This window comes from Coregonus clupeaformis, chromosome 36 (assembly GCF_020615455.1).
Source record: "Coregonus clupeaformis isolate EN_2021a chromosome 36, ASM2061545v1, whole genome shotgun sequence".
Lineage (NCBI taxonomy): Eukaryota > Metazoa > Chordata > Actinopteri > Salmoniformes > Salmonidae > Coregonus > Coregonus clupeaformis.
This window is the reverse complement of record NC_059227.1, coordinates 34,623,457-34,678,546: the sequence shown is the minus strand read 5'-3', so window position 1 is coordinate 34,678,546 and position 55,090 is coordinate 34,623,457. Positions and strand designations below refer to the sequence as shown.

The following is a 55,090-nucleotide window of genomic DNA, read 5'->3' as shown; positions in this document are numbered from 1 at the left end:
TTCAAGAGTAATTTGAAAGCTGGACTAAGTTCCTTCAAAAATAAATATATTTTTTTGCACCCCACAGTTTGTGAACCACTGGATTAGAGCATAGACTCAAACTGTCCTATGCTCGTACTTTTCCCCCGTGTCATCACTCAGAACAACTGTCAGTGTATACAGGAAGAACAGCATCATACTATATGTAGATTTGACAGACTTGATAACATACCGCATAACATTCTACATATGCAATTAATCAACAATCAGTCAAGTGTTTTGATCGCAGTAAATCATGGCTGTGGGTACGAAGAGCAATGCTCTTTAACCTACACAGTAAAACATCTCACCACAGCATACACTGAGCGCCATGATATTCATGTAATGCAAATCACGTACAAAAAAAATAGGTTTTTTATTTATTTAAAAGAAATGGAAAAAAATGGAAAGTATCCCTGAAATGTAATATAACAAAACATTACAAAGTGTGAAGGTAATATGAAAGGTGTTAGATCTACATGGCTTTACACGTAATATAGCTACCCATACAGAACAATTACATTGAGCACTGTCAAACATTTCCCTTCAAACTAAAATGGGTTTCAAGAGTCTTCTCATGTTTCATATAAACAAATGGATTACATAACTGCAGTCGATTTGACAAGCTTTATTCATAAAATATCCTAAGAACATAGTAAAATAAGTTATACATCGGACCTTCAATTGACCCTTCACTAAGCCCCCCCCCCCTGGTTACAGTTGCAACCTCAGACATTTTCCAGGGAAGCTCAATTCCAACATGCATTGAGAAAATATAACTTAAAATCTGATTTAAAACCCTAATAATTGGTAGTCGATGAGACAGAGCTAGCAAACAATGTACAAATGTATAATTTCAGATAACAGTAGCAAGTACTCCTGGTGCACTGTGCAAATATTTAGCCATTTAAACATGCATTTTTTTAAAGAAAACTCAGTTTTTGCTATAGCCCTCACTGGCTTTCATGCGATTTAAACGTGAGCTTGTCCGAGGTGTCAGATTCGACGACAGTTGCTAGCCATTGCAGCGCTGCAATTGGTTGCCCAAAATGATGGAGCGGGACTTAGCGAAGGGTCAATTTAAACAGCTTTCCATTACAGTTCATTCTTAAGCGACAGCTTTAGGGAGAGTGGTAAGATAATACGTTACTTCTGAAATGATCGACCAAGCAACCTAAAGACTTGTTAAGCCCGCCCGCCCGCCCCTTTATTTTAAATCATTTCCACAGGAAACCATAACATTGTGAAATTAATACAAAATCAATGTAATATCCTTTAAGCTTTTTTTTTTTTTTTTTTAACCTTACAAAATAAAAACGGAATTGTCCGGCATACAATAGAAATGTTATTGCACAATAAGCCTTCTTGCATGGTGGCAGCCTGTCATTACTCCTCAAGCCAGTTACATTTCAGACACGGAACATAAGACATTGATTTTCTGATGCTTTCATAGAAAAACTAGCTTTTTAGATGCTTCTGTTTGCAAATATATACATTATATATACACAAAAGTATGTGGACACCCCTTCAAATTAGTGGATTCGGCTATTTCCGTCACACCCGTTGCTGACCGGTGTATAAAATTGAGCACACAGCCACGCAATCTCCGTAGACAAACATTGGCAGTAGAATGGCCTTACTGAAGAGCTCAGTGACTTTCAACGTAGCACCGTTATAGGATGCCACCTTTCCAACAAGCCAGAGCTTCCCCGGTCAACTAGAAGTGCTGTTATTGTGAAGTGGAAACGTCTAGGAGAAGCTACGGCTCAGCCGCGAAGTGGTAGGCCACACAAGCTCACAGAACGGTACCGCCGAGTGCTGAAGCATGTAAAAAATAATCTGTCCTCGGTTGCAACACTCACTACAGAGTTCCAAACTGCCTCCGGAAGCAACGTCAGCACAATAACTGTTCGTCGGGAGATATATTAAAATGTGTTTCCATTGCCGAGCAGCCGCACACAAGCCTAAGATCACCATGCGCAATGCCAAGCGTCGGCTGGAGTGGTGTAAAGCTTGCCGCCATTGGACTCTGGAGCAGTGGAAACGCGTTCTCTGGAGTGATGAATCACATATTTTTTTAAACATTTTTTTTGTCATTTAGCAGACGCTCTTATCTAGAGCGACTTACAGTTAGTGAGTGCATACATTTTTCATACTGGCCCCCCGTGGGAATCGAAGCCACAACCCTGGCGTTGCAAGCGCCATGCTCTACCAACTGAGCTACATGGGACTCACGTTTCACCATCTGGCAGTCTGACGGACAAATCTGAGTTTGGCGGACGCCAGGAGAACGCTACCTGCCCGAATGCATAGTGTCAACTGTAAAGTTTGGTGGAGGAGGAATAATGGTTGGGGCTAGGCCCCTTAACGCTACAGCATACAATTACATTCTAGACGATTCTGTGCTTCCAACCTTGTGGCAACAGTTTAGGGAAGGCCCTTTCCTGTTTCAGCATGACATTGCCCCCGTGCACAAAGCAAGGTCCATACAGAAATGGTTTGTCGAGATCGGTGTGGAAGAACTTGACTGGCCTGCACAGAGCCCTGACCTCAGCCCCGTCGAACACCTTTGGGATGAATTGGAATGCCTGCTGCGAGCCAGGCCTAATCACCCAACATCAGTGCCGAACTCACTAATGCTCTTGTGGCTGAATGGAACAATTCCCCGCAGCAATGTTCATATTAATGCCCATGATTTTGAAATGAGATGTTCGACGAGCAGGTGTCCACATACTTTTGGTAATGTAGTAAACAATTAAAAAAAATTCAGCCAATTTAATTCTAAAGGGAAAAATAAAGAGAGAAATCGTGGTTGATTAAACATAGCCGGAGTCGGTAATGGTAGCGGGTGGTATCCAAGTCCTCTGACATCGTTGGTGGGTGTCTAAGGCTCTGCCATGGTGGAGCTGACTGAGTCCTGGGGCTGGAGGGCAGCTGCTGCCTGCTGGGAGCTGTAGTCTTGCCCCTGGGGGCCCACAGAAGAGTCATGCCCATGGGGGGCTTGCTGCTGCTGCATGGGGGGCTGCCCAGGGAAGTCTCTGGGGCCGCCGTGAGGAGGGTATGGGGCCGCTCCTGGGGGCAGGTGCTGGGGTGGGATGGAGTGATCACGTGGCCCGTATTGCACGTAGGTACGTGGGGGTCCCATGGGTCGGGCCATAGGGGGGCCGCCGCGAACACCTGGGGAGAAGAAACATGAGAATGTGAAAAACAACATGAATATAATACCATAGTACAAAAATAACAATATCACTACTAAGTTACTAACCACAACCGAAATAACAATAACAAAGAGTCAACTTGAGGTAAAAGATGGGGGGCTGAATTCAACACCTACCGAATGGGGGAGGCACCGGCCCATAGTGAGGTGGAGGAGGGCCCCGGTGGTGTGGGTGTGGGGGGCCGTAGGCACCAGGAGGTGGAGGCCGCTGTCCGGGTGGCATCATGGGACCAGGCAGCTGTCCATTAGGTGGTGGGGGTCCGGGAGGCATCATGCCTGGGTGTCCGTTGGCTGGTCGGTACATGGGAGGCATGAAGGGTGAGGGAGGATGGATGTTGTGGGGCCCAGGGCCAGGAGGGGGACGGTAGCAGAGTCCGGAGGGATGGCTGATGACTGGTCTGAGGGGGCCGGGGCCTGAGTCAGGGGGGGAGCTGATGGGAGAGACCAGGAGGGAGCCAGGGCCCTGAGGTCCAGAGTTCTGGAGGAACCACCAATAAACACCATTAAAACACAGAAGTCTTAAAGAGTAGATGTAGCTGTCTGTAGCCCTGTTGCTGGCACCACCAGTGAGAGCCCCTTTCGTTTGATTCAAAACAGTTTCGTTAGAACAAAACACAATCATGCACTGGTGAGAAAGAACTTCAATATCCCACAATAGTAAGTGAAGTTACGCAGTCCCACAAAAAAAAAGAACAAATGATCACACATTTAAGTTCCACCCACTGTGATTTCGGAATCAGGACCGTTTCCACAAAGCATTAACCTCAAAACACACACAGCTTTTAATGATAACAAAATTCACATCATGCAGTTGTGCTGAAGTTATGGCTTTCTAGAACAGTGTCACCACATTTCATTCAGTGGGGGTGGTGTTGTAATGTAGGGAACTGGTAAGACAAGTAACCACGCATGTGAAAATCCAGCCAGCAATGTTCAAGTAACTGTTCAGTGTTCCCAGATTTCAATGAAATATGACCTATACCTAATTACAATATGAGTGAAATAGTTTTCCTTCCAAAAAATTGTCATTAAGCATGTTAAAAATAAGCTTTTCTGTGTTGGAATCGTGTGGGCGTACCCCAACAACAGAATGGTGTGGGCGTATACCGGTCATAAAAAATATTCATGCGAGTAGACCGCTGATTGGCCAGCTCATCGTCCTCAGGAGGATGACATCATCCTCGTATACCGGTATACTATGAGGAACTAGCACACATTTTTGAAATGGTCAGTTTGCGATACAAACTTGAGGTTGTTTTTTTCCTCTTCAATTTACACTTTGGCCACAAACACGAGTTAATCATTCTGAAAATCATTCTGTTTTCACTGGACAGTTACTGTTAAGTCTGACAACCCTGTGAAGCCACTAGCCCACTGCCTGCCATTGATCCATGACTGGGGTAAGCATGCTCACACACATATCCACATCCCTGCCACCGTGCCTCAGCCTCCTACATAATACTCACTGCCTCTGGGTTCTCTGTGGAGGCCTGGGCCTCAGCCTGTGACTCTGCCTCTAGTGGAGTGGTCTGCTTTAGAGCAAACACACCCACATGATGGATGGAGGAACAGGTGGGAGAGATGCACATAAGACTAAGGACTCAAGGTGTCTCATTGAAACTTTCCTTGGCTAGTTCCCCTCCTGACGTCGTAACGTAATAAGGAACTAAATAAGTTGTGGACATTGTCACAAATTGACAAACTTACCGAGCTTTCCAGACTGCTTGGAGAGGATGTCCGTGGTGCAATGGTGTCTAACGGCGGAGTAAAGAACAGAATGATTAGAGGAAATACAGCTTGGATAATACAGATATTGGATCATAGGGAATAATACTGAATCAACCTTCACTGACAAATAAAAATCACCCCTACCAGGTCTAGCAGCCACTGGGTGTTTGTGGTCAGGGGGGTAACGGCCGTGAGGGTCAGATGGAGGTCGTGGTCCTGTTGAACACAAAATACACGGTCATTCATCAGCCTACTTCCAAGGCTAATGTGAACACTGCCATATTCTCTAACCTCTTCTTGGCTCTCCTGGTTGTCATTAGGCACCTGAGTCTTCACATTACTCGTTCATGCTACCATCTATTTATAGCAGTGTCTGGTCTATTTGCAGTCTCAGGAAAATGTTTGGCCATATCCTGGTAGGATATTATTATTCCACAACTAGAACACTTGTGAATCAATATTAATACCACATGGCTAAAGAACAACAAGGGAACACAACGGCTAAGGCTTTTGTAACCTGACTATCTCAAGGACATGCCCCTCACATATGACCTCACAACAGCTGAACACAACCAAGACAACAACATAGTACTGAAAGAGCAGGAGGAATGCACGAGGGGGATGGTGAAAGAAAGCGGAGGCAAGGGGACATTCTGGACCGCCTGTACACGCAAACACGGTTGAGAAAGATGGGTACAGCGGTAGGTATGAGGAGAAAAGATGGCAGTGAAAGGAAGAAAATCAAAATGTAAACAGGAAGTAATCAGAAGACTAAAATAAGAGGAGAAAGTGGTCAGAGGTAGGAACCAACTAGGAACAGGATGAGAGCAGTAGGAAGAAAAGGGGACATGATTGAAACAGGATATAAAGGAAGGAAAAAAGGAAAGGTGAAAAAGATAGGAGGGGTTTGATTGGCTGAGGGACGGTACTGCTTGGCCAATCAGCAGGGCCGAGGCTGTCTGGGGCGGGGGTTTCTGGAGACTCACCGTAGGGCTCGTTCCTTCGCCCCACAGGGGCAGAGGGAGGTCGCCCGGGACCCTCCATCATGAGAGGGGGAGACGGGGCACCTCCGCTCACGGGCGAGGGCCCGTACGAATCACCTGTTTAAACCAAACCATTTAACATCATTTAAACGATGAACACCCAACCAACACCACACAGCCAAATACTGTGGTCAGTCTCTCCACATTGGTCCAGCTTCAAGGAATAGGCATCAAACAACAACACAACTCCACATATTTCCAATGGTAGAGCTCCAACAGCAGATGGGCTATCCAACAGTCAAAAAGAAAAGTCAAAGAAATCATCTGAAACGCAATCACAGCTATTATCCAACTGACAATAGAATAGAGCCAAACCAACTGGGACTCTCAAAGAACACAAGGGTCTGTTCAGGAGGGTGCAACATTGCAGAATGTTCAGATATAAACATATGGTGTATCCATCTCTGTCCTCCAGAATAGGGAGTCATTTCAGCTCTATTCATTCCATGTCTATCTGCAAAGTACAGTGAGCTCTAAAAGTATTGGGACATTGACACATTTTTGGTTGTTTTGGCTCTGTACTCCAGAACATTGGATTTAAAATGATACAATAGCTGTGTTCCTATACCCATAATAACATACTGTATAGTACATACTTAATGAGTATATACTACATACTATTAGTTCATTTTAGTATACTGTAAACGGTATCCTTTCAGTTGATTGTACTAGCGCGTTGCCTGTACCCTCAAATGAAAGCTGACAGTCTGCACTTACCCTAATAGTCATTGTATCATTTAAAATCCAAATAGCTGGAGTACAGAGCCAAAACAACAACACAATTGTCAGTGTCCCAACACTTTTGGAGCTCTCTGTACGTTCTCAACATTTTGCCTTACTGAATGCACCCCAGATGTGCCAGTCGCCAGCGCCTAGTAACATTGGGAACTCTGTGGGGATTGGTTCTTACCTCGTCGGAGAGGCATGGGAGCCATCCCAGGGGTGGGTTTGAACAGAGGCCTACGGAGCTCATTCAGCTTGCTGGACATCTCTGTCAGTCTAGGGTGAAAAAGAGAACAGGCAAATCTAGCCTTGTATAGCTAACCCCATTGGTATAGCCCAATTGAGTTTGTTGTAGTAGTGTTGTTGCACTCACTTGTTACGGAGGTTAGTTGATTCCTTTTTCTCGTCCAACAGAGCTCGCTCTGCGGCGCGTGCCATCACCTAGAGAGAAGGAATGTTTGGGACTTTACATTTACCTTACGAATGATTGGTCAAACAGTAGACATGTTTGTTTTTTTATGTCCTTGTCGTTCTACATGTGTGCCATCAGTGGGGGGTTGAGAAACGAGCAGCAGACACACTAACGTTGTTGCTGTAACAAATAAGTTGTACTGCATTGTACATACCCAGTTCTCGTGGGATTTCTGCTCTTGCTCAATGATCTGGGCTTTGTAGGACTTCTCGGTCTGTTTCAGCTCGTCCTGGATCTCCTTGATACGCTGCCTGCATACCTTGACCTCCTCCTCGGCCTCCAGGGCCATGCCGTCCACCTCAGTCAGCCTGTCCTCCTTGTTGCGACGCTCAAACTCCTCCTTGGTCAGCTTCCTGTGAGGTGACACACACACAAATCAAATCAAGCTTTATTTAAAGTGCATTCAATAATCTCAATATACTTCACAGCAAAAAAATGAGACATTTTGAAGACGACACATTGAGGAAAAAGTCATTGTTCTTTTTACATGCCGTGGTGCCACTGAGAACAATACCTACAATGGTGAACTGAACTGAAAAGCATCTAGCTCTACTTACTGCTGCAAGGCGTTCTCCTTCTGCTGGTACATCTCTGTGATGATCTCGTTCTTCTGCTGCAGTGTCTTGTACTGGTTCTCCAGGTGGTTCTTATCACTTTTCACCAACAAGATGTCGTGCTCCAGCTTCTGGTATTGTTCTGTGGCGATAACAAGTTGATTGTGTTGAGAGAGAGAGAAAAGGGAGTGATGCATATCAAACTCTAGCTGCTGGGATATAGTGCTTGACATACCTTCCAGCTCTTTCCTGGCTTTCTCTTCGTTCAGCAGTTTGGTCATGAAGCGATCGCGCTCTTCCTCCACGACAGAAAGAGTGGTCTGGACCTGTGGAAAATATTGTATGCCAAGAGTTAGTAAGAGTTGACTCACTTCTTGGTTCTGAGTATCAGTATTTTGGCTTTCAGGTACACAGAAATGTGGGTTTGTTCAAGAATGGACTCCGTCTTACCCGAGAGACATCCATCATTTGCTTAATGCGGTTTCGGATGACGGTCTGCTTGTCTGAAACAGATCCAACATGATTCTAAACACATTAGGTTACTCAGATACAAACTGGGGCTATCCATATCGGCCTAATGATGCGTTCATCAGTCTTAACTGCGTCAGGCAGACCAATTCTGATCTTATTTCCACTAACTGGCTTTTGACCAATCACATCAGATCTTTTCACATCAGCTCTTTTTCAGAGCTGATCTGATTGGTCAAAAGACCAATAAGTGGGGGGGGGAAAGAATTGGGCTACCTGTCTAAACGCAGCCTTAGTTGGACAACACTTACATATTCGACATGTTAATTAGCAAGTTATCAAGTTATTTATGACAAGGTGTCAGGTGAATTACCGTTAGAGGCTTCCCCGTTGGCCATGACGCCTCCTTTCAAGTCGTCGCAGGTCTCCAGGTCTCCCAGGAGGTCAGACAAAACCTGCCAGAGGGAGAGAACCACCAATTATACACTACACTTCTCCCCTGGGATCAGTCAACAAGAAGGACTTCCAGACTATCATTTTTGAACAAATACATAAAGCTTATTCAAGAGCAGTGCTACTATCAAGAGCAGTGCTACTATCAAGAGCAGTGCTACTATAAAGAGCAGTGCTACTATAAAGAGCAGTGCTACTATAAAGAGCAGTGCTACTATAAAGAGCAGTGCTACTATAAAGAGCAGTGCTACTATAAAGAGCAGTGCTACTATAAAGAGCAGTGCTACTATAAAGAGCAGTGATACTATAAAGAGCAGTGCTACTATAAAGAGCAGTGCTACTATCAAGAGCAGTGCTACTATCAAGAGCAGTGCTACTATCAAGAGCAGTGCTACTATCAAGAGCAGTGCTACTATCAAGAGCAGTGCTACTATCAAGAGCAGTGCTACTATCAAGAGCAGTGATACTATCAAGAGCAGTGATACTATCAAGAGCAGTGATACTATCAAGAGCAGTGATACTATCAAGAGCAGTGATACTATCAAGAGCAGTGCTACTATAAAGAGCAGTGATACTATAAAGAGCAGTGCTACTATAAAGAGCAGTGCTACTATAAAGAGCAGTGCTACTATAAAGAGCAGTGCTACTATAAAGAGCAGTGTGCATGTTTCTTTTTTTCTCATCTTATTCTACTGTTACCATGCACCTGCAAAAAAGATAGCTCAGATGTTTGAGTGCCTTTTGAATTTTGGAACAAATACACGTGCCATGTTTCATTCATCATTAGGGTGCATTTGAGAAAGTGTGAACAGGAATTGAAAAAAAAAACATTAACAACTCACCTCAACGTTATGGTCCTTCTGAGCGAGGGAGTCCTCCAGCTCTTTCTGGGACTTCTGGTAGACTTTGATCTGCTCGCTCATCTCCCTGTGCTTCTCCTCCCACGACTTGGCAGCATGGTGCAGCTGGAAGGAGGATATTAGGTCATAAGGACGGTGCGATGCAGGCCCTGCATGGCCAAAGACTTCTGCACCATATGTTATGTGGCTTAAAGTGTGAATGGTTGTTCCGTGTTGGTACTCACCGAGACGTTCTCCTGTCTCAGGGCGCCGATATCCTTCTCCAGAACCTGGTGCTGGACGTTCCGTGCATCTTCGCGGAGCTTGGCTTCTTCCATCAGAATGGTTTGCTTACAGAATGAAAAATAAGGATAATCAAATATTTGTGCTCTATACTGTGCTACATATAAGAAATGGCCACATTTACATGTTGCAATGTTGATGTTTACATCTTTGATATGTTTACATTGGACACGTTCACATCTACGATACGTACCTTTGAGAGAGCGTCCTGAGTCTTCTTTCTGCTACGCTTCAACTTCTCAATGGTTTTGTCCATTTCTGATATCTATAGGTATAGATAAAGATGAACATAATGACAACCATTCTTCTTTGTGCTGCCCGACAAGTCATCCTATTTAGGCTATTAGCTGGCTAATAGTAGCTGCCTATGCGGTCTGACGACACAATTTTAGTAGTTCTTCAAACTAGATAAGGCATACTTTTAAGACTGTTGAATACCACCTAATCAATCAATTAGATGTCTTTCCAGACAGGAAGGAACTGCTCTCTAGGGCAGCTATCCCTTTCTTTTGTGTTCTGTCCCTTCCTCTATGTGTCTGCCAGGGCAAGTCTAGGTGCAATGGATTGTGGTCACTGCAGTTAATAACCACATTTTGAATATTTGCTTCCTACAATGTTCCAAAGTTTGTGCTTGATTTGATTCCGCTCTAGAGAAACGGTGCGTTGAGCTCCCAGGAAAAAAAACGAACTTAATGGAATTCAAATAATTGAACAGACGTCGATCAATTGGTTGTTAAAAAAACAACAAAGGAAAACCCCCCGACATTTCAGCTTATCGCTCAGCACGACTCACCATATCTTCATGTTTCGCCATCTTTGTCCGCTCTTCGTCAAAGGATCTGGTGAGCAAGTTCTTTTCCTCGTCCAGGCACTCATTTTGTCTCTCCATCTCTTGCACAAGATTCTGGATAGATATTGAAAAAGAAAAGGATAAGTCCATTTTTTTTTAAACGATGGAAAACAAAATCAAACAAGTAAACAATAGTCAGCCTGACAATGACATGTGATCATGAGAATATTTCCCAGAGGCTCACTTTTAGTTCCTGGATCTTCTCCAGAGATGAGGTGGAAGATTTCTCTGACAGCTTTTGCTTTTCTTTGAGTTCTTCGCCCTGAGGGGAACCCAGTAGAAATAGATGATCAAAACATGGTTACGCCTCTTAATTCACATTGAACCCAAAGTCTGGATCTTGGTCAGTGAAAAGTCTCAGCAACTTACCTGTTGTTGCAGTTCAGCAACCTTTAGGAGTACCTCCTCCTTCTCTTGTTCAAGCGTCTTCATCCTGTCCGCCATCTCTTTCTCAGTAGCTAATCAAAAATATATGTTAAGAGTACGAAATCAGACATGGCTTACACGTGACAACGACACAAGCCAGTAGGCAATATGAATGCACCATAAATTGCCAAAAATAAGTAGATGAACTTACTTAGATAGGACTTCCTTTTGACCTGTGAGAAAGACACAGAAAAGGAAAAAGGGGCATGTGAATTGAGGCAAAGTCTCTTCAACAGCAGCATGCAATACATAATAGAATAACATAAAGCAATACAAATGATGAAATGTAGGGTGTCTAATAAAAAATTCATATTTTGACCAATGGGTAAAATTATGTTAATTGTGTAGATACTCCTCTAAGAAAACCAATGGTCCAAACCTCTATCATAATCCATTAAAAAGTTATTGGCGTTTTTACCCTTGTAGGATGGTCAAGATTAGGGTGACTAAATCAATGGAAGCCAGAGAAAAAAATGTTGTCAGAAATCAGAAAACTTGGCTAACTTTAGGCTCACTGTGGAACTCAGCTTTCTTCTTGAATCCGGAGGACATGAAACAATATAGAGGTAAGATAGATATCGATGTTGGGACATGACATGTCGTATTTTCATATTTTAGTATACACTTTTCATATTAATGGGAATTCCTATTATTTTTCAAAGATTTCTCAGAAAAACAAGTGTATCTCTGAAATGTCAACGGAGCCCTGAGAGTACCCCAAGCTTTTTATTTTCAAATAATTCAGCTCGTGTCAAGTTAATTTTGTGACCGGAGGAAACAACGTTGCAGAATATGTAAAATCCTCAGAAGTCGCTGGGAGAGGCGGCACTGCTCTGTCAACAGAGCTCGGTGCTTAAAATCGGATGTATTAGTTCACAAATCCGACTTTTGGGATATAATGTTAATGATATGTTAGAGAAAGACCCCACTGAATGATTCAGAACATGAAGAATCATATTTGTCTTGGACACCCTATGAAATGATGAAAGCAGTGACTATACAACAATGACTTACAGATAGAACGCTCCTCCAAAAGAGGAAGAGGAAGCCGATGACCCCTGCGCCTGCAGTGACGAGCACGGGTTCCCAGGACACGCCGTAAAAGTCTGGACCTGGCTTCCATTCCTCTGGCAGGCAGGTGACCATCTGAGGAGACACACAGGCCCAATCACAGTGTTCCTTCCTACAGCTCATATTTCTGGTCTAGCAAATAAGTTGGGCAATAGTTGGGCTGAGATGAAAGACAGAGGAAAATCATTTTACTAAACCATCAGGCATTACAGCGTTGTTCAAACAGAGCACCCTCTCAGTTAATGCAAACAGACACTTCTTCAGATCAAATCAAGGTGGGTTCAGAAATAGACCTTTAACCCAGTTGTTGATCAAAATCAATAAAGAAGGTAAATCTGCCTTAACCTTATCTAATCAATGGGGATTGGCTTGGGGCCCTGCCACTGTCCAACCATAGAAACCTTTGCACTATGGACGTGGCATACAGGCACAACACAGACCATACACCTCAGTCGCTCAGTGAAAATCTGGGATTAGATCAAACAAGCTAAATTAAACACCACATTGTTGGAGTGGATCTAACAAACTAAGGCCTATGTGGATTTAGAGTGCATCATGTTCCCTTTCACCCTATAAAAAGGTGGGCAATAAACAAACAAATGACTACTTAACATAGGGCCTAGCATATAATTAATTATAAACTGGGTGGTTTGAGCCCTGAATGCTGAAAGCCTTGGTATATCAGATCGTATACCATGGGTATGACAAAACATTTATTTTTACTGCTCTAATTACGTTGGTAACCAGTTTATAATAGCAATAAAGCACCTCGGGGGTTTGTGGTATACTGCCAATATACCACGGCTAAGGGCCGTATACAGGCACTCCACGTTGCATCATGCTTAAGAACAGCCCTTAGCTATGGTATATTGGCCATATACCACACCCCCTTGGCCCTTATTGCTTAATTATACAAGGTAAGCGGTCAAAACAACAAAGCTAAATTCAACAGCTCAAAGAAACCTCTCGATCTGAGTCCTACAGGTACAGGAAGAACGGTTACTGCTGGTAAGTGTGCCATTTTTTTATGAGTTAGAGGACAGTCGACTTTCACTTTGATAACATTGAAACAAAAGTGCAATCAGGTGATCTATTCTAGGCTGAAACTATTGGAGAAATGTATTAGGTATTGGAGGACAACTAAACCATTCCACAAGACTTTGAAGCTGCCAACAAGATTGAGTTGCAATTTAGATATAGCAAGCCATCCATTTGGTAGACTAAGACTTGGCTAGCCAGCTAGCTACAATAGCTATTACAAAGACCCCAACAAGTTAGCCTCCATAAATGCGCAGTGTCAACACTAACATTAGCAAACTACTTACATATTGAAGTTCCGTTAGAAATAAGGCGTAGAAGACAGACAGTTGATCAGATTCTGTCATCATAGGCAAAGGGGTTGTTCCTTCCGAATCCATTGCTACTTTTAGTTGACAGCTGAGTTACCTAGCTAGGCTAATGTGCTATGCAACTGGTTTGCGGAAATCCGAAAATCCTCGTTTCACAAACCTATCAACGTAGAATAATTGAGGCTCCTTCATCGTGGTTGTCTTTGACCACACAGAAGAGGCCAAGCTGTACCCATCTTGCTAGGTAAACTAATACGCTTACTAGCTAACGTTAGCTTGCTGACTGCTTCGCCAGCAACCGGTCTACTAGCGTAGGTAGCTAGCTATGCATTTAGCCTCCTTTTAGAGAATTGAACGTGCTTACTTTCCACGACAAATGCACAAGTAGAAAGAAGGCTTGTACTACGAGCGGCGGTGTAATGTTTGTCCTAATCAATATGCAACAAACCGGCTGTGGTGGTCACTGAACTTCAGCCTACACTTTCCTAGGACACGTCAACAAAAAAAGGGGAAGGATCAATGAACCTGGGGTGTATTCATTCGGCACATTCTGTTGCAAAACCAAAGTTTCTAAACCTGCTGTACTGTCTTTGGCAAAAAGTTTCTTAAACGAAACCTAGCTGAATTTGTCCAATAGAAACTCTCGTTTTAGTTGGAAAACTGTTTGAACTAATGATTACACCCCTGGGGCGCGTTCAGCAGGATCCAACGTTTTTCGAACGTTCAGATAGCATAGTTCTATGTAGAACAAACATGCCTCAGACATGTTGAATAAGGAATCACATCTGCTCGGTTTATGGATTTCTATCTTCAACGTTCGAGAACGTTTTGCAACTGAACGTGGCCCTGCAGAAACTTTAACTTAATGACATCGAGCATGACAAGTGGCAAAAATATTGCTCTGTACAAAAGCAATGTTGAATTAAAAAATTATAATTGCTCAACAAAAAATAAAGACAAAAAATTTGAAAACCATGCATTGTCCCAGCAATAACTAGGCTAGATAAAATACATATGCATACCAGAGTTTCCGTTAGCAGGTAATAACCAGCTTTTGGCCTATTACATTTTTTTGAAAAGCCAATAAATAAAATTGAGAAGTAAAATTGGCGCCTGGCCAATTGTCAGGGAGAAGAAGAAAATACATTTTTAGCCTATTAATTGATGGAAATACATTTGACTGGTCATGCTTATCGGTCTATAGGTTAATTTGCATAATTTAGTGGAATTAAATTGGCGTGTGTGTAGGCTACAGTATATTCATTATGCATCTTATTTATCACACACATATAGCATACAGATACAGAGCCCTTGAGCGGAACATCTGTCAGACAGCCCGAGAGCAGCAGCATCTCAAACAGCAACGGAAGGCAGGCTTCATCAGTGCATCACACCACTTTGCAATGAGCAGGAGGCAGTAGACTATGCATTTTGAAAACATATACTTAAATTGTTTGAAACCTGAACATTTTAATACATATGAGGCATGTCAGAATTCGGTAAGAAGAACCACACATTGTTGAATCCTCGACTTGCATGTTCTGTTAATATTAATTACCATAATCCAAATGTAATTTCTGTCATTCTGAGCACCCACCCTAATCAGGTTACGCAACCAATGCATATGGGTCCCAGATTTCTTAAATGTCCGGTAAATTAAAATGTTGCCGGTCAAATGTCCAGCGCCACATTTTCCTAATGGAAACCCTGATGCATACCACACTTGAGTCCTAAGCACTAATTTCTGACAGTCTGAAAAGGTAGTCAATTAATAGGAAGGCAACCTCATTCATAGACAGAAGTACATTAAGTAACTTACCATAACAGCATATATTCCAAGGTACTCATAAACCAGGGTGACTAGACTACCAGAGAAAATTAACACCGATACGAATGATGAACCACTCTGCTCCTCTTCCTGGAAATCAGAAACAGGGGGCGACTCCAGAGAGTCTGGCAATAAAGGACAAGCAAATTAGGTTCATGTCCGCACAGTTTATCCCTCACAATAATCTCAAAAGTAGAAGAAGTTTAAAGAGCACATACCTGAGGAAGGGTGCTCCATGTCAACAAGTCCCATGTCCAAGGTATTTTCCAAAATAGCTTGAGGGCCCCTCTGGATTTCTTCTGGCTGATTGTCTTGGTTTCTGTTAAAATGCCCAACATCCTCCTCAAGACCCATATCTGGTCTGTTGTGGCCTTCATCATGGTTAGGCTTCTCCTCAGGTGCCTTAGTCTCTTCACCCGTCACAGTGAGGTTGTCCTCGTCTGTGTCCCCCACAGAGTGCGGGAACGTCTTTTCTTCCTCTGCATCATCAGACACGTCCCCATCTTTTCAAACATTTATAGCGGTTCAAACAGTAAGTACATTTTCATGCTTTGCAATCTAACTGGCATTGTCAGGGTGTGGTTTTGTACTATGTCAACAGACTACGATTTACTTTGTTGTACTTCATAGGCCTTTGTTAAAGATGGAATCTGCAGTAGGGGGAAACAGCGCCACTGGCCACCCCACTACCGCCGGCTGAGGACTATAGTGCAGCATGGTCTAAATCCATTTCAGTACATATTGTGCTCTTCTATGGCGCGTACAATGATGTCAGAGGGGAAAATAAACAGTGTTTGTTGTTTGCAGTAACTTTGTTGTTGTAATATCGCAAATGGACAAGGCCTTTTCACCATTAAGGATTCCAGCTTATCATGCAAACCCAATCACCAGACATTATCATCATGTCATTTGCAACGTATGACATTTTCCAAATATATTAATTTAACAAAGGTTTTAATACTCTGACATTAACAAACTGAAGAAAATAAGCAATCTTACCTGTGTCAGGGTGTAGTTGACTGCCCGCTGCCAAGGGAGCACTGTCGCTGGCCGTTGAGTACTTCTGATGCAGGGTGAACGCCAACTCTTGAAAGTCGTCCAAGATGGTGGCTTCCTCATCAAACTCACCAGCCTCCTGCTGCACGTCAGCATTCTCCCGGGAATCCAGCATCCTCTCAATCTCATCCAGGATTGGGGTCTCAGAGGCCTCCAAAATGGCCTCCAGCACCTTTTCAATGTCCTCACTGGTGTTTGTCTGGGACATCCGGGCAGCCTTCAGCTCCTTCTCCAGGTCAGAGAACAAGAACTCCACTCTGAAGAGGTTATGAAGACCCAGAATATTCTGGAAGCGCTCCATATCCTCTTCCTTGAAGTGGTAGCGCAGTAGTGTCAGCCTCAACACATCATCACTGTATTCTGTCTCTTGGCCTGAAAGGGGATCTGGAGCTTTGTCTTCAAGTGAGGGTGTACGGGTTTGATCCAAGCCTGCGCTTTCTGAATATTTTCCTATGTCATGCTCCTCAGGTTCTATGTCAATAGCCTCCTCATTTTGGACCACATCCAACTCATCACTCGATACAACCTCTGTTTCTGTAGCATTATTGGATAGCTCTGACCCAAATTCAGATGGACTTTCTTTGTCCTTATCATCAGTGTGCTCGGTTTTGGATGAAGAAGACAATGCTGCATTTTCATCCTCTAGCAACTCTTCCTCAATCTCCAAGTCCTCTGGGTCTATCAAATCCTCCTTATCTATGGAGAGTTCTTGATGGCTCTCTTTAAACATTGTGTTTTTAGTTGGATCTGGGACCTTACGTCCTCTGAAGCGTCTGAAAAGCTCTGTGCCACCCTGTTTCAACTTATTTTCTACTTGTGAGAAATCTCTTGACTCTTTTTGAATGGGGAGTTCTTCAACAGCTTGTTTCTGCTCTGATACGTTAGTTTTACTATCAAATTCTGTCTGTGAGACTTGTTTAGGGACTGGGCTGTCATTTACTGTAAGACTCTCTGCTAACGCCTTCTCTGTATGTTCCAAGGGAACCACCTCATCAGCAGGTGGTGTTGAAGGTTCAATGTCACCTTCTTCAGGTTCCTCCTCAAACTGCAACGTCTGGGAATCCTCATCAGGTATTTTGACAGCCTCCTCAAGGAAATTAGATTCTACAGGTTCCTCAAAGATTAACTCATGTGGCTGTTCTGTTACCTCTGGCTCCTGCTTTGGGTCGTTGGCTAGCAGCTGTATATTCTCCTTGGGTTCTTTTTGTATGGGGAGTTCTTCAACATCTTGTTTCTGTTCTGATTCGATAGTAGTACTATCAAAGTCTGAGAGCATTTCTGTCTGTAAGACGTGTTTAGGGACTGGACTGTCATTTACTGTAAGATTCTTTGCTAAAGCCTGCTCGGTATGTTCAAAGGGAATCACCTCATCAGCAGGTGGTATTGAAGGTTCAATATCACCGTCTTCAGGTTCATCCTCAAACTGCAACGTCTGGGAATCCACAGGAATTTTGACAGCCTCCTCACTGAAATTAGAGTCTACAGGTTCCTCAAAGATTAACTCATGTGGCTGTTCTGTTACCTCTGGCTCCTGCATTGGGTCATTGGCTAGCAGCTGTATATTCTCCTTGGGTTCTTCAATTTTGGGAGGCTCCTCTGGCGCAATCTCACCTTCATCATCATCCTCGTCATCTTCCTCTGAACCGGTGACATGAGCTGTTCTTTCCCCACCACTGACAATGTTAAAAACTGTATCACCAAATGAAGACCACAGGTTCTTGTCCTTGGAGTCCTGTTTTTCAGCTGTCTCTGATGGACTCTCTTCCTCATCTGTCTGATCAGATTCCAGAATGTCCTTGTGTTCTAAATTAGAATGTTCTGCAGAAAAAGCCAGCAATGGAGTTTCCCTAAGACGATAATCACTTTCCTCATCCTGCTGATATTCAAACTCTTCACTTCCCTCGTCTTCCTCGTCATATGGAGTCACCTTCCAAGTGTCCTCGTCATCGGAGGTGACAGCATCAAAAGTTGTTCCAAGTGTAGTTTTCAACTCAGGGACAGGTCTGCCTTCTGAAAAAGCATCAGGCGCATTCTCCAACTCAGGATCATCTTTGGATAGAGGTTCTGAAAGGCTTTCTTTGGTCTCACCTCGCTCTGGTTCAACAACACTGTCCGGCACGGAGTCCTCGGTCCTCAGCTGATATTTCTGAAGGTCATCTTTGATTTTCTCAGCTGTGGGCTCAACTACTGTGTTAGATTCAACTCCCTTTGTGTCAAGAGTTTCGGTCGCGGTTTTAGGCTGAGGTATAGAGGACTCTAAAGTCTCAAAATGGCTTGGATCTTTATCTGGAACCTCCTCTAAAAGCTCATCTGGAACCTCCTCTACAACCTCATCTGGAACCTCCTCTACAACCTCATCTGGAACCTCCTCTACAACCTCATTTGGAACCTCCTCTAAAAGCTCACCTGGAATCTCCTCTACAACCTCCTCTACAACCTCATCTGGAACCTCCTCTAAAAGCTCATCTGGAACCTCCTCTACAACCTTATCAATGTCCTCAGGAACATCACTATCAATCTCATCGTTTTCTAACAGAGTCACTTCAGGTGGAGGCTCATCCACTTCCACTGTGGTGCTCTCTGCACTTTTGTTTAGGTCTAAAGTCTCTGTGGTTCCTTGCACAGATTCTTCCTGGTCCGTTAACAATAAGGAGGAGACTAACAGTGACTCAATGTCATAACTGTCAAACTTATCGTGTCCGGTGTCGAAACAAACAAAGTCGGTTTCCTGAAAAGAAAAAGAGAACATTGTTTGAGTCATGCTACCCATTTCAGAAAGTAGTTCAGGCATTTCAGATAATTTCTTAATGATGCATTGGCAATAAACGGAATACTATTTATTTTCTTACCTCAGCAGGAATCTCCAATTCTTTTTCAGTGTATATGTGATTGATTGCGAGTTGGTCCTTATGGAAGTAACCAAAGCGGTTCCCAACCTATTGTAAGAAATGGAAACAAAACAAAGAACTAAACATAATGTTAACAAAACAGAAAATGCTCCAACATCCATTATAGACTGCAATGTTATCACATTATTAAATATTAACTTATACTTACACTCCCTGCCCATATATCTGTCCTTCTGCCTGAGAGTTTATAGTAGACATATATAGTCTCTCCTTTTTTAAAAGACAGGAACCGACAGTCTGGTCCAGTGAAATCGCTTGATGCTTTCCCCCGGCACAGGAGCACTGTGGAGAGGAAGGATTCACAGATCAGTTGTTGTGGAGATGTCACCCATACCAAACCTCTCATACAATGACTCAGCCATGGACAGTCTTTGGGCATCCACCTTAAGTGCCCCATGCACAATCAGGGTGTAAATACACATCTAAGGTAAGCCTTGTTTAATCTGCTTATCTGTTTACAATTTACAGTGAGAGTATCAAGGCATTAAGGGTTAAATGAAATAGCTATTGTTTTTGATAAGGCAGATGCAAAAAGACAAGAACTTGCAAGCAGAGAGGGGTTAATGACATTACTTTTTTTATGTAAACAATATATAGCTAGCTAAGCCTATACCATCTTGCAATTGAGCTAGTCACAGTGAATGTGGCTATTTGCTTCCTAAAAGCCAACACAGAAGTATGATAATCTTTAGGGATGTAGCTCAGTTGGTAGAGCATGGCGTTTGCAACGCCAGGGTTGTGGGTTCGATTCCCACGGGGGTCCAGTATGAAAAAAAAATAATAATGTATGCACTCACTAACTGTAAGTCGCTCTGGATAAGAGCGTCTGCTAAATGACGTAAATGTAAATGTTTAGGGTCCGTTTAGTTAGGTAGCTAGATGATTACAATATTACTTGGCTAACAAATCTCTATTGTATGTATGGTAGGCTAAGTTGGCTAGTTAGCTAACCAATAACACTGCCAGCTCAACTCGCCAGCTATGTTGTGTAGTCCACACTGGTGAACATTGCCCATGAAGCACTGGGGCCTTCAGTGGCTTTGATTTCAATAAAATATGTAGGCTGAAAGCTTGTTTACATGGTGCAAGCTACTACAGAAACCCCGTAGGTAACGTTAGATAAGCTAGCTCCAGAATTGGGCCAGTAGCCAACCATGGTTACTAGCTATTTCTTGGTCTAGTTTGACGGCTTGTAATATATTACGTTACTCGTCTCGTGCTGATAAGAATACTAACGACAGTGCTTTTATCTAGGTTAGTCGAGTTCATCCCTTTGAAATGGCAACAGGTCAAAGATAACGCCGGTTTATTAGTTAGCTAACTGCTACGTTACATTGAGGTCGGGAGAGTGCATTGACCGATCGATGGAAGCATCATTACTTAAAGTTCGCGTGAGCTAAGCCAAGTACTTACAACTGCATTCCTCGTCGGCACATCGTTTGAAGTCGGAGAATCTCCTTTCGACGGCGGCTTTGGATATGAAATTATGAATAAATATAATTAAGAAGTATACATGAGAAACATTTACAGCCATGTCGGCAGTTGGGCTGGCTCGAGCATGAGCAGATGAAGCCGACACGTCAGCAAATCCAAGGCTGGAGCAATTTGCAGGATGTTGATCGTGGAGTCAAATATCAAAACTGGGCGGACAAGGACAAACATTAAAGAGCAAGGCCATGGAACCAGAATGCAGAATATAATCTTTTTTTGAATCGCATACGTTCTGATTCGTGTTTATTACGTCTTGGATGGATACACCTGAAACATTCCACAAGTTTACTGGCAAGTGTTCGCAATTTCCTTTTCGATTTCCCAATTCAATTTGTCAACCTGACTACAGCAGATGTATTATGATACCTCAAAAGATGTGTGTGATGTACACGTACATTGTTTTTCAGGGGTACCCAAACAAACAAACCAAATACAGAGAGAATATGACACTGAATCTCTCGTAGCCTCAGGGTGGGTAGGCTATCCTTTCTACATGAGGGTGGTGCATTCCCCTGTCCTCAAAATAGTAGCCACTCTACCATCAATGCCCACGGTAGCATGGTAGGGCTCCTATTTGGGGGGGACCCTCAATTGTGGTAATGATCAAAGTCACATGTCATTGCAAATTAAATGACATAAAGGCATTGCAACTTATTACAGGCCTATACCAAAGACAAACCTCTTTCTGCTTATTCTTACAACCAATAAAAGTGATGTTGGGCTGGGTGTGCTCCATTCCACATTCAGGGTAAATATCTCCCCTAGGTATTGACTTTATTGTTTTAAAAGGGATCTCTATTACCCTCCCATAAATAATAATATCTTCCCCAGAACTATTTGAGGCCTACTTGCCTTCATTATTCCAGGGATGTGAGTTACTGAACCGCTGCACTGAACCTACCAATGATTTGCTAGTATATTCTCACTTGGTTATATTACCTACTCACTTCGACCAATAGGTGCTTTAAAAGTGCATGCCTGCTTTACTTTTTATTTTATTAAACAACAGTAACATACAAAACAATAGACAGAACAGCCAGAGTGATTACATGAAAAATAAATTACAAAGAGGACAAATAAAAATAAATTCACATTATATCAAATACAGACAAGTAGCGAATACATTTGAGACATTTAGCTTTGCATACGTTTTAATGCAAGACTAATTTTGATTTGTGTATGAAAATTTTTCCTAATAAAATAGAGATTAATGACATACTGACGTTCAATTATAGAATCTGTGTAGTAAAATAATGTCAAAATTGGATATTTCAATGGTTGTATGCATTTTGTTGCCAAGATATAGCATCAAATCGGTCCAGAAAACCTCACTATGCAAACAACCACAAAATGAGTGTTCAATAGATTCAGTTTCTAGTTCACAAAAACTGCATTCACTGGTAATATCAGGTATCTATTTAGAAATCAAGTTAGTACAGGGGTAGAATCCATGGATAATCTTAAAGGAGATATCCTTTACTTTGTTGGTCACCATAAATTTGTGAGGAGTGAGCCAAGCACGGCGCCATTTCACATCAAACGATGAAGCCCAACAAAATATGGCAGAAGGAATAGATTTCCTGTAGAAAATATTCCTTTATAAATGATTGTTGAATTTCTTGTCTAGTAAAACTATGCCATTCATCTGGATATCAGGAACAGGAAGTTTACCCATAATATAAGGTAATTGTAGTAAAACAATTAAGCCCTCAGAGCTTCTGAAAAACCAAAATGAGGTACAATATTAAAAAAATAGGATTTTTTATTAAGTACCTTTTTAACCCAGTTGACTTTTGTTATTTGATTAAAGAGAATGAAGTCTAAGACATTTAGACCACCATCACAAACCCTGTTGGTGAAAACATCTCTTTATTTTTGATAGTTTTTCCATATGAAGTTGTACAATAGCCTATCTAAGGTACAGCAAGTGGATTTTGGAATGTCAATAGATAGTCCCTTAGCCTTGGATAAACGCACCCTCCCTTGAAGACTTAAATCACTCCCTAACCATGAGGATAATTTATTTTTGATTCAGTTACAGGATTCAAATTAAGATCATTCATAGCCTTGAGGTTTTTGGTGATCTTTACACCCAGGTAGGATACAGTATCTTTTCCTGAGATGTTACAATCTGCTGGATTGACACCTCCCTTAAGAACAAACATCTCACTTTGGAAAGGTTTAATACCGAACCTGACATTTTGGAGAACTGCTTCACAATATCCAATGCCAATCTAGCTTGTGACACAAAAAAAAAAAGTGAGGTGTCATCCAGCTGTCGATATCTTGATCTCTCTGGCCTGGAATGTAATGCCTTCAAATTGACTTTGAGAAACTAATGAGCATAAGGTTTGAGTTACTAACAACAACAAAAGGTGAGATTGGACAACCTTGTCGTATTCCTTTGTGAATGTTAAACCTTGAGGTTGTTCCATGACAGAGTTTGATACAGCTATTGCCACCTTTTTATACAGAGTTCTAATGGCATCAACAAAAAAGTTACCAAACTTAAAATGCTGAAAATCCCAAAATAAGATAACAGAGAAGTCATCCAAAAGATCACAGTACTCAACCAAATCTAACACCAGCCTCAGATTATTACACACCACTTTCATAAACCATGATTGACATTCATCAATCAGATCATTCAAGCCTGACTTTAACCCTTTTGCAAAGATTGAGGCTATACTTTTGTAGTCGTTATTGTGGAGTGTAATTGGACACCAGTTATCAATAAATAAGAGATCCTTGTGTAGTTTAGGTATGAGAGTAATAACCTTGCTTTAGAGGCAGGTAGTTCTCCCTTATTTATAGCCACCTTATCAAATCAATTTCAAGTTTAAATTTCAAGTAAAAATTGTGCTGTTTCTTCAGCGGTTTTGTAAAATTCAGAGGGTAATCCAACACGGCCTGGATACTTTTTTTAATTGAGCAATCCCATATTGGATGTCCATAATGGACAAATCTTGACAGCAAGTCCGATTGAATTCTTCACTAACAGAGTTAACATTCTCTTTAGAATAAAATAGTTTAGAGTCACTGAAACTGTTATCTAAGGAGTAAAGATTCTCATAAAATTTAGTGGTAAAGTCTGATAACTCTCTATCCTCAGAGGTTACCCAATTAATATCTTACCTTTCCGAAGTGTTTTGAGTTCCCTTCTATTTTCCAAATTAAAAAAGTATCTACTCTTCTTTTCGCATTTTTCAAGCCATTGTTTTCTGACCTTATGAATGCTCCTAGCCTTTTTTCCTTATATCGTTTATGTAGTTGATTCTGTAAATCATTCAATTTAGCCTTCTCATTAAGATCAAGATGCTCAATCTCCATGATATCAGCAATTTTATTAGATAGCTCAGTTACCTCACATCTTAAAGCAAGCAGCTTCCCATAAGTAATACAGGCTGAGCAGATTTTAAATTGCAGCACTTCCCAATATTTCCCATATAGCGAGCAATATTAATGGCGTGTTTTTGTTGGCACTAACTCCACAGTGGTTCGTTGAACAAAGCCTATTGAAAAATGAATGTTGTTTTTGGATAAAACGCATAAAATAAGGTCTGTGGTAAACACAGGTTTAGGAGATCGTTTTGTTCTATGAGATCATCTTCATCAACTAACGTCACTTTTTGTGAATTTTTAGTAATTTATGTCATTTTAAAACCCGCATAACGTACATAAAGGCTACATAATTCATAAAGGTCTTGTTAACTGACTGATATTATTATCCCTACATTAGAGGTAGAGACTTTGTTTACTTACTAACGAGCGGAATAAGTATTTTCCACCAATGATAGAATGCCAGAAAGCTCTTCAGGAAGTACACCGGAAGTGAGACATGTTTTGAACAAGAGAGGAAGAGGCGAAGCGAGAGGGATAACTGGGCGCAAAATCTGTCTTCTCCAGCAGGTGGCGATTTTTTGTTTCTTTCCGCTCACTAAGCGAGGAGTTTTTGTATGGAGGTCAATGAGAGTGTCGAATTTGGTTAACAAAACATTGAATGGCTTATTTGCTGCGTCTGGCTTATTTGATTGAATAGAAGTTTCATACTTATTAGGCTATTACGAGTGTACTGATATAAGTCCCGTGTAGCTCAGTTGGTAGAGCATGGCGTTTGCAACGCCAGGGTTGTGGGTTCGTTTCCCAAGGGGGGCCAGTATGAAAAAAACACACACAAACAACATGTATGCACTCACTAACTGTAAGTCGCTCTGGATAAGAGCGTCTCCTAAATGACAACATTTTTCAATTTTAAATGTATAAGTAGGACACGTGACATCCAGGCAACTTTGAGAAAAAACACTTTATATCGGAGTTGTGCCTGGTCGGTACTAGTTACCACAGTCACAAAGTCATAAACCCCGCCTATTTCTACAACGTATGTTCTTGAAATGTGATTTTAAACCTAACCTTAATCACACTGCTAACCTTATGCTTAACCCTAAATCTCGTTTTTGTTTTCATACATTTTTACGATATCGCCAATTCTGACTTTGTGGCTGTGGTAACCGTTGTGCTTTTTTTCACACGCGTATATGCCCTCTAATTGGCCACCTGATCTTGCCTCCTCCCGACTGCATTCCATTTTTTAAGACATTTAATTTAATTGTTAGAGCGGCTACTAGAGTATCTGTGTTTTAACGAAAAGCATGCATGAGGTTACCTACATTATATTTTGGTAGAATCTGACATATATACACTGCTCAAAAAAATAAAGGGAACACTTAAACAACACAATGTAACTCCAAGTCAATCACACTTCTGTGAAATCAAACTGTCCACTTAGGAAGCAACACTGATTGACAATACATTTCACATGCTGTTGTGCAAATGGAATAGACAACAGGTGGAAATTATAGGCAATTAGTAAGACACCCCCAATAAAGAAGTGGTTCTGCAGGTGGTGACCACAGACCACTTCTCAGTTCCTATGCTTCCTGGCTGATGTTTTGGTCACTTTTTAATGCTGGCGGTGCTTTCACTCTGGTGGTAGCATGAGACGGAGTCTACAACCCACACAAGTGGCTCAGGTGGTGCAGCTCTTCCAGGATGGCACATCAATACGAGCTGTGGCAAGAAGGTTTGCTGTGTCTATCAGCGTAGTGTCCAGAGCATGGAGGCGCTACCAGGAGACAGGCCAGTACATCAGGAGATGTGGAGGAGGCTGTAGGAGGGCAACAACCCAGCAGCAGGACCGCTACCTCCGCCTTTGTGCAAGGAGGAGCAGGAGGAGCACTGCCAGAGCCCTGCAAAATGACCTCCAGCAGGCCACAAATGTGCATGTGTCTGCTCAAACGGTCAGAAACAGACTCCATGAGGGTGGTATGAGGGCCCGACGTCCACAGGTGGGGGTTGTGCTTACAGCCCAACACCGTGCAGGACGTTTGGCATTTGCCAGAGAACACCAAGATCGGCAAATTCGCCACTGGCGCCCTGTGCTCTTCACAGATGAAAGCAGGTTCACACTGAGCACATGTGACAGAGTCTGGAGACGCTGTGGAGAACGTTCTGCTGCCTGCAACATCCTCCAGCATGACCGGTTTGGCGGTGGGTCAGTCATGGTGTGGGGTGGCCTTTCTTTGGGGGGCCGCACAGCCCTCCATGTGCTCGCCAGAGGTAGCCTGACTGCCATTAGGTACCGAGATGAGATCCTCAGACCCTTTGTGAGACCATATGCTGCTGCGGTTGGCCCTGGGTTCCTCCTAATGCAAGACAATGCTAGACCTCATGTGGCTGGAGTGTGTCAGCAGTTCCTGCAAGAGGAAGGCATTGATGCTATGGACTGGCCCGCCCGTTCCCCAGACCTGAATCCAATTGAGCACATCTGGGACATCATGTCTCACTCCATCCACCAACGCCACGTTGCACCACAGACTGTCCAGGAGTTGGCGGATGCTTTAGTCCAGGTCTGGGAGGAGATCCCTCAGGAGACCATCCGCCACCTCATCAGGAGCATGCCCAGGCGTTGTAGGGAGGTCATATAGGCACGTGGAGGCCACACACTACTGAGCCTCATTTTGACTTGTTTTAAGGACATTACATCAAAGTTGGATCAGCCTGTAGTGTGGTTTTCCACTTTAATTTTGAGGGTGACTCCAAATCCAGACCTCCATGGGTTAATACATTTGATTTCCATTGATCATTTTTGTGTTATTTTGTTGTCAGCACATTCAACTATGTAAAGAAAAAAGTATTTAATAAGATTATTTCATTCATTCAGGTCTAGGATGTGTTGTTTAAGTGTTCCCTTTTATTTTTTTGAGCAGTGTGTGTATATATATATATTTATTTATTGTGGGCTTTCACATGATTGTCTACGAAATAGGTTGAACTTCAAACGGTGAGTCATGGATGATCTTGAGTCAGAACTGAGGGTGCCAGGTGAACTGGGCGAAAATGAGTCTTCAGATGATGAATCAATCAACAGAAAACGAATCAAGAAGCCAAACCTTCCCCTGGCGCCTCCTATATTTAAAGGTACTTTATAAAATACAGTGTGTAGACGAATATGTGAACAGCTAGTTTATTAGCTTGACAATGTTCTACCTGTGGCTGTGATGTTTATGCTTGCTCTGGACCCATCGCGCCACGAGAACAATGCACGACGCCCTGGACCAGAGCTATATTTATGCCTGATTATTGTGTTCATCATTGTGTAAGATGCTCTCTTCTTAGTCCTATTAACCAGTCTGTCTCCTGTATCATCACAGAGAAACCCTGTGAGACTGGTTTTCACAAGACCACAAGGAACTGCCTCCAGCACATCAGGGAGGCCCTGCTGCACCATAGATGGCAGAAAGCTGCCGAGTACATGTCCAGTTACTCACAAACACTGGAGGACACAACTGCAAACATGCCACAACTCTACGCTGAGGTAAGTATATCGTTGCTCTGACTAAACACTAACAAAAATAACTCAGAAGTACTATAGAAATGTGAAATCAGATTTCTTCAAACGTTGTCCTTCAGATCATTTGGAGGATAGGCACAGAGATACTACACCACCATCCCGACTCAAAGCTGGAAGACTACAACAGTTTCTATGAGCGAGTGAAACACTCAGGAGTAAAACATTACCTGAAAGTATGTTCATTCTTATGTTCTTTGCTTGACCTATGCATTCATTTTTTTTTTACTATCACCTCTCCTAAAGTACCCTAAGTCAATAGGTTAAAAAAGTCAATATAGGACAAAGTCAATACTTTTTTATATGTTTTGAGCCAGTATGACACCTTCAAAAACAAACAAATGGATGGAATATGTAAACAATGTGTTTTAACATGGAAATGTATGTGAATGTACATTGAGGAAGTGTTTTGTCCAGTAGGTCTGTCTGGAGCACTCGTTCCACCTCCTGGTGAATGGGCAGTTTGAGGACGCCAAGCGTCAGCTGTCCATTGCTGAGAGCTGGCGGTACGGCAAGCAGTCAGCCGATCAGTCCCAGCGGATTAAGTTGATCCAGGCCTACAGTGGCTTCCTGGATTACATCATCTGGTGTGAAAAAAAAGCCACTGTCTCCAGCACAGGTAAGAGGATACCTGCCAACCCCCAAGCATCCATTATTCATTGATTTCAATTACATTGGGATAGTAGAAATCTTCATGTTGTGTTACATCACCATCTACTGGAAAGATAATGTAACTGTCTTTGGGGACATTTTTTAAATTTTTATTTCACCTTTATTTAACCAGGTAAGCCAGTTGAGAACAAGTTCTCATTTACAACTGCGACCTGGCATAATTCCAATGCATTTCAAACATCATGGTAAAACAAAGAGTAACCAGACCCTGAGGTGCCTTGGCTTAGCATGGACTTTGACATAATTATTTCAGATGAGTATGATGCAGGTGTCAATCAAGAGATGCACAGCTACTTCCGCCAATCCTCTGTGAACCTGAAGGAGATCATGAAGCTTCCTGGTGTCTGGGATCCTTTTGTTCTGAGTTACATTGATGTAAGTACTAGTTTGAGAAAACATTTCAAAACAGAATGGGACGGTATTACCTGAACTTGACACATATTTTCATTTTACGTTTCAAAGAGATTTGCTACGATTTGCCCTACTGAACACGACCCCTGGCATCCCTTTTTCCCATCATTGAACTACGTTCCCTTATCAGACTACATTTTTACATTTTAGTCATTTAGCAGATGCTCTTATCCAGAGCGACTTACAGTTAGTGAGTGCATACATTTCCATACTGGCCCCCCGTGGGAATCGAACCCACAACCCTGGCGTTACAAGCGCCATGCTCTACCAACTGAGCTACACAGGGCCTGTGTACCTATGATGAGCTAATGTTTTGACTTGTGTGTGTCAATGGCAGATGCTGGAATTCTACAACGATCACGAGGGAGCTGTGAAAGTTCTAAATGACTACGCCTATGACAACAATTTGCCCCCCAACCCCAATGCCCATGTCTACCTCTACCGGTACATGAAGAAACACGACCACCCATCAAAGAAACTGCTCAAAGTGCTGAAGGTAGGACTGAGGCCATTGTTCTTGACAAAGGTATCTAGCAGAAACGATGGGCACTGGCTTCTGTTTCTGTTTGTTTAAACTTTATTTTGTATTCAATTAAAATCTTATATATTTTTTTGAGGTGTGCCCTTTCCTTTTACAATGTAGAGTATTCTAGGAAAGGCACCAAAGAGGGTGTGTGAATGGGAGTAGGTGGGAATCGTACTCACAAAACATTATTGTTAATTTAGCTGTATGTTTATAGTTGGCTTATTGAATGTTAAATTAAGCCATGGAAAATAATGTTTGCCTTAGGTTGACCTCCCTAAAAAAAGTAATTACAGTACTTTTGATAGATGTAATTGCTAAGCTCTAGGCTACAGTTAGTCCTGCACTCCTCTGCCCTCTGAATAGCATACTAGTACAGTAATGTTTAATTAGTCCATGTTTTCTATTACATTTGCCTTAGATCCTGCATACATTGGTCCCAAGTCATGAGTTAATGCTGGAATACTGTTCTCTTCTGCTACAATCCGGTAAGTGTGTGTGTTTTATATATTTGCTTTTCAGTGTCTTAAAAGGACCCAATGCCCTAGGGCAGGCATGCGCAACTCCAGTCCCCGGGGGCCTGATTGGTGTCACACTTTTCCTCCAGCCTTGTAGCCAACACACCTGATTAAACGAATTGCATTCTAAACTGAAGATGATGATTAGTTGATTATTGGAGTCAGGTGTGATAACAGGGGCTGGGGCGAAAGTGTGTCATCAATCAGGCCCCCGAGGACTGGAGTTGCCCATCCCTGCCCTAGGGTGTAATATGTAAAAAAATCTTGATGTTTTCGTCATGTTTCTATCATCTCAGGGGCTTTTACATGAAGATGAATGTGTTTGGTGGATGCACCTTTCACACTGACGGTGTTCATAGTAAAGGGGGAGTCTATTTGTTTCAGACAAAGAGGGGGATCTTCAGAAGGCTCTAGGTGTGGTTCTGGATCTCCTGGACTACGCCAGTTGGAGGAGCAACTTGGATGTCTGGAACCATTTGATGACCATCATCAAGAGGCTGAGGCTCAGGTAAGGATGGCTGCATGAATCCATACTATTCTCTCTCAAAAGGATGATTTTGAAGTTCCTCTCCATTCAAATTAATTAAAGTCAGCTTACATTGCTTGTATCTCTTCTCATTGCTAATTGACAACATTTGTGATATGTTTCCTTTTCAATACTTATAATTCCACTGGTTGATATTTTCCTTTAGAAAACAATGGCTGAAGCTTGTTGAAGAGGAGATGGCGAACAGAAAGGACTGGTGGCTAGCAATGCACTTCACAACATTCCAGGCCAGGAGAGACTTGGCAGTGAATAGAGAGCTACTGGAAGTGAAGCACTTTGTGGTTGGAGCCTTTTGTCCTCGCTGTAAGTAAATCTACCACAGTAACACTTTTTTTTATTTTTTATTTTCTTGAGTATTACTTTCTTCCAGTTGTGTGAGATTGAGACTTCCTTATTGTCACTATTTGCGGCCTTGGCACTATGTGGCCAAATATACAATTAATTTAAGAATACATGTTTACTACCTTGAATCACCATTATTGGCTGTCCTTAGGTCTTGTTCATTCTAGTTCCTTCTGGTTCTTATAGTGGAAAATTAGCAGTATGACATCTTATGTAGTTTAATCCATTGTTGTTTCTTTTGCCAGATGCTTCCATGTACTGTGGTGTTGGTAAGGAAACCCGAAAAGGAGTTACTTCTGAGGCGCAGAAGACTAAAAGGTCCAAGAAGGCCGAGAAGGATAAGGAATCCAAGACCGCTAAGAAGGCCCAGAAGAGAACACGGAAAGCAAAGTCCAGACTGACTTTGAGAAAGCTCCTGGAACGGCGCCGGGCACATCGGCAAGAACAGAAATGTTTTAAAGATGCGTGAAGAGCTTCCACCATTGCCTGATCATAGCAGACATGACCTCCTCAGGCAGGCCTCTCTCGCATTGCATTGCATGTCAAGTTCTACGATTGTCCACCAGGGAGAGCTCATACTATTGCTACATTTTGAGTCGTTCTGGATGCTGCTGAACCACAAACTGAGAGCTGTGTTCACTGTGGTAGTTTGTAGGTGAAAGGGAGGCTGGGTATGCTGCGGTATTAGGTCTAGGACAGGGTACACAGCTCTACAACCAGTAGATCACGAGCCAACATATGAGTAGCTCTCCAAGCAATTCTGAAAGTACATGCATGTTTTCCACGTGTTCCCATCGCAAACTTTCATAAACAAGCTATTGTTCAACCAAAGCCACATTGACATTATCCTACCCCTGGTTAGCCACTATTGACTTAAAAAGCCAAAAGTAACACTAAATCTGCCAATTAATTTCCAGCAATATTGCCATTTGCTTCAGTCTGTCTGCTTGGTGTGTGCATTTGTCTATCACTCAGTATGTAGCCCGTTAGCCATGCTAGTAATGATAACCCTCTCTTGTGGGTAGACTGAAAGACTTAATTAAACGTTAACTGCAAAGTAGGCTTACCTGACAAAGATATAATTATTATTTGTATCAATTGGGTGGCCATCCTTTTGCAAACTCTGCCATGACATGCTGCAGCAGTAGGCCTAACAGACATCACTAGACTGACACATTCCCCTCTTTCTAAATGCGCATTTAAAGGGGAGTTACACACCCCCCCAAAACAATTGTATGTTTTTATTTGGGACCTCAAAATTGCTCTTCTGTGATTTAAGCATTGACATGTACTCAGAACATCAATTTTTGTTGTTCCTCTATCAATAATTGTAACATTGACAGTAGAAAACAGGAAAAATGCAACAGAATTCCCGAAAATACAAAAGGTAATTTAATGGGGCCCCTTAGAGGTGTTTATTAACCATTATTTTAACAGGTATATTGACAGAAAACACATCTCATGCTAGAAAAGGTTGGAGACCCCTGATCTAGGAGGTAATAAGCTCTGAGGCTGGCTGTGGCCTCAACTGAACCTCTGCTGATTCATGGAGAACCCAGCTGAATTAACGGGGAGGCGACATGTTGGAATTGACTCATATTTTGGGACGCCAAAGAGCAGCATCATAACAGAAGCAAAAGACAATGCAGTGATACAGAGAGAAAAAGTACATTTCTGTAAACTGCTGTTGCGATTCTTCCGTCACGTTCATGCTGACACCACAGACAACATTCTCTATCTCACACACATACAGGTGGAACGCAAGTGTGATTACTGAACACCCCTCCAGCCGCTCGATGCAGGATAACAGAGCTCACTTTCACGGGCCAAGGGCTTGCAGGCTGCCTGGGAACAGAGAACAGTGGGCCCAGCTTTATCATGATTAAGGACAACATCATACACGTTTGTTGTCAGAACCTGCGATGGAGCCTTTTGTTCCTGAACAACTAACTGTGCTTTATGACCTGTACTATTCAATGTTATGGAGTTACAGGGATCAAATACTCTGTTGATATTTTACTGTAAAGTGAGAGTGACTGTCGATACTTTACTGTAAAATGAGTGACTTGATTGTTTGAATTTGCGCTGTTGTACCTGATTCATTGCTGTAATCTTTGTGCCTGTGGAATGGTGAATGTTACAGCTGTATTTTGTACTGTTTGTTACTGAATAAACAATTGATTAGTTGGCTGAAAAAAATATAGCCTAAATGAATAGTTGTTTATAATTGATGACGCTGAAGCTTAAGTATTTTTGTTTCACCCATGTTACTTTAGTTTGATAATATAAGTTTGTGTTCAATGTAATGCATGAGTGATTCAATATTTGACCTCAGGGTAGAGCAATATTTATGTCCTGAATGAATGTACCATAATTCACCCATAGGGAATAGACATTAATTCATTTAATTGAGCTCACATGGGTAGAGGACTGTGTGTGTGTGAAATGCAAATGTTGCCCATTATATTTCTAGTCTTGTATATCAAAGGATGTCCATGAGCATAGTCTTAAAAACTAGTGACGTCGTATTTCAAGTGGCCTATCTTCTTCATCTTCCACTTGAAATTGAAACTCGTGTTTTGGTCGCTACATGTTTTGTAAAAATGATCTCAGGGATGTCCAAAGCCCCCACCACACCGCGCTCCTCCTATGTCTGGTAGTTTATTAAGGCTACTTGAATCATGTATTTTTATTCAATGGGGAATTCATTCTTCTGTCACCTTGTCGTTCTCTTCTGTGGATGCTTCCCTACACGTGCTCTACTCAGTCATTCTCATGGTCTAACGTCTCAGGGGCTTGCCCCAGTTTGGGTCCCGTGCCAATTTAATAAGCGTAAATGCTTGTAATGATTATGTTGTAGGAGCTCGCCATAACGTTGGCCATGCATGCATGCAGTCAGTGTGTGCGTCCGAAATTGCAACCCATTCCCTATGTATTGCACAATTGGGAGTGCACCATAGGGAATAGGGTGCCAGTTGGGATGCAAACAGTGCCTCAGTCAGTCGACCAGGGGATGTGGCTCTATGCGTCTATCTGCTCTGCAGTCATTACATAACCAGAGTCCAGATCGCTAGGCTAGGCTAGTTAGCCAAACCACAGTGTAGCTGCTCTGGGGGGAGAAGGCAGAGACAGGGGAGTGCATCAGAGGAGGAACACATTGTCTGAGAATTAAACCTCACAGGGAGCTATTAGGAAAGGGACCAATGTTTTATATATACACTAGTTGACTGATAGGGGGCGCTGTTTTGACGCCACCGTGCCTCCATGTTGGAACCTATAGAAATGCATTTATTAATGTCTATACTCGTTTTCGACACGTTTATTCTATTACAGACACCTTAATGCATACTTTTAAATTATATTATGTGAGCTAAACATAACAAAATAAAAATAACTTTGTTCTGTGTATATCTTACACTTTTGAAGATTAATTATCTCTGTATATCAATCAAATGTATTTATAAAGCCATTTTTACATTAGCAGATGTCACAAAGTGCTATATAGAAACCCAGCCTAAAACCCCAAACAGCAAGCAATGCAGATGTAGAAGCATGGTGGCTAGGAAAAACTCCCTAGAAAGGCAGGAATCTAGGAAGAAGCCTAGAGAGGAACCAGGCTCTGAGGTGTGGCCAGTCCTCTTCTGGCTGTGCAGGGTGGAGATAGTACATGGCCATTAAGGCCCAATTGCTCTTCAAGATGTTCAAACGTTCATAGATGACCAGCAGGGTCATTCAGAGGTCGAGACAGCAGGTGTGGTAGAGAGAGAGAGAGTCAAAAACAGCAGGTCCGGTGAACAGGTCAGGGTTCCATAGCCGCAGGCAGAACAGTTGAAACTGGAGCAGCAGCACGACCAGGTGGACTGGGGACAGCCAGGAGTCATCAGGCCACGTATTTTCTGTATACTAGGGAGCAAATTTCTTGTGACAAATGTTTTTTGTTTTTAGGGGTGCAACTGCATCCACGGTATTACGCAAGGTTACATTTAGATCCTCAGTTACGTGGTTAACCGATTTTTGTACTCTGACATCCTTGGGTAGGTGGAGGGAGTCTGGAAGGGCATCTAAGAATCTTTGGGTTGTCCGAGAATTTATAGCACGGTTTTTGAGGATCCTTGGTTCCTTGGTTGGTTGGTTGGGGTCTGAGCAGATTATTTGTTGCGATTGCAAACGTAATAAGATGGTGGTCCGATAGTCCAGGATTATGAGGAAAAACATTTAGATCCACAATATTAATTCCACGTGACAAAACTAGATCCAGGGTATGACTGTGGCAATGAGTAAGTCCGGAGACATGTTGGACAAAACCCACTGAGTCGATGATGGTTCCAAAAGCCTTTTGGAGTGGGTCTGTGGACTTTTCCATGTGAATATTAAAGTCACCAAAAATTAGAATATTATCTGCCATGACTACAAGGTCCGATAGGAATTCAGGGAACTCAGTGAGGAACACTGTATACGGCCCAGGAGGCCTGTAAACAGTAGCTATAAAAAGTGATTGAGTAGGCTGCATAGATTTCATGACTAGAAGCTCAAAAGACGAAAACGCAGCATTTTATTTTTTTAAAATTGAAATTTGCTGTTGTAAATGTTAGCAACACCTCCGCCTTTAGGGGATGCATGGGGGATATGCTCACTAGTGTAACCAGGAGGAGAGGCCTCATTTAACACAGTAAATTCACCAGGCTTGAGCCATGTTTCAGTCAGGCCAATCACATCAAGATTATGATCAGTGATTAGTTCATTGACTATGACTGCCTTGGAAGTGAGGGAACTAACATTAAGTAGCCCTATTTTTGACATGTGAGATATCACAATCTCTTCCAATAATGACAGGAATGGAGGAGGTCTTTATTCCAGAGAGATTGCTAAAGCGAACACTGCCATGTTTAGTTTTGCTCAACTGAGATCAAGGCACAGACACGGTCTCAATGGGCATAGCTGAGCTGACTACACTGACTGTGCTAGTGGCAGACTCCACTAAGCTGGCAGGCTGGCTAACAGCCTGCTGCCTGGCCTGCACCCTATCTCATTGTGGAGCTAGAGGAGTTAGAGCCCTGTTATGTTAATAAATAAGATATATCTTATATTTTTATCCTAAAAAGTGACAACATCAGTTTGAATGGGTATGAGCCTCATCATGGCTCCTTATGCAGGGGCCAGACAGCAACACTGAAGTTGTGTTGCACTTTGCATGGCTCTCTATAGGTCACAATGATATGGCGTGGGTCGGTTGATTGATATGGTTGATAGCCATTAGAATTGTGCCACGTGTATCCATGAGTCAATAACTATACTGACCTCAGGCCTAGAGTGATAGACTATATTGCCTATAAAAATCCACCAGCTATGAATTCAATGATTTAAAAAAACAAAAACAAATGAATGTATTGAGAATCAGATTGCCTGTAGACTGTTGACAATGCCACACAAGTACTGCTACTGCTGGTTAATGCACATGGTACTCTTTTATACACCTACTGTATAAACCTCCCTTTGACTAATTACAAAGTCTACGGGGTAAACACTTCTCTTGAACAAAGACCTGGGCAGTATGATTTCTGTTTTGTCCCCGGCTGTAGTCAGGTAATTAAACTGTATCTAAATGTTGCATTCTCATGCCTGAAAACTGGCACAGTGGCCCTTCTTAGAGGCGATGATAATCACTTATGACTGATCGTGGAAAACCACACGCAATAGCTCTTAAGGACTGTCCTAACTTAAGGCACCAGACACTTGTTCTTCTCTCTCTATTTGGAAAACAGAGAGGGAGAGAGATATTCTGTTCAGCCATTGCTTCATCAAACCATTGCCATAACAAACCTTTGCTCTGGTGACTGCTACTGCTGTGTGTGAGATAATTGTACAATACTGGCTTTGTCAGACACCGTCTTGTCTTTCCCAATCTCCCATGGCATTTGGGGAAATTAAGAAATAGAATGTCATCACAAACCACTGATTTTGTAAAATAAAAGACAAGACATTTGTCGTTTTGAGGGCTTGTCACTTAAATCCAAAGTAAAATATTTTAGTAGAAATCCTCTCCATTATTATATACACTACCGTTCAAAAGTTTGGGGTCACTTTCCATGAAAACATACATGAAATGAGTTTGAATAGGAAATATAGCAAACTTCGATTTGTCTGTCCATGACACTTTTTTCCAATCTTCCTCTGTCCAGTGTCTGTGTTCTTTTGCCCATCTTAATCTTACATTTTTATTGGCCAGTCTGAGATATGGATTTTTCTTTGCAACTCTGCCTAGAAGGACAGCATCCTGGAGTCGCCTCTTCACTGTTGACATTGAGACTGGTGTTTTACGTGTACTATTTAATGAAGCTGCCAGTTGAGGACCTTTGAGGCGTCTGTTTCTCAAACTAGACACTCTAATGTATTTGTCCTCTTGCTCAGTTGTGCACCGGGGCCTCCCACTCCTCTTTCTATTCTGGTTAGAGCCAGTTTGCGCTGTTCTGTGAAGGGAGTAGTACACAGCGTTGTACGAGATCTTCAGTTTCTTGGCAATTTCTCGCATGGAATAGCCTTCATTTCTTAGAACAAGAATAGACTGACGAGTTTCAGAAGAAAGTTATTTGTTTCTGGCTATTCTGATTCTGTAATCGATCCTACAAATGCTGATGCTCCAGATACTCAACTAGTCTCAAGAAGGCCAGTTGTATTGCTTCTTTAATCAGCACAACAGTTTTCATAATTGCAAAATAGTTTTCTAATGATCAATTAGCCTTTTAAAATAATAAACCTGGATTAGCAAACACAACGTGCCATTGGAACACAGGACTGATGGTTGCTGATAATGGGCCTCTGTACGCCTATGTAGAAATTCCATAAAAAATCTGCCGTTTCCAGCTACAATAGCCATTTACAACATTAACAATGTCTACACTGTATTTCTGATCAATTTGATGTTATTTGAATGGACAAAAAAATTGCTTTTCTTTCGAAATAAATGACATTTCTAAGTGACCCCAAACCTTTGAACGGTAGTGTAACTAGAGTAGCATACATTGTATAAACTATAATAACATAACATTATTATATATCTAGGTGACAGCAGCAGGTCAACTAGGCGCCATTTCTCTAGTCTAGCCCAATGGGTTAGTGCTATCCGGGATCCTAACCTTAACCCCTAACCTTAACCATAACCCTTACCTTGACCATTTTAAATGTCAACTTCAATGGTGTAGGGACGTCCCAAGGATCTAGCCCAATGGTCATAAGATATGGAGGGTGACATCCTCTGTGCTTACACCACACCACTGTTTTGGCTTCTGATTGGTCCCTGGTGGCCGTGCTGGTTGTTGGTGATCTATATCCATCTTAGTCCCTCCTGACCTTTTCCACAAGCTAACCTTTGACTTCTAACCTCATCAACAGCCTCTGTGGTCCCGAGAGAGAGAGAGAGAGAAGAGAAGAGAAGAGAAGAGAAGAGAAGAGAAGAGAAGAGAGAGAGAGAGAGAGAGAGAGAGAGAGAGAGAGAGAGAGAGAGAGAGAGAGAGAGAGAGAGAGAGAGATGATAGAGAGAGAGAGAGAGAGAGAGAGAGAGAGAGAGAGAGAGAGAGAGAGAGAGAGAGAGAGAGAGAGAGAGAGATGATAGAGAGAGAGAGCACTAACACCTGTCTGTGTGAGGAGAGGCGAGGATGAGTGTCACATTGAGGTAAATGGGGCACTAAACCCACACTGTTTACATGTCCCTACAACTCTTAATATGGCTTTCTATCTCTCAGAGTTATTGAGGGACAAGCATACAATACTAACTTGATTTAAACTCTTTGGCTCCCTAGGGATCATCAGTCATCTACAGGTCATACATGCACCTTTTAAATTGATTTTCCGTAACCAGACATATTGACAAAATTTTATCTGGGAAGGCACTGTAAAGCTGAGGGGACACATCTAATATGAACTCCACCTAAAATCTTCAGTTCAAGTCCTTGTCTGTGTTTGGTGATTTTCTGCAGCTCAAATGCCAAAATGAGTGCCCGGTACACATGACCAAATGCCTTAAGGAAGTGGAGCAACCGGTCAACTGAGATCATAAGTCTCAGCCCATCAGGGGATGAGCCTACAGTGGGGAAAAAATCACATTGTAGGATTTTTAATGAATTTATTTGCAAATTATGGTGGAAAATAAGTATTTGGTCAATAACAAAAGTTTCTCAATACTTTGTTATATACCCTTTGTTGGCAATGACACAGGTCAAACGTTTTCTGTAAGTCTTCACAAGGTTTTCACACACTGTTGCTGGTATTTTGGCCCATTCCTCCATGCAGATCTCCTCTAGAGCAGTGATGTTTTGGGGCTGTCGCTGGGCAACACGGACTTTCAACTCCCTCCAAAGATTTTCTATGGGGTTGAGATCTGGAGACTGGATAGGCCACTCCAGGACCTTGAAATGCTTCTTACGAAGCCACTCCTTCATTGCCCGGGCGGTGTGTTTGGGATCATTGTCATGCTGAAAGAACCAGCAACGTTTCATCTTCAATGCCCTTGCTGATGGAAGGAGGTTTTCACTCAAAATCTCACGATACATGGCCCCATTCATTCTTTCCTTTACACGGATCAGTCGTCCTGGTCCCTTTGCAGAAAAACAGCCCCAAAGCATGATGTTTCCACCCCCATGCTTCACAGTAGGTATGGTGTTCTTTGGATGCAACTCAGCATTCTTTGTCCTCCAAACACGACGAGTTGAGTTTTTACCAAAAAGTTATATTTTGGTTTCATCTGACCATATGACATTCTCCCAATCCTCTTCTGGATCATCCAAATGCACTCTAGCAAACTTCAGACGGGCCTGGACATGTACTGGCTTAAGCAGGGGGACACGTCTGGCACTGCAGGATTTGAGTCCCTGGCGGCGTAGTGTGTTACTGATGGTAGGCTTTGTTACTTTGGTCCCAGCTCTCTGCAGGTCATTCACTAGGTCCCCCTGTGTGGTTCTGGGATTTTTGCTCACCGTTCTGGTGATCATTTTGACCCCACGGGGTGAGATCTTGCGTGGAGCCCCAGATTGAGGGAGATAATAATTGCTCCCACAGTTGATTTCTTCAAACCAAGCTGCTTACCTATTGCAGATTCAGTCTTCCCAGCCTGGTGCAGGTCTACAATTGTGTTTCTGGTGTCCTTTGACAGCTCTTTGGTCTTGGCCATAGTGGAGTTTGGAGTGTGACTGTTTGAGGTTGTGGACAGGTGTCTTTTATACTGATAACAAGTTCAAACAGGTGCCATTAATACAGGTAACGAGTGGAGGACAGAGGAGCCTCTTAAAGAAGAAGTTACAGGTCTGTGAGAGCCAGAAATCTTGCTTGTTTGTAGGTGACCAAATACTTATTTTCCACCATAATTAGCAAATCAATTCATTAAAAATCCTACAATGTGATTTTCTGGATTTTTTTTCCTCAATTTGTCTGTCATAGTTGACGTGTACCTATTAAGAAAATTACAGGCCTCTCTCATCTTTTTAAGTGGGAGAACTTGCACAATTGGTGGCTGACTAAATACTTTTTCCCCCCACTGTATGTGTAGTGTGTGTGTGTGTTTCTGCGTGTGTGTGTGCACGTGACACTGCCAGTGTGTGTGTGTGTGTGTGTGTGTGTGTGGGGCATTCATAAGGTCTGGCCAGGTTCATAAGAGTGAATACATCAGTGAGCACATCAACCTCCTCTTTTAAACAGCTGACTGCTGGTCTCTGGGTGTAACTGGTGCACAATTCATTACAGTGGACATCTAGTCCCTTTCTCTCTCTCTCTCTCTCTCTCTCTCTCTCTCTCTCTCTCTCTCTCTCTCTCTCTCTCTCTGTCTCTCTTCTCTCTCTCTCTCTCTCTGTCTCTCTTTCTCTCTCTCTCTCTCTCTCTCTCTCTCTCTGTCTCTCTCTCTCTCTCCTCTCTCTCTCTCTCTCTCTCTCTCTCTCTCTCTCTCTCTCTCTCTCTCTCTCTCTCTCTGTCTTCTCCTCTCTCTCTCTCTCTCTCTCTCTCTCTCTCTCTCTCTCTCTCTCTCTCTGCTCTCTCTCTCTCTCTATCTGTCTCTCTCTCTCTCTATCTCTCTCTCTCTCTCTGTCTCTCTCTCTCTCTCTCTCTCTCTCTCTGTCTCTCTCTCTCTCTCTCTCTCTCTCTCTCTCTCTCTCTCTCTCTCTCTCTCTCTCTCTCTCTCTCTCTCTTTCCCTCATTCTCTGTTTCTCTCCCTCCCTCACTCAGCCACTCACTCACTCAGTCTCTCAGTCAGTCACTCACTCAGTCACTCAGTCCCTCACTCATTCACTCACTCACTCACCCACTCATTCACTCACCTATTTTCTCACTCACACACTCACTCACTCTCACTCAATCACTCACTCACCCACTCCTGCTCTGTATCCCTCTCTCCATGACAATCTCTCTCCCTCACTGTAGTCATGGTCTCTAATGTTCCTTCTGACCCCTCAAGTTACTCTGAGTTTGAAGTCTCACAGTCATTCTGAAACACGGACAGAAATACATTTATTGTGGCTCTGATCTCAGTGTGAACATATCCTGTATGTGTATTTATACATGCTACAGCCGTATGCTCCTTCCTTTGAACCTGTGGCCTAAAGAGGGAACTCATTTAACTTTCCATCAGCTGGTGGATTTGACCTGCTCTGATTTCCATGCTCTCACATGAGACACACTGTACATATACTTCACAGGAGGTTGGTGACACCTTAATTGGGGAGGACGGACTCGTGGTAATGGCTGGAGTGGAATGAGTGGAATTTTATCAAATACATACAGTGAGGGAAAAAAGTATTTGATCCCCTGCTTATTTTGTATGTTTGCCCACTGACAAAGAAATGATCAGTCTATCATTTTAATGGTAGGTTTATTTGAACAGTGAGAGACAGAATAACAAAACAAAAATCCAGAAAAACGCATGTCAACATTTTTTATAAATTGATTTGCATTTTAATGAGGGAAATAAGTATTTGACCCCTCTGCAAAACATGACTTAGTACTTGGTGGCAAAACCCTTGTTGGCAATCACAGAGGTCAGACGTTTCTTGTAGTTGGCCACCAGGTTTGCATACATCTCAGGAGGGATTTTCTCCCACTCCTCTTTGCAGATCTTCTCCAAGTCATTAATGTTTCGAGGCTGACGTTTGGCAACTCGAACCTTCAGCTCCCTCCACAGATTTTCTATGGGATTAAGGTCTGAAGACTGGCTAGGCCACTCCAGGACCTTAATGTGCTTCTTCTTGAGCCACTCCTTTGTTGCCTTGGCCATGTGTTTTGGGTCATTGTCATGCTGGAATACCCATCCACAACCCATGTTCAATGCCCTGGCTGAGGGAAGGAGGTTCTCACCCAAGATTTGACGGTACATGGCCCCGTCCATCGTCCATTTGATGCGGTGAAGTTGTCCTGTGCCCTTAGCAGAAAAACACCCCCAAAGCATAATGTTTCCACCTCCATGTTTGACGGTGGGGATGGTTTTCTTGGGGTCATAGGCAGCATTCCTCCTCCTCCAAACACGGCGAGTTGAGTTGATGCCAAAGAGCTCCATTTTGGTCTCATCTGACCACAACACTTTCACCCAGTTCTCCTCTGAATCATTCAGATGTTCATTGGCAATCTTCAGACGGGCATGTATATGTGCTTTCTTGAGCAGGGGGACCTTGCGGGCCCTGCAGGATTTCAGTCCTTCACGGCGTAGTGTGTTACCAATTGTTTTCTTGGTGACTATGGTCCCAGCTGCCTTGAGATCATTGACAAGATCCTCCCGTGTAGTTCTGGGCTGATTCCTCACCGTTCTCATGATCATTGCAACTCCACGAGGTGAGATCTTGCATGGAGCCCCAGGCCGAGGGAGATTGACAGTTATTTTGTGTTTCCTCCATTTGCGAATAATCGCACCAACTGTTGTCACCTTCTCACCAAGCTGCTTGGCGATGGTCTTGTAGCCCATTCCAGCCTTGTGTAGGTCTACAATCTTGTCCCTGACATCCTTGGAGAGCTCTTTGGTCTTGGCCATGGTGGAGAGTTTGGAATCTGATTGATTGATTGCTTCTGTGGACATTGACTTGTGCCCACTACTCCTGAGTGGCGCAGTGGTCTAAGGCACTGCATCGCAGTGCTAACTGTGCCACTAGAGATCCTGGTTCGAATCCAGGCTCTGTCGCAGCCGGCCGCGACCGGGAGACTCATGGGCGGCGCACAATTGGCCCAGCGTCGTCCAGGGTAGGGGAGGGAATGGCCGGCAGGGATGTAGCTCAGTTGATAGAGCATGGCGTTTGCAACGCCAGGGTTGTGGGTTCGATTCCTATGGGGGGCCAGTATATACAGTGGGGAAAAAAAGTATTTAGTCAGCCACCAATTGTGCAAGTTCTCCCACTTAAAAAGATGAGAGAGGCCTGTAATTTTCATCATAGGTACAAGTCAACTAGGACAGACAAAATGAGGAAAAAAAATCCAGAAAATCACATTGTAGGATTTTTTATGAATTTATTTGCAAATTATGGTGAAAAATAAGTATTTGGTCAATAACAAAAGTTTCTCAATAGTTTGTTATATACCCTTTGTTGGCAATGACACAGGTCAAACGTTTTCTGTAAGTCTTCACAAGGTTGTCACACACTGTTGCTGGTATTTTGGCCCATTCCTCCATGCAGATCTCCTCTAGAGCAGTGATGTTTTGGGGCTGTCGCTGGGAAACACAGACTTTCAACTCCCTCCAAAGATTTTCTATGGGGTTGAGATCTGGAGACTGGCTAGGCCACTCCAGGACCTTGAAATGCTTCATACGAGCCACTCCTTCGTTGCCCGGGCGGTGTGTTTGGGATCATTGTCATGCTGAAAGAACCAGCCACGTTTCATCTTCAATGCCCTTGCTGACGGAAGGAGGTTTTCACTTCAAATCTCACGATACATGGCCCCATTCATTCTTTCCTTTACACGGATCAGTCGTCCTGGTCCCTTTGCAGAAAAACAGCCCCAAAGCATGATGTTTCCACCCCCATGCTTCACAGTAGGTATGGTGTTCTTTGGATGCAACTCAGCATTCTTTGTCCTCCAAACACGACGAGTTGAGTTTTTACCAAAAAAGTTCTATTTTGGTTTCATATGACATTCTCCCAATCCTCTTCTGGATCATCCAAATGCACTCTAGCAAACTTCAGACGGGCCTGGACATGTACTGGCTTAAGCAGGGGGGACACGTCTTGCACTGCAGGATTTGAGTCCCTGGCGGCGAGTGTGTTACTGATGGTGGGCTTTGTTACTTTGGTCCCAGCTCTCTGCAGGTCATTCACTAGGTCCCCCGTGTGGTTCTGGGATTTTTGCTCACCGTTCTTGTGATCATTTTGACCCCACGGGGTGAGATCTTGCGTGGAGCCCCAGATCGAGGGAGATTATCAGTGGTCTTGTATGTCTTCCATTTCCTAATAATTGCTCCCACAGTTGATTTCTTCAAACCAAGCTGCTTACCTATTGCAGATTCAGTCTTCCCAGCCTGGTGCAGGTCTACAATTTTGTTTCTGGTGTCCTTTGACAGCTCTTTGGTCTTCGCCATAGTGGAGTTTGGAGTGTGACTGTTTGAGGTTGTGAACAGGTGTCTTTTATACTGATAACAAGTTCAAACAGGTGCCATTAATACAGGTAACAAGTGGAGGACAGAGGAGCCTCTTAAAGAAGAAGTTACAGGTCTGTGAAAGCCAGAAATCTTGCTTGTTTGTAGGTGACCAAATACTTATTTTCCACCATAATTTGCAAATAAATTCATTAAAAATCCTACAATGTGATTTTCTGGAATTTTTTTTCTCAATTTGTCTGTCATAGTTGACGTGTACCTATGATGAAAATTACAGGCCTCTCTCATCTTTTTAAGTGGGAGAACTTGCACAATTGGTGGCTGACTAAATACTTTTTTTCCCCACTGTATATATAAAAAAAAAAAATGTATTCACTAACTGTAAGTCGCTCTGGATAAGAGCGTCTGCTAAATGACTTAAATGTAAAAAAAATGGACAGATGTATTTTATACAGGTAACAAACTAAGATTAGGAGCACTCCCTTTAAGAGTGTGCTCCTAAACTCAGCTCGTTACCTGTATAAAAGACACCTGGGAGCCAGAAATCTTTCTGATTGAGAGGGGGTCAAATACTTATTTCCCTAATTAAAATGAAAATCAATTTATAACATTTTTGACATGCGTTTTTCTGGATTTTTGTTTTGTTATTCTGTCTCTCAAATTATAGACTCATCATTTCTTTGTCAGTGGGCAAACTTACAAAATCAGCAGGGGATCAAATACTTTTTTTCCTCACTGTACATGGTTTGATGTTATTCCATTTACTCCGTTCCAGACATTATTATGAGCCGTCCTCCCCTCAGCAGCCTCCACTGATATACTTATAGTGAGACACCTCTTCAGGGTTAGGGTTAGTGAGACACCTCTTCAGGGTTAGGGTTAGTGAGACACCTCTTCAGGGTTAGGGTTAGAGAGACACCTCTTCAGGGTTAGGGTTAGAGAGACACCTCTTCAGGGTTAGGGTTAGTGAGACACCTCTTCAGGGTTAGGGTTAGTGAGACACCTCTTCAGGGTTAGGGTTAGTGAGACACCTCTTCAGGGTTAGGGTTAGAGAGACACCTCTTCAGGGTTAGGGTTAGAGAGACACCTCTTCAGGGTTAGGGTTACATTTACATTTACATTTTAGTCATTTAGCAGACGCTCTTATCCAGAGCGACTTACAGTTAGTGAGTGCATACATTATTCTTTTTTTGATTTGATTTTTTATACTGGCCCCCCGTGGGAAACGAACCCACAACCCTGGCGTTGCAAACGCCATGCTCTACCAACTGAGCTACCTCCCTGCCAGCCATTCCCTCCCCTACCCTGGACGACGCTGGGCCAATTGTGTGCCGCCCCATGGGTCTCCCGGTCGCGGCCGGCTACGACACCTCTTCAGGGTTAGGGTTAGAGAGACACCTCTTCAGGGTTAGGGTTAGAGAGACACGTCTTCAGGGTTAGGGTTAGTGAGGACGGCTCATAAAAATGGCTGGAACGGAGTAAATGGAATGGCATCAAACACTTGGAAACCATGTATGTATTTGATACCATTCCACCTATTCCGCTCCAGCCATTACCACGAGTCCGTCCTCCCCAATTAAGGTGCCACCACCCTCCTGTGTGAAAAACGTCTTCAGTGGGACATCAGGTCCAATCATGTAAAATGTATGCACGCATGACTGTAAGTTGCTTTGGATAAAAGTGTCTGCTAAATGGCTATTATTTTTGTTTTAGTCACCCTGGGACCCTCTCTGTATCATATGAAGATCCATGGTGAATCTATTTGTGTTTGACTGGCAAATATAATTTTTCTCTATCATGTGGCTTCATTGATGTTCAATGATCTACAGATGCTTTTAAAAACAATGGTTGGGAACGAAGTGGGAAAGTTCAGTTGGTTGTGCCTTTGACTCTGCCACCTGCTTAGTCCTCAGTCTCCCTCTCTGTATGATATGCAAAAAGACGGAGAAGCCTTTCACTCTGACCATTTCATGTTGTATTTCTAATCAAAGATAGAAAACATTGACTTGTGCCCACTATTTCTTTTAATCAGTTATTCCATTTCATCCTTCAAAATGGTTGACCTCTTGGCTGTTGGCTATTTATATGTATGTACTGTATACCTTCTAACTATAGCTTTTTCTACTACCATATCATATCACTATATAGTATTGCAATGGGCATCCTCAAAAATGTCACTGAATAAGAAATCTAGATGGGAATGGTGATCTTAAATGTTGTAGTAGTGATGTCTGGACATCCAATGGGCATTACCACCAATGTATGTGAAATCTATCAAGTGAAAGCAATGGCCCTTAAAAAAGGATTCCTCTTTCAACAGGGTCTCCATGGGGACTATTGGCCCTGTTAAAGCCATTCTAGCTTTGACAGGGCCTGAAATTTACTGATGTCTTGGTCACAGTGCCTCTGAAAATAGCAAGCGAGACCACAGGTGGACGTGCATCACAATTGTTTATCTAATTAATCATTGTTACTCACAGCAGACTGAGTCTAGAGAGAGAAAGAGAGGGAGAGAGAGAAAGGGATAAAAAATATGTTTTAATTTTATGCATGACATGGCATGACCCTGGAAAATTCTGTATGTGTTGTTTGCTGCAGTCTGGGTTTAATTGAGTTCTCTCCTCCCTCACTATTTGTCCCTTGCTCCCTCTTCCATTTAGGCACACACAGGGCCGGCTTCAAGCATAAATGGCAGAAGGGTTGCTTAGGGCCCCAGGTCGCTAGGGGGACCCCCAACCCCCAGCGGGAACTCAGTCGGGGTCTCAACTCACGGTTGAGAGCACAGGAGGCTGCTGAGGGGAGAACGGCTCATAATAATTGCTGGAACGGCGCAAATGGAATGGCATCAAACACCTGGAAACCATGTGTCCAGAGGATTTTGTTAGTCACTCTCACTCAGATATCATTAACATGGCATAAGTCATGGCAAAATGTGTGTAGAATTGCAGGAAATACACTTTAAAACGTGACAACCAAATCTCGCTTAGGGCCCCCAAAAGGCTAGAGCCGGCCCTCCATACACATGCATGCACATAGGCATTCACACACACGTGCACACGCACTCACACACGTGCACTCACACACACACAGACTGCAGCGAGAGTGACTCAGGGGTCTCGCTTGAGTTGGTCTGCAAGACTCAGAGGATTTGTAACCTAAGCTAAAATCCAGACTTACAGAGTGACAGGGTGACATCTTGGTAGTGCTGCAAGAGATTTAAATTCAGTATGGTATGGCTAGAGAGGAAGAGAGCGAGAAAGGTGGGGGGATGGAGGGAAGGAGTGAGACAGGGAGGGAGGGAGAGTGATAGTTCTGCCATGCTAGTTGGGCTTAACATTTTGATATGTTCGCCAGTGCTGCTTGGCGCTACAAGCAGAGAGGAGATAACAGAGAATGACTGCAGGCTACAGCTGCTACAGCTGCAGAATACTCTCTGTTACAAGAGGGAAGAACAAATTGATGATGAAAATAGAACTCCAACTCATAAACGACAAGAATCTAAATGGAGTTTGTTTGAATCACAAGCTAGCCACACTTATTTTTAAATATTTTTATTTTTTAAAGGGGTAGATCAGCTTTAGTATTGCAGATAGATTGTAACTTCTATCAATGTAATTGTCTGTATCACTTCCAATCCCCCATATGTTTTTTCTCTCGCAAATATATATATATATATATATATATATATATATATATATATATACACATACATACATATAAATACATACACATACATATATTTATATATATATATATATCCTTTAAAACCTATTTTTTACCTTTATTACTTTCCAACCCCACCACCCCTCCCCTAATTGGAGTAAACTAGTGAACAACAACGCTTAGGCCTCTACTTCCAGTTTATACATGCTATATAGATTTTATGGACACAGTCAATTTTACAATAATTATATTTAGTTTGTTTTTACTCCTGAACTTCCTCTACCCTCAACCTCTCCGATAATTTTCATGATGCCTTATCTTTCTAACAGTGCTCTTTCACAAAAGCTCTCAACCTATAACTTAAATACTTAATATGGACACAGTATGCTTTACATTAGTTATCTTGTTGTTATTAGTTGTTGTTAGTTGTTATTAGTCCCATCCTTCAGCTCCATTCAACACCTCCCATCTATCTCTTAACACACTCTTAGAAAAAAAGTGTTATAATAATATGCCATTTAGCAGACGCTTTTATCCAAAGCGACTTACAGTCATGCGTGCATACATTTTTTTTGTGTGTGTATGGGTGGTCCCGGGGATCGAACACACTACCTTGGCGTTACAAGCGCCGTGCTCTACCAGCTGAGCTACAGAGGACCACCCATGTTATAAAAGGGTTCTTCGGCTGTCCCCATAGGATAACCATTTTTGGTTCCAGGTAGAACTACTTTGGGTTCCATTTAGAACCCTTTGTGGAAATGGTTCTATGTGGAACCCAAAAGGGTTCTACCTGGAACCAAAAGGGTTCTACCTGCAACCAAAAAGGGTTCTTCATAGGGTTCTCCTATGGGGACAGTTGAAGAACCCGTTTAGGTTCTAGAAAGCACCTTCATATACACTCAAAAGTAATGTTGCGATTAGGGTTGATTTCTATTCCTCAAAGAACAATGGTGATATTAACGGTTCCTTCAAAGCTACACATATGATCCTGCACAATACTGTTCTACAGTACCGTTTTTACTATGGTATACACATGTTTACTGCTGTGACATGATTTCCGTGTGCTTGTTGTGTACTAACACTGACATGAACACTATGGTAAAACCAGTAGGCCTGTGTTCTTCTGGCTCACCCGAGACAAAAGCAGATGTTGAAACAAAAATGCAAGAGGGGAGTCGAACACTGGTGCAACTTCAGGACGAGGAGAGAAAAAATGGGACAAGGATGAATCCCAAAATTCCCTCCCCTCTCTCTGTGATGTCGAAAGTGACAACTGCAATACCTTTGTTCTCAGAGCGCGGCTGCAAAAAATAGCTTTCAATAATGTATTAGGTGAATAGCAACCAGGAGCTGATATCTTGGGAGAAGGTGTTTGGCTCTACATACACCAAGGGCAGGAAGGATCTGTTTCTGTGTTCATTCTTAATTCTTAAGAGAAAAACTAATGGTGGAGAGCTTAATCTCTGACTGTGACACAAGTCAGTTCTATCACGGCAACACAATCTTCAAATATTATGTCACTTACAAACATAAACGCATCAGATAGGTTTGTCACATTTGTCGACATTTGTAATTGTGAAGATTTGACATACATACATATACTGATGTGAGATTGGGCCCATAATGACCAACGACCATGACTCATCCACAAATCCATGTTAACGAAGGCCTTGAATTAAACAAACCACTTTAGACAGCTATCTCTATGACTTAGCCTACTATACCTGTTTTTTCTCTTACTCACACCATGCTGTCTGAACAGATTCTTACTCTAACACATAAGGTGCACATGGCCACAGAGACCTGAGTCATTACAGAAAATCAGTGAGAGAAAGGGTTGCCATTGGCTCTTTAAAACCTAGCGCAAGGCGAATGGGGCGATAGACGGTGTGGAACAGGGACGTAATGACACAGAATTGTAAGTGGCTCAGCCAACAGAGCGTTCACATGAGGATGTGAAGTTTAATTTCTTGCTTTCCTGAATGTGATAAGTGGCAATCATGGTGTTACTTTGAATCCTGTCAAGTCCAGTCAATGCACCAAGAAAATAGTGAAAGTTTGAGAGGATTATCAAGATGGGGAAAGAAACGGATTTCCAAGCCAGACATCAATTATCATGACAAGCGAGACAGGCGTATTGTACGGACTGGCTTAAAAGGGAATCAGCTCAACAGCATACCATGACATCCTCTTCTGACGTCTTTCCACCATAGGTTGTTAAAGATAATGTTGCCCAATTGCCACTGTTGCCATTCCTCTCCTGCAGAGGGCACTCAAGCTTCCTGCTACGGTGATGAGCTATGAGAAGCTCCCTGTGACATTACTGATGCTGGAGTCCTGACCCAGTGGCTAACACCGATGGGTTATGTGTTAAGCACAGGAGGTTGGTGGCACCTTAATTGAGGAGAACGGGCTCGTGGTAATGACTGGAGCGGAATCAGTGGAATGGTATCAAATACATCAAACACATGGTTTCCAGGTGTTTGATGCCATTCCATTTGCTCCATTCTGGCCATTATTATGAGCCGTTCTCCCCTCAGCAGCCTCCACTGGTGTTAAGATATACTAAAATATCACGTAAGTGGTGTTCTACACTTAATGAGGCACCGGCACACCTAAAAACACCTCCTTGTTTGTTCCCATCTCTTCACAGAAAAAGCTCGTGCCAAGCGACGGAAAATGTTGACATGAATATATGAGCGCAGACTAGCTTTGAAGTGGAATGATGCTATTTTGTGTTTTGTGAAGCAACCTTTTAATCGTTTTGATTCTTATGTTCTGAGACTGGCTTCATGTCATGAGACATTGACCTTTTTGTCGAGTATAATTATTCTATTTTGAGCGTGCGCAGACACTGACAAGCTAATTGTTATTCTACCAGCTTCTTCTCACTTCCTCTCTCGCTCCACTCTTCCGCTTTCCTCCTGTGAAAGGAAAACAAGGGATATTGTTAACATGTGAGAGTGGGAAGGGGAAGGTTTACACCCCTGTAATGTAGTCAATGTGTTATCAACCATCCATCCTCCTACACATACACACACACACTCAACTATCATACCTGCAGTCTGCAAATTAGGTACATTTAAACTCACAATTATTATTCAGGGAAATTAAACTAATTTCATTATGTGGTGGCATTTTGAACCGCCGATGCGATAATGCTTTCCCATCAACCAACCTACTGGTTGCATCCCGAATGGCACCCTATTCCTTTTATAGTGCACTAATTTTGACCAGAGCCCAGTTAGGTGCCCTATATAGGGAATAGGGTGCCACTTGGGACACATCCACTGTTTATGTAGTGCCAGTAATCAACCAGATGATTCATGTATACTCACAGGCATACATGGTGAGCTCAATTGACACATTTTCACTCTCTGTAATGCTAAGTGACCACAACGAGCAACTTTGTGGGGCCTAGAGTGTACTTGGAGATGGTTGGTTGTGTGGTCGGAAAATACTGCTGTCAAAGCACAGCGCAGAATCGGTTTGAATCAATGTGGGCGTTGGAGAGTATCCACCCCTTTGTTAAATGGATACAATCTATTCATCGCTCTGTCTAAAATACAATTTTTAGATGTGTGCCTTTTTTGTCATTTATATCAAAGATAACACAGTAGACATCTAAAACCTTTGATTTAGGCCTTTTATTTGTGTGCTTAAAGGTCAACTCCACCACTTTTCAACCTCATTTTCATTATCGCCAGCACAATACCAGTGTCAACATTATGTGAAAATGGTGCATCTCTAAGTTGTGTAAAAAAAGAAAATATGAAAGTTTATAAGTTCTACCCGATGACATCATCAAAAGTTAAAACATTTTTAAAACAATGATTTTCAATCACTATGAGATTTGCGGCGACGTGGGGAGCAAGAAAATACTCTCCCTTGGGCTAGAAACTCATTGCAGGTTTTGAAAGTCCTACATTGGGATGTCACAGAGAATCATTTTTGTAGGACATTTAAGCCCCGTTTCCACTAGCACTTAAAATTAGGGCCAAATTAGGGCCAAATTCGAGATGGCTTGAATATAATTCTGAAATTCGAGCTGGGTCGAGAGAAACCCGGGCCAGCGCAGTCCAGTTTCACAACTGGTGCCAGCTCGATTAGAATTCAGGCTGGTGACGCTGTTACTATGCAACCACCAAGCTGATCACTGCTGAATGCTGACACAATATTTAGCTAGCTCGTCTGGGCTTCTTGCTGTTTGTTAGCATATGGACAAGCAGTACTGCAGTAGTCAGACATGACACAAATTACCACTTATAGCTAGATCCTTCATTCATTTTTGCACTACAGAATAAAACTTTATCAGAACAGTCAGCCCTCGAATGCTAGCTACCAAACATTAGTTAGCAAATCAGAGTTGAAACAAGCTAGATAGCTAGCTAACGTTAGCTAGAAGGAATTTTAGCTGGCTAGGTTGTATCGAAATCTAGCTAGGTACATCATATCAAACCTGCCATCTGGTTTTCTTGGTTAGCTAGCTAGCTAATATCCAATGCCATGGCAAGCAAGGTAGGAATTAAGCTAGCTAGCTTGTTATGCTAACGAGGACACTAACCGTTTAGCTAGCTAGTTAACGTCAGCAAGCGAAATACATGGCTCTGAGTTTGGCTGGCACTGGCAGGAGTACTGGGTAATGTAAGTTACAGCATGGTGAGGGTGAATTAAATTCTTCAACTAGCAACATTAGGGAAGCCAGCTGCAGTCACATATTGGCTGCCTAGCAACATTACATCATTTCTAATTTCTGGAGGCAGTGGAAATGCAATTGGAGTTAGCCCACCAAGGCCAGCCCAACCTGGGTTGACTTAAAAGTGCCAATGGAAACAAGGCTTTTTTCTTATCTTTTTAACCACAGGTCATAGAAACGCGCTGTTTTCACATAGGTAGACACTGGTTTGGTGCTGGAGATGATGAATACGAGGCGGACTTGCCCTTTAAGAAAACAACAAAGTTCATGTGTGATGTAGTAATAGGAAACAATAACTCCAACACATGGTGTCCTTACACATTTCATGGTCAGTACCTGCTCTGCCCTCTGCTAAATCAGTAATTGTTTCGTCATTGTCTTTTGAATAATTGAAAAACATGTTGTAACAGTTATGTTGTGTGTCTTTTATTTTTTCACAAAGCCTCCGTATTAAAGTCTGGTTATTACTTTTCTTTCTCTTCTATCCTGTAAACTTGCTGTTTGTGTGGCTTATTTGTCATGTTCAACTGTGTGTTAGGTCAGATTAACGAATGGTAGCCCTGCTCCTGGGCTGAATAACAGCATTAACCAGGGGACAATGGGACTAAGCCCTTTTACAACCTCTCTGACAGGCTGCTGGCTGGGTGATGTCATCCTCTGTCACCACTGCATCCCACCCCCCCACCCCCATGCTATCACTGTCCACCACCACCTCCATAGTACCACTTTGTTAGTTTGTTAAAAGGCAAAGAATAGTATGATATAATGGAGTGACATCACCCAGTTAGTCAGTAGGCAAACAGAGTTAAGTCATGTCGTTGCTTAGAATATAGATAAAGGGAGTGCAAACGAATGAGAACAAACAGTATTTGAGTCATGTGATTGGTTCCTGGTGTGTGACCGCATATACTTTATTGTTGGCATTCTTGGTGGGACACTGTTGAAATAGTAAAAAAGCCTCAGTAGGAATCAGGGCAACATGGGCAATTACTTGTAAGTGGAAAGTTGTAACACATTTATACAGTCCCATTTCCTTACTAACAGCAGTTTCAGTAAGTAGACAAATAACGGTGCATTAAAGGGATAGTTCATCGATTTCACATCGCTGAACTGTCCCTTTAATATCATGCAGGTACAGTATGTAAGCAAATACATTGGTTTTGCTCTGTGTCATAAGTTAATTATTCCATGTTGTAATAACGTCTGTCTAAAGAAACACTCAAACTAAAATAAATTGATGGTGTTTTGACGAGCTGATCTCCACCCTCACAAGAATGACAGTTAAGTGGTTAGAATGGACACTCCTCATTCCTGGGTCCCTGTATGGAGGCCTATGAGGCAGTTTTCTACACGGTTGACCCTGGCCTGCAGGCCTTTCAGGACACATACACAGCAACTAGGACTACTACAACACTGACGAAAGCTGACACAACATTTTGACAACGTTTATTTTCATGAAAGAACAGCTATTACACATAGCACATTTTTCCCAATATAGTTTCAGTATTTAGTTTCAGCATTTTGTACATGTGTGATGTGTAATTACCAAATATATATGTAGGACTATTAAGTCTGTGGTGACAGACCACACAGCCTCGGTGTTCCCTCCATCCCTGCAGTCCTATTGCACTTGACCTGCTGCTTGGAGAATGCGTTCCGGTCCACACAGCATGCATACGCCAACACGGCTGCCATGTCTCCCAAATGGTTCCCTTCCAGGCCTGCAGCAGGTGACCCCCTGTCCTAGAAACAGTTGCTGTTTTTACGTGATTAGCATTAGTGACGGCAGCGCGCAGAGAGAGACTCATTGTTATTTATACTGTGCAGCGTTACAGTTCTGCTGCAGAGCCAATACCCCTGTGTTTGTTTCAGACTCCATCACAGAGGTTGAGGGGGGGAATTGGGATTTCAATTACTTTGCTCCGTAAGGCGGTTGTTGTGTTTGCCGTACTGGTTTGAACTAAAAGTAAATACTAATATCTAATTAATGTTAAATGTAGCTTTTATAAATAACAAAGTTCCTCATGTAATATAAGTACTGTCAATGGTCCCATGTGAAAGATATGCTTCCATTCTGGGATCAGGTCACCTTTAAAATGCAGTTTTCACTGTAGGCTGAATGACAATATTTGTTATTCTTAAGATTGATGTCTTGTATTTCAATGGGGCATGAGCTAAAACAATATTGCACACCCAGATGTCATGGTATATATCCATCTCTACATCAAGGGTCATTTTAGGGCCATTACATCATGGGCTTCATGCAAGCATGTGAAAGTGCGCGTGTGTGTGAGAGAGTGAGTGTGTGAGTGAGAGAGTGAGTGTGTTTTTTATTTTATATTATTAGCCAAACAATATTTGGCAGTTGCTAAGTGACTGTGAGGATGATTCACCCCCATTTCGGGCTAAAGGACATGCCAGCTTGAATGAATAATACTGAGCAGACTGCGCCAACTTGGTG

The 55,090-nt window shown here is 42.6% G+C and overlaps 2 protein-coding genes and 1 non-coding gene across 8 annotated transcripts; 1 reads left to right on the top strand and 2 right to left on the bottom strand.

Annotated features, from left to right (window-relative positions):
- Positions 1-2,706: 2,706 nt before the first annotated feature.
- On the bottom strand, positions 2,707-20,938 carry LOC121552734 (transport and Golgi organization protein 1 homolog). 4 transcript variants are annotated; one of them, XM_041865756.2, is made up of 27 exons: positions 20,721-20,938; positions 19,456-19,589; positions 19,248-19,334; positions 16,342-19,126; positions 15,561-15,845; positions 15,334-15,467; positions 12,109-12,240; positions 11,246-11,267; positions 11,038-11,126; positions 10,853-10,930; positions 10,612-10,722; positions 10,012-10,083; positions 9,761-9,865; positions 9,519-9,641; positions 8,597-8,678; positions 8,206-8,258; positions 7,991-8,081; positions 7,759-7,897; positions 7,356-7,554; positions 7,103-7,170; positions 6,917-7,005; positions 5,950-6,063; positions 5,108-5,179; positions 4,943-4,989; positions 4,702-4,767; positions 3,353-3,713; positions 2,707-3,195 (listed from the first exon to the last, which is right to left on the bottom strand). In XM_041865756.2, exons 1-27 carry the CDS (start codon positions 20,839-20,841, stop codon positions 2,903-2,905), a joined length of 5,952 nt encoding a protein of 1,983 aa, XP_041721690.2. In that variant the 5' UTR covers positions 20,842-20,938; the 3' UTR covers positions 2,707-2,902. The 4 variants fall into 4 exon arrangements, with proteins under 4 accessions (XP_041721690.2, XP_041721691.2, XP_041721692.2 ...); XM_041865757.2 differs by having other exon boundaries at positions 4,702-4,764; XM_041865758.2 differs by lacking the exon at positions 4,702-4,767.
- Positions 13,014-32,920, top strand: LOC121552744 (TATA box-binding protein-associated factor RNA polymerase I subunit A). 3 transcript variants are annotated; one of them, XM_041865772.2, is made up of 11 exons: positions 13,014-13,173; positions 27,124-27,275; positions 27,509-27,672; positions 27,768-27,881; positions 28,126-28,324; positions 28,631-28,752; positions 29,126-29,284; positions 29,733-29,799; positions 30,214-30,337; positions 30,522-30,679; positions 30,964-32,920. In XM_041865772.2, the coding sequence occupies exons 2-11, from the start codon at positions 27,146-27,148 to the stop codon at positions 31,185-31,187; spliced, it is 1,461 nt and encodes a 486-aa protein (XP_041721706.2). In that variant the 5' UTR covers positions 13,014-13,173; positions 27,124-27,145; the 3' UTR covers positions 31,188-32,920. The 3 variants fall into 3 exon arrangements, with proteins under 3 accessions (XP_041721706.2, XP_041721705.2, XP_041721704.2); XM_041865771.2 differs by lacking the exon at positions 13,014-13,173 and adding an exon at positions 19,603-19,734; XM_041865770.2 differs by lacking the exon at positions 13,014-13,173 and adding an exon at positions 21,006-21,089.
- On the bottom strand, positions 29,001-29,076 carry trnat-ugu. Its single transcript has one exon. It is a non-coding gene; the product is annotated as a tRNA-Thr (tRNA).
- Positions 32,921-55,090: the final 22,170 nt, after the last annotated feature.

Bases quoted from the DNA above. Each gene is read 5' to 3' on its own strand.
- LOC121552734 (XM_041865756.2), bottom strand. From the start codon at position 20,841: ATGGCTGTAAATGTTTCTCATGTATACTTCTTAATTATATTTATTCAT. The intron at 8,679-9,518 runs GTGAGTTGTTAA...TCCCTCTGGCAG, and splicing joins AGAAGGACCATAACGTTGAG to GTTTTGTCTGACCTCCTGGG. The intron at 7,006-7,102 runs GTGAGTGCAACA...TTTTCACCCTAG, and splicing joins TCAACTAACCTCCGTAACAA to ACTGACAGAGATGTCCAGCA.
- LOC121552744 (XM_041865772.2), top strand. From the start codon at position 27,146: ATGGATGATCTTGAGTCAGAACTGAGGGTGCCAGGTGAACTGGGCGAA. The intron at 29,285-29,732 runs GTAGGACTGAGG...CATTTGCCTTAG, and splicing joins AACTGCTCAAAGTGCTGAAG to ATCCTGCATACATTGGTCCC. The intron at 29,800-30,213 runs GTAAGTGTGTGT...TATTTGTTTCAG, and splicing joins TTCTCTTCTGCTACAATCCG to ACAAAGAGGGGGATCTTCAG.